The sequence below is a fragment of the Phyllobates terribilis genome, unplaced genomic scaffold (assembly GCF_046119375.1).
Source record: "Phyllobates terribilis strain yellow unplaced genomic scaffold, ASM4611937v1 Scaffold_51__1_contigs__length_9155689, whole genome shotgun sequence".
In the NCBI taxonomy this organism is placed as follows: Eukaryota; Metazoa; Chordata; class Amphibia; order Anura; family Dendrobatidae; genus Phyllobates; species Phyllobates terribilis.
The window spans coordinates 5,958,751-6,017,460 of NW_027362811.1; the positions used below are offsets into that span (position 1 = coordinate 5,958,751).

The following is a 58,710-nucleotide window of genomic DNA, read 5'->3' on the forward strand; positions in this document are numbered from 1 at the left end:
GAGGAGGGGGAAGGACAGGAACTAGTTCCATGCACTATAGACGGTACTACCTAAACAGTTCAGTGTGGATGGCGTTAGGACGAAGGAGGAGAGCATGGTCAGTCATCCTCTTGGTGAGGACACGGAAGTCTTGCCTGTTAGCAGTCCGGCACGCATGGCTGAATTTATGTTACACTGCCTTTCCTGTGACCCTCGCATTCTCAAATTTTGGGTGACAGTCACTGGTTGGTGACACTTCTAGACCCATTCTACAAGGAGAACTTTCTATCTCTTATTCCTGAGGCGGACAGGTCTAGAAAAATGGGACAGTACCAGAAGGCCCTTGTTGCGGAACTATTAAAAAAAATTCAACTGGGGGGAGCCGCCTGAAAAATACTCAAGTTTCCCATAGACTTACATTGGGTTCGTTGCTCGGGTTGAACACCCGAGTATTCCAATTTGCTCGACCCGAGCAACAAGTACCAGAGCATTTTAGTGCTTGCTCATCACTAGTCCTAGGTCAAGAGCCAGGAGGGTACGTTATAAACAGAGGGAAAAGACAAAGGCCTAGTCAGGTCACAGTCTAGAGTCAGAATTCCAAGCTCAGGGTGTGTCAAGGCAAAAGGGGTAATAAAAACGGGTAGTCAATAGGCAAATCCAGGGTCCGGCAACAGAAGATCAGAATATCTGAATTCTGCGCACAAAGCGCAGAGGGAACAAACCACAGAGAGCTGCAGCTACAACTGACTTGGTCATCACTTTGAACAGGGAACACCTGAAGGAAACTCAGCACCTCCCAGTCTCAGATTGGATGGCTGAGCTGTCAATCAAAATACCAACCACTCAGCACACCACTGCAGTAGATTAGACGACTGAGCTGTCAGTCACTGCGTCCAAGACACACAGTGCCATGACAGACATAATATCAAATATACCGCAGGACACAACAGTCCCCATGATAAAGGCGGAGGCAGCACAGGTGCAAAATGGATGGAACAACCACTCACACACCGACGGTTCATGGAGGGGCGGCTGCCTAGTATTATAAATGCACATGGATAAGGCCGGTATGAGGCGCTAGTCACACAGATAAGTGAGGAACATAGTGTCTGACCTATGACCTAATGGAGACGCTCACCACACACTATAAACACTTGTATGCGCTCCATCCTGCAGGGTACAGCAGTGTCCTGCATCCACTGAGGCCCCTGATCATGTGACCACTGACTCCTCCCCTCCTGTGACCTCACCACAGGTCCTGTGCGCACACAACAGCCATATATGTGGTGGCGGCTCTGCAGGTGGAGGTATGTGGAGATTCCCCCTTATTCTCTATTAGGATTATTCATTGCACTTTCTTCCATATCGCCACCATATTCTGCAGCGCTGTACACACATTATTAACATTGTCCATATTGGGGCTCACACTCACTTTTTTACATCTGCCACGTCCTTAAGCATACATCTAACCACACTCTTGTACCATATAAGTCTACCCCGAACACAAAGTAAATGGACAACCCCTTTAAGGCTGTGTTTACTGCTAAATTCGTCAGTTCTGCTCCTTTATATTGAGCTCCATCCACTTTCTCTCAGGATTCCCGTTATATTTCACACCTAAGTTCTTTTTCTTATAAATTCCACACTTAGGCCGTCTCCTCAGCGTTCCTCTTTACTCTCAGGCCGTCTCCTCAGCATTTCTTGGCAATGTCCTCAGCGCTCCTCTCTGCTCTCAGGCCGTCCCCTCAGTGCTTCTCTCTGCTCTCAGGCCGTCCCCTCAGTGCTTCTCTCTGCTCTCAGGCTGCCCCCTCTGCGCTCCTTTCTGCCATCAGGCCGTCTCCTCAGCGCTCCTTTCTGCCCTCAGGCCGTCCCCTCAGTGCTCCTCTCTGCCCTCAGGCCATCACAGCGCTCCTTTCTACCCTCAGGCGATCTCCTCAGCGCTCCTTTCTGCCCTCAGGCCATCTCCTCAGTGCTCCTTTCTGCCCTCAGGCCATCTCCTCAGCGCTCCTTTCTACCCTTAGGCCATCTCCTCAGTGCTCCTTTCTGCCCTCAGGCCATCTCCTCAGCACTCCTTTCTACCCTCAGGCCGTCCCCTCAGTGCTCCTCTCTGCCCTCAGGCCATCTCCTCAGCGCTCCTTTCTACCCTCAGGCGATCTCCTCGGCACTCCTTTCTACCCTCAGGCTGTCTCCTCAGTGCTCTTTTCTACCCTCAGGCGGTCTCCTTAGCGCTCTTTTCTACCCTCAGGCTGTCCCCTCAGCGCTCCTTTCTGCCCTCAGGCCATCTCCTCAGCGCTCCTTTCTGCCCTCAGGCCATCTCCTCAGCGCTCCTCTCTGCCCTCAGGCCATCTCCTCAGCGCTCCTTTCTACCTTCAGGCTGTCTCCTCAGTGTTCTTTTATACCCTTAGGCCATCTCCTCAGCATTCCTTTCTACCCTCAGGCCGTCCCCTCAGCGCACCTTTCTGCCCTCAGGTGTCATGCCAGGTGTGGGAATACTAGTGCAACACAGAGGGAAAAGGGAAAGGGAGCCCAGACACTAGGGAAAGGGGGAAGTGGAGACCTCCTAGTCTGTTCTGGCATCACCCTGTCTCAACTACCGTCTCTATATTGCCTTTTCAGCAATCGCCGCACGCGGGCCTCGCCCTGCTCTCCCTGGAGTATTGCTACGGGTAGGGATGGGAGGAGATGAGCAGTAGTCAACCTCCGCTAAACTCTATAGACAACATGGGTAGACATAAAAGTGGGAAAACAGCTTTGCTTTAGATGAACTCCAAATAAGCACACGGCCTCAAGCTCCAGAGAGGATGAAGTACTGTTCTTGCTAAGCTTCACAAGTAGAAATGAATATAACCGGTGACTCCATCTCAGTCACCCCAGGTATATATACACCCAGACCAGAGAGCTAATTAGCAAGAAAGAGGTAGCCGCTTGGTCCTAAAGACAGCCTCTTATCTAAAAAGCTGTCTGGAATGCCAAATGTAGAGATCTCCTGCAACCCCCTGCAGGGCGACTGTCCGTCACCTCCAACACACCCGTGACATCAGGCCATCTCTTCGCGCCTATTTCTGCCCTCAGGTTGTCTACTCAGCGCTCCTTTCTGCCCTCAGGTAATCTGCTCAGTGCTCCTTTCTGCCCTCAGGCCATCTTCTCAGCATTCCTTTCTGCCCTCAGGCCGTCCCCTCAGCGCTCCTTTCTACCCTCAGGCCATCCCCTCAGCTCTCCTTTCTGCATTTAGGCTATCCCCTTAGCGCTCCTCTCTGGCCTCAGGCCATCTCCTCAGTGCTCCTTTCTGCCCTCAGGCCGTTTCCTCAGAGCTTCTTTAGACCCTCAGGTTGTCTCCTCAGAGCTTCTCTCTGCCCTCAGGCCGTCTCCTCAGCGCTTTTTTCTGCCCTCAGGCCGACCCCTCAGCGCTCCTCTCTGCCCTCAGGCCGTCGCCTCAGCGCTCCTCTCTGCCCTCAGGCCGTCTCCTCAGCGCTCCTTTATGCCCTCAGGCCGTCTCCTCAGGGCTCCTTTCTGCCCTCAGGCCGTCTCCTCAGCGCTCCTCTCTGCCCTTAGGCCGTCTCCTCAGCGCTCCTTTCTGCTCTCAGGCTGTCTCCTCAGCGCTCCTCTCTGCTCGCAGGCCGTCCCCTCAGCGCTCCTCTCTGCTCGCAGGCCGTCCCCTCAGCGCTCCTTTCTGTCCTCAGGCCGTCTCCTCAGCGCTCCTCTTTGCCTTCAGGCCGTCTCCTCAGCGCTCCTCTCTGCTCTCAGGCCGTCCCCTCAGCGCTCCTTTCTGCTCTCAGGCCGTCTCCTCTGCGCTCCTTTCTGCTCTCAGGCCGTCTCCTCTGCGCTCCTCTCTGCCCTCAGGCCGTCTCCTCTGCGCTCCTCTCTGCCCTCAGGCCGTCTCCTCAGCGCTCCTTTATGCCCTCAGGCCGTCTCCTCAGGGCTCATTTCTGCCCTCAGGCCGTCTCCTCAGCGCTCCTCTCTGCCCTTAGGCCGTCTCCTCAGCGCTCCTTGCTGCTCTCAGGCCGTCTCCTCAGTGCTCCTCTCTGCTCGCAGGCCGTCCCCTCAGCGCTCCTCTCTGCTCGCAGGCCGTCCCCTCAGCGCTCCTTTCTGTCCTCAGGCCGTCCCCTCAGCGCTCCTCTCTGCCCTCAGGCCGTCTCCTCTGCGCTCCTCTCTGCCCTCAGGCCGTCTCCTCAGCGCTCCTTTATGCCCTCAGGCCGTCTCCTCAGGGCTCCTTTCTGCCCTCAGGCCGTCTCCTCAGCGCTCCTCTCTGCCCTTAGGCCGTTCTCCTCAGCGCTCCTTTCTGCTCTCAGGCCGTCTCCTCAGCGCTCCTCTCTGTTCGCAGGCCGTCCCCTCAGCGCTCCTCTCTGCTCGCAGGCCGTCCCCTCAGCGCTCCTTTCTGTCCTCAGGCCGTCTCCTCAGCGCTCCTCTTTGCCTTCAGGCCGTCTCCTCAGTGCTCCTCTCTGCTCTCAGGCCGTCCCCTCAGCGCTCCTTTCTGCTCTCAGGCCGTCTCCTCTGCGCTCCTTTCTGCTCTCAGGCCATCCCCTCAGCGCTCCTTTCTGTCCTCAGGCCGTCCCCTCAGAACTCCTTTCTGCCCTCAGGCCGTTTCCTTAGCACTACTTCCTACCCTCAGGTTGTCTCCTCATCACTTCTCTCTGCTCTCAGACCATCTAGGCTTTCAGGGTAGCTCTTCTTTGTTGCTGTAATCAACAGGACGTGGTTATAATTATTTTTTTTGTTGGACCAGAAATTAACCCCTGAACATGCACTGCACCCTGCTGCATGCAACCATACCAGTGTTTCTTTTGTGTTATCATAAAAAGCAGTGCCCCCACCAAATACACATCTTGAATTAGCTGAGAGATTTAAACTTGCTTATAACATATCATAATCACAATGGAAACAAGCTTCAGAATATTGCCCAACTACACTGTGTTCCAAATTATTATGCAAATAATATTTTCTCAGATTTTCCCAAATTACCTACAGTGCTGGCCAAAAATATTGGCACCCCTGCAATTCTGTCAGATAATACGCAGTTTCTTCCTGAAAATGATTGCAATCACAAATTCTTTGGTATTATTCTCTTCATTTAATTTGTCTTCAATGAAAAAAACACAAAAATAATTGTCCTAAAGCCAAATTGGATATAATTCCACACCAAACCAAAAAGGGGTGGACAAAAGTATTGGCACCCTTTGAAAAATCATGTGATGCTTCTCTAATTCGTGTAATTAACAGCACCTGTAACTTACCTGTGGCACCTAACAGGTGTTGGCAATAACTAAATCACACTTGCAGCCAGTTAACATGGATTAAAGTTGACTCAACCTCTGTCCTGTGTCCTTGTGTATACCACATTGAGCATGGAGAAAAGAAAGAAGACCAAAGAACTGTCTGAGGACTTGAGAAACCAAACTGTGAGGAAGCAAGAGCAATCTCAAGGCTACAAGTCCATCTCCAAAGACCTGAATGTTCCTGTGTCTTCCGTGCGCAGTGTCATCAAGAAGTTTAAAGCCCATGGCACTGTGGCTAACCTCCCTAGATGTGGACGGAAAAGAAAAATTGACGAGAGATTTCAATGCAAAATTGTGCGGATGGTGGATAAAGGACCTAGACTAACATCCAAACAAGTTCAAGCTGCCCTGCAGTCCCAGGGTACAACAGTGTCAACCCGTACTATCCGTCGGCGTCTGAATGAAAAGGGACTGTATGGTAGGATACCCAGGAAGACCCCACTTTTTACCCCGAGACATAAAAAAGCCAGGCTGGAGTTTGCCAAAACTTACCTGAGAAAACCTAAAATGTTTTGGAAGAATGTTCGCTGGTCAGATGAGACAAAAGTAGAGCTTTTTGGGAAAAAACATCAACATAGAGTGTACAGGGAAAAAAAGAGGCATTCAAAGAAAATAACACGGTCCCTACAGTCAAACATGGCGGAGGTTCCCTGATGTTTTGGGGTTGCTTTGCTGCCTCTGGCACTGGACTGCTTGACCGTGTGCATGGCATTATGAAGTCTGAAGACTACCAACAAATTTTGCAGCATAATGTAGGGCCCAGTGTGAGAAAGCTGGGTCTCCCTCAGAGGTCATGGGTCTTCCAGCAGGACAATGACCCAAAACACACTTCCAAAAGCACTATAAAATGGTTTGAGAGAAAGCACTGGAGACTTCTAAGGTGGCCAGCAATGAGTCCAGACCTGAATCCCATAGAACACCTGTGGAGAGATCTCAAAATGGCAGTTTGGAGAAGGCACCCTTCAAATATCAGGGACCTGGAGCAGTTTGCCAAAGAAGAATGGTCTACAATTCCAGCTGAGCATTGTAAGAAACTCATTGATGGTTACCAGAAGCGGTTGTTCGCAGTTATTTTGGCTAAAGGTTGTGCAACCAAGTATTAGGCTGAGGGTGACAATACTTTTGTCCGGCCCTTTTTTGGAGTTTTGTGTGAAATGATCAATGATTTGATTTTTGCTTCATTCTTTTGTGTTTTTTCCTTGCAAGCAAATTAAATGAAGATAATAAGACCAAAGAATTTGTGATTGCAATCATTTTCAGGAAGAAATTGAGTATTATCTGACAGAGTTGCAGGGGTGCCAATACTTTTGGCCACCACTGTATATGAATTGCAGTCATTGTAATTTTCCAGTCAAATAACTATTAGAGTACAATTGAAAGGTTTTTGTACAAACTGCCTATGATAACAGTATATTTAAAAAAAAATAAAACACTCAAACTGCACTCAAAATGCATGTTCCAAATTATTATGCATAGCAGAGTTTTCAACCTTTTCATTTTAATAAAGAACAAAAAAATGGTCATTTTTGAAATTATAACCATTAACAGGTTATTACAAACTGAAATCAAACAGTTTTCAACTCAAAACTTTATTCTAGGTGATGTTACATTTGCACATAGGACCCCTTGTTCGAAAGGAGCTTCTGAACTCTCTCGTCTCTTGAATTTGTCAGGTTTTGGATGGTTCCTGCTTCAATTGTTTTGCATGAGGACAGAATACCCTCCCAGAGCTGTTGCTTAGATGTGAACTGCCTCCCACCATCATAGACACTCCTTTTGATGATGCTCCAGAGGTTCTCAATGGGGTTGAGGTCAGGGGAGCATGGGGGCCACACCATAAGTTTGTCCCCTTTTATGCCCATATCAGCCAGAGATGCAGGTGTGTTATGTGCAGCATGAGACGGGGCATTATCATGCATGAAAATGATCTTGCTGTGGAATACACGGTTCTTCTTCTTGAACCATGGAAGGAAGTGCTGTTTGAGAAACTGAACATACATTATGGAGTTCATCTTTACCCCTTCAGGGATCCTAAAGGGGCCGACAATCTCTCTCCCCATGATTCCAGCCCAAAACATTACTCCACCTCCTCCTTGTTGGCGCCGTAGTCGTGTTTGCATGGGGTGTCCATCAACCAGCCATCCTCCACTCCATCCATCTGGACCATCGAGCGTTGCACGGCACTCATCGGTGAACAAAACAGTTTTGAAGTCAGTCTTCATGTATTGTTTGGCCCACTGGAGCCGTTTCTGCTTGTGTGCAGTGGATAGAGGAGGTCAACAGGATGGCTTACGCACAGCTGCAAACCTCTGAAGCACCCTGCATCTTGTTGTTCGGGGGACGTTGGAGGCACCAGCCGCTTCAAAAACTTGTCTGCTGCTATGACAAGGCTTTTTTGCCGCTGCTCTTTTAACCTGAAGTAATTGCCTGTAGGAAAGAGTCCTCAATGTTCCCTTATCAGCACGCACACGTGTGTACTGTGAATCAGCTACATACTTCTTGATTGTGCGATGATCACGATGAAGTGTCTTGGCAATGTTGATTGTAGTCATGCCTTGACGTAAACACTTCACAATTTGTTGCTTCTCAGCAGCCGACACATCCTTTTTCTTTCCCATTTTGGCAGAAAATGTAGGCTGCTTAATAATGTGGGACAGCCTTCTTAAGTAGTCTTGCCTTTCATTGGACACAACCTGCCAAACTAATTAGCACAGGTGTCTGCAATTGCTACAGTGATATAAAGAGCCCTGACACACATCACCATCAATGAGTTTTACTGACAAGCAAAAAAATTCTTACCTTATCACTCCTAAGCACTTTTTGCATAATATTTTCACTTTTCTTGCTTTGTCAGGGGTCAGATGTGGAATCCACATTCTATGAATTGTGGGATGTTTCTTGAACATTGCACCTGAAGCTGATAGCAGTGGAGAATAAAAAATTTAGTTTTCTTGACCACTTTGAAACAAACACTGTGTGCGCAATTATTAGGCAAGTGACTATGTTGACCATATCATCATTCTTATGCAGATTTTCCAAATGCAAGCTATATAAACTTTTATGTTTATCGGATGAAGTAGATCAGGTGATGTGTACTTGTGTGATGAGGGGTGTGTGGCCTATGGATATTGACACCCTTTATCAGGGGGGGGGGGGGGGGGGATTGTTAGGCAGCTTCTTTTCCTCAGGCAAAATGGGCCAAAAAGGGTTTCAACTGACTCTAAAAAGTCAAAAATGGTTAAAAGTCTTACAGAGTGATGCAGCACTCCTTAAATTGTTCAGATATTGGGGAGTGACCACAGAAACTTCAAAATTCTACAGGGTCACAAAAGAAAAAAAGAATAGCATTAACTGCAAAAGATTTCAGAAGACTCAAATGTGAAGCGACCAGGAAGATATTATCCTCCAGTGCTGTTGTATTTCAGAACTGCAGCCTCCCTGGAGACCCAGAAGAACTAGGTGTTCAGTGCTCAGCGACAAGACTGAGGCTGAACCCTGACCATCACTGAACAAGACACAAGAAAAGACTTGTCCAAGAAATATCTGAAAACAGATTTTTCAAAGGTTTTATGAACTGATGAGAGTGACTCTTGATGGACCAGATGGATGGGCCTGTGGCTGGATCATTAATGGGCAGAGACCTTGACTTTGACTCAGACACCAGCGGGATGGGCACTGTTATGGGCTGGTATTATTACAGGTGAGCTAGTTGGACCTTTTCGAGTTGAAGATGGACTCAAAATCAACTCCCTAAACTTCTGCCAGTTTTTAGAAGATGCTTTCTTTAAGCAGAGGTACAGGAAAATATCTGCATCTTTAAAAAAATCAGGATTGTTCTGCAGTACAATACTAAATCGCAGCATCAGTGCCAGGAAAGGTCTTAAAGATGAAAAAATTACATAATGACATGGCCTCTTCCTCACTGGACCTACACTGTGTGCAGAATTATTAGGCAAGTTGTATTTTAGAGGACTATTTTTTTTATTGATCAGCAACTATGTTCTCAATCAGCCCAAAAGACTCATAAATATCCAAGCGTAATATTTTTGGAAGTTGGAGTGTTTTTTTTTTTAGATTTGGCTATCTTAGGAGGATATCTGTTTGTGCAGGTTACTATTACTGTGCAGAATTATTAGGCAACTTAATAAAAACCAAATATAATCCCATCTCACTTGTTTATTTTCACCAGGTAAACCAATATCAGTGCACAAAATTTAGAAATAAACATTTCTGACATGCAAAAACAAAAACCCCAAAAATTAGTGATCAATATAGCCACCTTTCTTTATGATGACACTCAACAGCCTTCCATCCATAGATTCTGTCAGTTGCCTGATCAGTTTTCGATCAACATTGCATGCAGCAGCCACCACAGCCTCCCAGACACTGTTCCGAGAGGTGTACTGTTTTCCCTCCCTGTAGATCTCACATTTTATGATGGACCACAGGTTCTCTATGGGATTCAGATTGTAGTGCCGGCGTCCCTGCCCTCTGCTAGGCAGGGACGCTGTTCCCCTCACCGCTCTGCTCCGTGCCCGGCGTCCCTCTCCCGCTCTGCTGGCAGCGCGCGCTCCTTCCCGGCCACTGTGCTTAGGGCGCGCGCGCGCGCCCTCCCTCCCTCTTAAAGGGGCCGCGCGCGCCGTCCTAAGGAGTCCCCGGCCAATGGCCGGAGGACTTTACCATATATAAGGCACCTCCTCCAAAATGGAGGTGCCCGAGCAATGTTGTTGCACTGTTCACTACTCTGCTTCAGCCCTCAGGTCCCGTTGCCAGTTACCTGCCAGTTACCTGCCAGATTCCTGCCTGATTATCTGCTACCTGCCTGCTAGTCTGAGGTCCGACGGTCTGCCTTACTACTCCTGTCAGTCTGTCTAAGGACCAGCCTGCCCGCTCACCTGGGAGCGCACATCAGCCACCTGCCTGCTTGCCTGAGGTCCGACGGTCTGCCTTCCAACTCCTGTCAGTCTGTCTATGGACCAGCTTGCCCGCTCACCTGGGAGCACACACCTGCTACCTGCCTGCTAGTCTACCTGGAGGCTCCGCCGTCTCGTGCTGTGACCACCTGCCTGTCCAGTGACTCCTGCTCGCTCACCTGGGAGCGCTCATCTGCTGCCTGTCTGCTAGCCTACCTGGAGGCTCTGCCGTCACGTGCTGTGACCACCCGCCTGTCCAGAGACTTCTGCCCGCTCACCTGGGAGCGCTCATCTGCCGCCTGTCTGTTGGTCTTCCTGGAGGCTCCACCGTCGCATGCTGTGACCACCCGTTCATCCAGAGACTCTCGCCTGCTCACCTGGGAGCTCACGTCTATCATCAGCCGCCACAGGTCGTACCAACCCTTTACCTAGAGACTGCCCCGGTCACTTGCCGTGACCATCTGCCCGTTCATTCAGAGACTGCCCCGGTCACTTGCCGTGACCATCTGCCCGTTCATTCAGAGACTGCCCCGGTCACTTGCCGTGACCATCAGCCCGTTCAGCCAGAGACTGCCCCGGTCACTTGCCGTGACCTCCAGCCCGTTCACTCAGAGACTGTCCCGGTCACCTGCTGTGACCTCCTGCCCGTCTTCCCTGGTCGCCACCCGCTCCCTTACAAGGACTGCCCCCTTGTATAGTAGCTCAGAGGTTCCGCCTCCCAGACCCGTTACAGTTTGCTCGGGCCATGGAACCCGGTGGCACCCAAGCTCCCTCGCTCTCGGACCTGTGTCATGAACTGTCCCGTCAAAGGTCCCAACAGGAGTCCATCCTGGGTCACCTGCGGAATGTCAATACTCGCCTGGACACTCTGACTGCTCCACCAACAACCTCCGCCAGTGCCATGTCTCGCAATCCGGCAGCTCCGCTGTCCACTAACACCATGATATCCTACCCCGGACCTCGGCTTTCTGCACCTCCTCGCTTCGGAGGCGACTCAGCCCAGGCTCGGGGCTTCATAAATCAGTGCACCCTGCACTTTGAACTATTGTCCCACCAGTTTAACTCCGACCGAGCCAAAATTGCATTCATCATGTCCCATCTCACCGGGGAGGCCCTGGCCTGGCTAAATCCTCTATGGGAGAGAGGAGACCCCCTGGTGTCCAACTTGCCTGCTTTTCTCACGGCTTTCCGGAAAGTCTTCGACGAACCCGGACGGAAGACCTCATCCGCATCATCGTTGCTACGCCTCCGTCAGGAGAGTCTCACCGTGGGCCAATATGCCATACGGTTCCGTACCCTTGCCTCGGAGCTGGCCTGGGATAACGACGCTCTGGTTTCCGTCTTCTGGGAGGGTCTGTCCGGCCGTATTAAAGATGAACTTGCCGGTCGGGACATTCCTACCACTCTCGATGACTTAATAACTCTTGCCACCCGGATTGACCTACGGTTCCAGGAGCGTGCCAGAGAGGTCACCCGTGAGAGGAGGTTACCACGTCTAGCTCCTACTTTTCAGAAACCCGTCACTCCTTCTGTCTCTAACCAGGTACACCCTCCTGAGCCTATGCAGGTCGACCAGACCAAGATGGTCAAGACCCGTCAGGACTTACGCCGTGCCGAGGGGACCTGCTTCTACTGTGGCAGTAAAGAGCACCGGATCCGTGCCTGCCCGGAGAGGTCGGGAAACGCCTGTGTCTAGGTTCGCTCAGAGAGGTCCACCTAGACAAGAATAAATCCTCTCCATCCCTGCTGTTGTCAGTTTCAATCGTCTACGGGGAGAACCGTTATTTCGAACTAGCCCAACTGGACTCTGGAGCAGCCGGGAATCTTATTTCACAGTCCCTGGTAGAGAAATACCGCATCCCCACCAAACCTCTGGCTGTACCCTTGTCTGTTGCTGCCGTGGATGGGGGGCTCTTACCACGCCCCATCCAACTCATCACCGAATCCATTACTCTGCAGGTGGGAATGCTGCATTCTGAAAGTATCTCCTTCCATGTTCTGCCTGGACTCTCTCACGCCCTCTTGCTAGGCCTACCTTGGCTCCAGAAACATGCACCCGTTCTTGACTGGCAGACCGGAGAAGTCCTTCGCTGGGGACAGGGCTGCCATAAGACCTGTCTGGTTCCCGTTCATCCCGTCCGTCCTTCTCCTACCCCAGCTAATCTACCTGGACTTCCGATTCCTTATTGGTCTTATGCTGATGTCTTTAATAAAAAGGAGGCAGAGACACTACCCCCTCATAGACCATACGACTGCCCTATCGACCTGTTACCTGGTACTTCTCCTCCCCGTGGGCGTATTTATCCATTATCCGCTGCTGAGACCCGGTCGATGTCCGAATATATTGAGGAGAATCTGGCCAGGGGATTCATCCGGAAATCTACCTCCCCGGCGGGAGCAGGCTTCTTTTTCGTCAAAAAGAAGGACGGCTCTCTCCGTCCCTGTATAGACTATAGAGGCCTTAACCAGATCACGGTGAAGAATAAGTACCCCCTTCCGCTCATTCCGGAGTTATTTGATCGTCTGAGGGGGGCTAGAATCTTCACCAAACTGGACCTCCGTGGGGCGTACAACCTGGTTCGTATCCGTCAGGGGGATGAATGGAAGACGGCATTCAACACCCGGGACGGCCACTATGAATATCTGGTAATGCCCTTTGGCCTCTGTAACGCTCCTGCCGTCTTTCAAGAGTTGGTCAATGACATCTTCCGGGACCTTCTCTACTCCTGCGTAGTGGTGTACCTGGACGACATCTTGGTCTTCTCTCCGGATCTCCAGACTCACCGGAGGGATGTTCGTCAGGTCCTGCTCAGGCTCAGGCAGAACCATCTCTACGCTAAATATGAGAAGTGCCTCTTTGAGCAGACCTCGCTTCCGTTTCTGGGCTACATTATCTCTCAGACCGGCCTACAAATGGATCCTGAGAAACTGTCTGCCATCGAGAAATGGCCCCGACCAGAGGGGTTGAAGGCTATTCAACGGTTCCTGGGCTTCGCCAACTATTACCGCCTCTTCATCCCGCACTTCTCTTCCCGGACTGCCCCAATTTCCGCGCTCACCCGTAAGGGTACTAATCCCAAAGAGTGGCCGCCCGAAGCAGAGGAGGCCTTTCTTTCCCTAAAACAGGCCTTCTCTTCCGCCCCGGTGCTGCATCGCCCGGACGGCAACAAGCAGTTCTTCCTGGAAGTTGACGCCTCCTCCTCTGGAGCCGGAGCGGTACTTACTCAAAAATCATCTTCCGGGAGAATGGTAACTTGTGGCTTCTTCTCCAAACTCTTCTCCTCTTCTGAGCGCAACTATTCCATAGGAGACCGAGAGTTATTGGCCATCAAGCTGGCGTTGGAGGAGTGGCGTTACCTACTCGAGGGGGTTCTTCATCCGGTAATAATTTACACTGACCACAAGAACTTGGCTTACCTCCAGCATGCCCAGAGACTTAACCCGCGCCAAGCCCGGTGGTCCTTGTTTTTTGCTCGCTTTGATTTTGTTCTTCATTTTCGCCCGGCTGACAAAAACGTCAAAGCAGACGCCTTGTCCCGATCCTTTCTGGTGTCCGATCTCGAGGAAGAACCTAAACATATCATCGATCCCGCCAGAGTAATGCAGGTGGCTCCCGTGAGTCTAAATCGTCTCCCTCCCGGTAAGACGTTTGTTTCAGTACCTGATCGGGAGAAGATCCTACACTGGGGCCATTCGTCTAAACTAGCTGGCCACGCCGGTCAGAAAAAGACCCTCCAGCTTATTGCCCGGCACTATTGGTGGCCTACCCTGCACAAGGACATAATAGACTTTGTTTCTGCCTGTGTGTCCTGCGCCCGCAACAAAGTCCCGAGACATCTGCCAGCCGGACGCCTCCTTCCGCTTCCTGTACCTGCTGCCCCCTGGCAGCATATAGCAATGGACTTTATAACTGATCTCCCCGTCTCTGCCGGTTGTACGGTCATTTGGGTGGTCGCTGACCGCTTTTCCAAGATGGCTCACTTTATTCCCCTGCCAGGCCTTCCGTCTGCACCCGAGCTGGCTAAAGACTTTATCCGCCACATCTTCCGTCTTCATGGCCTGCCCCTCCACATCGTGTCGGATCGTGGGGTACAGTTCACCTCACGTTTCTGGAGAGCCACTTGTAAACTACTAGACGTCACCCTGGACTTCTCTTCCGCTTACCACCCACAGTCCAATGGTCAAGTGGAGCGGATCAATCAGAACCTGACCAGTTACCTCCGGCACTTCGTTAATGCCCACCATTCTGACTGGGTGGATCTCCTACCATGGGCCGAGTTCTCTTATAATAATCACGACAGCGAATCCTCCTCCAAATCCCCGTTTTTTGTAGTCTTTGGTCAGCATCCTCGGATTCCTTTTCCTGTCTCCACCTCTGTGGACAACCCGGCTGCGGAATCTCTCGTTAGCAAATTTTCCTCCATATGGGAGAGTACCCGGTCCGCACTCCTTCTGTCATCCGAGCGTATGAAAAGACACGCTGACAAAAAACGCCTGGATCCTCCACAATTTCGTCCAGGAGATAAAGTCTGGCTCTCATCTAAATATGTTCGACTCAAGATACCTTCTTACAAGTTAGGGCCTCGGTTCATCGGTCCTCTGGAGGTCATCAGTCAGATCAACCCGGTGGCCTATAAATTGAAACTCCCGGCCAACTTACGGATCCCTAACTCCTTCCATGTATCTCTCCTCAAACCCGTGGTGCTTAACTCTTTTTCCAAGTCTACAGGTACGCCTCCTGCTCCGGTTTCTGCTGAGGACGAGTTTGAGGTAGAGAACATTCTTGCCACCAAAAGGGTAAGAGGAAAGACCTTTTTTCTGGTAGATTGGAAGGGGTTTGGTCCTGAGGAGAGAACGTGGGAGCCCCGGGAGAACATCCATGCCCCTCTCATCCTAGCTAAATTTCTATCTGGCCTAAAAAAGGGGGGGCCTAAAGGGGGGGGTACTGTAGTGCCGGCGTCCCTGCCCTCTGCTAGGCAGGGACGCTGTTCCCCTCACCGCTCTGCTCCGTGCCCGGCGTCCCTCTCCCGCTCTGCTGGCAGCGCGCGCTCCTTCCCGGCCACTGTGCTTAGGGCGCGCGCCCTCCCTCCCTCTTAAAGGGGCCGCGCGCGCCATCCTAAGGAGTCCCCGGCCAATGGCCGGAGGACTTTACCATATATAAGGCACCTCCTCCAAAATGGAGGTGCCTGAGCAATGTTGTTGCACTGTTCACTACTCTGCTTCAGCCCTCAGGTCCCGTTGCCAGTTACCTGCCAGATTCCTGCCTGATTATCTGCTACCTGCCTGCTAGTCTGAGGTCCGACAGTCTGCCTTACTACTCCTGTCAGTCTGTCTAAGGACCAGCCTGCCCGCTCACCTGGGAGAGCACATCAGCCACCTGCCTGCTTGCCTGAGGTCCGACGGTCTGCCTTCCAACTCCTGTCAGTCTGTCTATGGACCAGCTTGCCCGCTCACCTGGGAGCACACACCTGCTACCTGCCTGCTAGTCTACCTGGAGGCTCCGCCGTCTCGTGCTGTGACCACCTGCCTGTCCAGTGACTCCTGCTCGCTCACCTGGGAGCGCTCATCTGCTGCCTGTCTGCTAGCCTACCTGGAGGCTCTGCCGTCACGTGTTGTGACCACCCGCCTGTCCAGAGACTTCTGCCCGCTCACCTGGGAGCGCTCATCTGCCGCCTGTCTGTTGGTCTTCCTGGAGGCTCCACCGTCACATGCTGTGACCACCCGTTCATCCAGAGACTCTCGCCTGCTCACCTGGGAGCTCACGTCTATCATCAGCCGCCACAGGTCGTACCAACCCTTTACCTAGAGACTGCCCCGGTCACTTGCCGTGACCATCTGCCCGTTCATTCAGAGACTGCCCCGGTCACTTGCCGTGACCATCTGCCCGTTCATTCAGAGACTGCCCCGGTCACTTGCCGTGACCATCAGCCCGTTCAGCCAGAGACTGCCCCGGTCACTTGCCGTGACCTCCAGCCCGTTCACTCAGAGACTGTCCCGGTCACCTGCTGTGACCTCCTGCCCGTCTTCCCTGGTCGCCACCCGCTCCCTTACAAGGACTGCCCCCTTGTATAGTAGCTCAGAGGTTCCGCCTCCCAGACCCGTTACACAGATCAGGTGAACAAGGGGGCCATGTCATTATTTTTTCTTCTTTTAGACCTTTACTGGCTAGCCATGCTGTGAAGTAGTTGGATGCATGTGATGGAGCATTGTCCTGCATGAAAATCATGTTTTTTTTGAATGATACCGACTTCTTCCTGTACCACTGCTTGAAGAAGTTGTCTTCCGGAAACTGGCAGTAGGTCAGGAAGTTGAGCTTCACGCCATCCTCAACCCGAAAAGGTCCTACAAGTTCATCTTTGTTGATACCAGCCCATACCAGTACCCCACCTCCACCTTGCTGGCGTCTGAGTCGGAGTGGAGCTCTCTGCCCTTTACTGATCCAGCCTCTGGCCCATCCATCTGGCCCATTAAGAGTCACTCTCATTTCATCAGTCCATAAAACCTTTGAAAAATCAGTCTTAAGATATTTCTTGGCCCATTCTTGACGTTTTATCTTATGTTTCTTGTTCAGAGGTGGTCGTTTTTCAGCCTTCCTTACCTTGGCCATGTCCCTGAGTATCGCACACCTTGTGCTTTTTGATACTCCAGTAACGTTGCAGCTCTGAAATATGGCAAAACTGGTGGCGAATGGCATCTTGGCAGCTTCACGCTTGATTTTCCTCAATTCATGGGCAGTTATTTTGCGCCTTTTTTGGCCAACACTCTTCTTGCAACCCTGTTAGCGATTTGCCATGAAACGCTTGATTGTTCGGTGATCATGCTTCAAAAGTTTGGAAATTTCAAGACTGCTGCATCCCTCTGCAAGACATCTCACAATTTTGGACTTTTCAGAGCCCGTCAAATCTCTCTTCTGACCCATTTTGCCAAAGGAAAGGAAGTTGCCTAATAATTAAGCCCACCTTATATAGGGTGTTGATGTCATTAGTCAACACCCCTCCTCATTACAGAGATGCACATCACCAGATTTACTTAATTGGTAGTTTGCTCTCAAGCCTATGCAGCTTGGAGTAGGACAACATGTAGAAAAAGTATCATGATCAAAATACTCATTTGCCTAATAATTCTGCACACAGTGTAGACCTTAGTGTAAATTATTGGGCTTTTCTTAAACTCAACATTTATGGTGAAGGAAAACAGCCCCTCTCTGATCATTGTCGGGGGCTGTGGCTGGTGCTGCCCAAAAAGATGATCATCGACAGATTAAGAAACTAATGGACTCCATGGGTGGATGGCTTATCACTGGTATTAAGAAGAATGTGTGGCTATGTTGGTCACTGATATATTTTTTTAAAATGTCAGAAATGTATTTTTGGACATTGACTCGTTTGGTTCTTATTCTCACTAGAACAGATGAAAATAGACAATTGAGATGGAAAATTTAAATTTTTCATATATTTTCATAATAATTCTGCACATAGAGATATTCTCCTAAGACAACACCGCACTTTTACTTTCTTATATATTCAGGTTTATTACTCTTTTAGATTGACGGACAGCACTGGTGATGTTAAATAATAAAAGTAATCATCAAAAATACAAATTGCCCAATAATCGTGCGCACGGTGTAGAATAGGCGGTGGGGTTAGAAGACCACTTCTTTCCAGAACTTATCGTGGAGTGGTGAGATGTATACAAATAAACGATTAACATATTTTATTGGCTGTACAAAGACTGTTGTCTTCTTTATATTGTTAATTCAGATAATTTATTTTATAACATCTGCAATGCTAATTGATAGCACATAAATATCCCTGTCTGACCTCAAGATGTATGAAGTGCTCTACCACATTATTGCTTTATACCGGCATCATGCTATTCATTTTATTTATTATTCAGTATTTTATATATCTTGCAATGAGTCATCTTCTATCCACTCACATTCCCACAATATGGTATACTAATAATTTATCTATATCATTTTCCTAGAGAAGAATGGATAGAGACAGAAAGAAGATGGTGGAGAGGATATTACACCTCACCCTAGAGATCCTCTTCCGGCTTACTGGAGAGGTGAGAGATTCTGATGACGTCACATTACATCATTCTTATCTATGGGAATAACAGATGGACAGAACTGGAGAGGTGAGGACTCTGGAAATGTCTGTAGTGAGATTTATTAATGTGTCTCTCCATAACCAGGATTACACAGTAGTGAAGAAGACCTCTAGTGAGCGCTGTCAGGACCCTGTGTCTGAGGGATGGGGAAGACCCCTGAGCCCAATCACAGGACCTCAGTCTCACTTCCTGATACATGAGGACATCAATGACCAGAAGATCCTAGAACTCACCTACAAGATGATTGAGCTGCTGACTGGAGAGGTGGGAATGCTGGGACATTATACAGTAACGCTATGGAGGGATCGGGGGGATGACGGTATCATTGTATGTGTCAGGTTCCTATAAGGTGTCAGGATGTCGCTGTCTATTTCTCCATGGAGGAGTGGGAGTATTTAGAAGGACGCAAAGATCTGTACAAGGACATCATGGTGGAGGTTCCCCAGCCACTCACATCACCAGGTAATAGACAGAACTAACTACACACGGTCTATAATTATCTGTATGTAAAGAATGAATTCAGTCCTGTATGTGTTTCCTCCAGCTCTATCCAGTAAGAGGACAACACCAGAGAGATGTCCCCGTCCTCTTCTTCCACAGGACTGTAAACAAGAAGATCCCAATGTTCCTCAGGATCATCAGGTAGATGGAGAGAAGGTGTCATGAGATCTCCCCTATGATGTGTAGACGGCTGTGAAGGTCTTGTGCTCAGTCTTGTTTTATCCACCAGTATTATATGGTTTATACTTGTGTAATGAGAACGGTGGAGATGACAGGATTATAGCTGATCATAGATGGGACTTCTCCATCTGTCTGTGACTTTTATAATATTTGTTTCAGGGTGAAGATCTGATCCATATTAATACTACAGAGACATATGTGAGGGGTGATGAGCGGTGTAAAGAGGAGATTCATACATATGACCACCCAGGTGAGTAGTGATCACTAAATGCAGAGAAGTCACAGATTCTTCTCATGGTAATATATATATACAGTGCTGGCCAAAAGTATCGGCACCCCTGCAATTCTGTCAGATAATACTCAGTTTCTTCCTGAAAATGATTACAATCACAAATTCTTTGGTCTTATTATCTTCATTTAATTTGCTTGCAAGGAAAAAACACAAAAGAGAATGAAGCAAAAATCTAATCATTGATCATTTCACACAAAACTCCAAAAAAGGGCCGGACAAAAGTATTGGCACCCTCAGCCTAATACTTGGTTGCACAACCTTTAGCCAAAATAACTGCGAACAACCGCTTCCGGTAACCATGAATGAGTTTCTTACAATGCTCTGCTGGAATTGTAGACCATTCTTCTTTGGCAAACTGCTCCAGGTCCCTGATATTTGAAGGGTGCCTTCTCCAAACTGCCATTTTGAGATCTCTCCACAGGTGTTCTATGGAATTCGGGTCTGGACTCATTGCTGGCCACCTTAGAAGTCTCCAGTGCTTTCTCTCAAACCATTTTATAGTGCTTTTGGAAGTGTGTTTTGGGTCATTGTCCTGCTGGAAGACCCATGACCTCTAAGGGCGACCCAGCTTTCTCACACTGGGCCCTACATTATGCTGCAAAATTTGTTGGTAGTCTTCAGACTTCATAATGCCATGCACACGGTCAAGCAGTCCAGTGCCAGAGGCAGCAAAGCAACCCCAAAACATCAGGGAACCTCCGCCATGTTTGACTGTAGGGACTGTGTTCTTTTCTTTGTATGCTTTTTTTTTCCTGTACACTCTATGTTGATGCTTTTTCCCAAAAAGCTCTAGTTTTGTCTCATCTGACCAGAGAACATTCTTCCAAAACATTTTAGGCTTTGTCAGGTAAGTTTTGGCAAACTCCAGCCTGGCTTTTTTATGTCTCGGAGTAAGAAATGGGGTCTTCCTGGGTATCCTACCATACAGTCCCTTTTCATTCAGACGTCGACGGATAGTACGGGTTGACACTGTTGTACCCTCGGACTGCAGGGCAGCTTGAACTTGTTTGGATGTTAGTCGAGGTTCTTTATCCACCATCTGCACAATCTTGCGTTGAAATCTCTCGTCAATTTTTCTTTTCCGTCCACATCTAGGGAGGTTAGCCACAGTGCCATGGGCTTTACACTTCTTGATGACACTGCGCACGGAAGACACAGGAACATTCAGGTCTTTGGAGATGGACTTGTAGCCTTGAGATTGCTCATGCTTCCTCACAATTTGGTTTCTCAAGTCCTCAGACAGTTCTTTGGTCTTCTTTCTTTTCTCCATGCTCAATGTGGTACACACAAGGACGCAGGACAGAGGTTGAGTCAACTTTAATCCATGTTAACTGGCTGCAAGTGTGATTTAGTTATTGCCAACACCTGTTAGGTGCCACAGGTAAGTTACAGGTGCTGTTAATTACACCAATTAGAGAAGCATCACATGATTTTTCAAACAGTGCCAATACTTTTGTCCACCCCCTTTTTTAGGTTTGGTGTGGAATTATTTCCAATTTGGCTTTAGGACAATTCTTTTTGTGTTTTTTTCATTAAAGACAAATTAAATGAAGATAATAAGACCAAAGAATTTGTGATTGCAATCATTTTCAGGAAAAAACTGAGTATTATCTGACAGAATTGCAGGGGTGCCAATACTTTTGTCCAGCACTGTGTGTATATGTATATATATATATATATATATATATATATATATATATATATATGCGCCACATCAAAAGTAATTCTTAACCAAGATAATATAAGCTGGGCGACAGCTCTTTGTAAAATAACAAAGACAAAATTACTTGGAGGGTGAGGGCTTTTCAGCTCTTGAACAGAACAAAACCATCGGTCTGGAGGGTTTTTATACCTTTTTATACAATATAGATGTTTTTTCAGACTTAGATGCTTTTATTAAAAACAAATAACATAAATAATTATGTAAATATGTAAGGTGCTTTCTTGAATGTCCAGTGGATTGACAATTGAGATCAGAAGCAAATAATTAGGTTTTTTGGGGTCAGAACGGAACTTGCATTATGGTTGTACTTTTATTTTCTCCCATCCAATTAAAATCTTTGGACATTTGTCTGTTTTCAACCATATTAACTATGTAAATATGTTATATAAAATTTATGATATTGTTAATAAAAATTAATTTCTCTTTATTGAGTAAAATTTAAAAGATAATCCAGTGGATACAATCAAGAGCAACTACCATGCACCCTCCATGGCGATCCAGATCGACGGGTTTCAACTCGTTAGTCAAAATCATGACTAACACCTAACGAGTCAAAACCCGTCGATCTGGATCGCCGTGGAGGGTGCATGGTAGTTGCTCTTGATTGTATCCACTGGATTATCTTTTAAATTTTACTCAATAAAGAGAAATAAATTTTATTAACAATATCATCGCTGGATAAAGTTTCTTCTTTTCCTGCTACCTGTAAATGTTTTATATGCAGATTGCACTGCCTCTTTTACAGCATATTGGCACTTTATTTACCTTTCCATTAATCACATTTGCAGTATAGCATATTGCTTTCTATTTGAGAGCTGTACCAACTATCCATTATTTATTATTCACTATACTTATAGCCAGCCACTGCCATTTTATATATTTTGCTTACACTAGGATTCCTAGGTACACATTACATTTCTTGACTAGCAGTCATACTTTTTTTTTTTGGAGGCAATTTATATTCTTGGGTCTGTTTCGTTACTGCTCTTCAACATGGATTTTACCTTACCTGATATATTTTGACTGCTAGCAGCACTATGGTATATTGAATATTTGTCCCCTGCCTTGATTTTTCCACCTGTTGCCTATATTTTCTTGTTCGGATTTTAATAATATAATGAATGAACTATTATTTTATTGATTACAATGTTGTGTAGTCTCCTGTAGGTATTGATTGTATCCGTGATCACACAATAGTCTTCAAACCCTTTGTGTGCATTAATTTCAGGCATTGGACAAGAGCCTTGGGTCAGGGCCTTCATAGCCCTTATCCCTTTTGCTGTATGAGGAGAAATTACTGGAAACCTCAGAGTATGGACCACTACTTTTAGAATGAGTCCACCAAGCTCATTTAGACTGATTATAATTAGCGTTTGCCTGATCTCTTTGTGTTATCCAGCAAACAAATGCAGGACAATTGTGACCTCTCTGCGCACAGAAGGTGCTTAGCACAGTAGTTCAGTTTATTCAATAGCTCCATTATGAAAGGAAATATTCAGTTCTCACCGAATGTTGCAAATTATCCATTATTTTTTAAATTAAATTGCCAGGAGTCTATTATAAAGGTAGGAAACCTATAAAAAAATCCCCTTTTCCAGTACGTCCCCATGACGGCACCATAGGAGGAGTAATCTCATATCCTCTGTAGGGACAGGAAGCACAAGAGGTTAAAAGCCCTCCCACCCCCAACCTCCTCAGTGTTTTTCCTGTCCCTACACAGGACAGGGAGTAGTGGAGGAGCGCTGGTGCAGGGAGAACTAGTGCAGAAGAACACTGATACTTACAGGGCCCTGGGGGATTGGGAGGGCCGCGGCTCTCTCCTTCCCGCCGTCAAGTGGGTCCTGGGCCGACACTCCCTGTCGGGAATTCCTCAGCCCTCCGGTATGCTGGAGCCTCTGGGTGCCGCTTCCCCATCGCTGGGGTTCTCGTCGTCCTGCTCAGGGCGGGCCCAGCTTCTCCCGCCTTCGGGGACCGCCCGGGGTCGAAACCGGAAGTTCATGGATGACGACTTCCTGTCGGCGGTCGCGCGGAATATTCAAGCGTAGATCGACTGTGGACGCCAGTGGAGCAGGAGAACATGACAGGACGACCAGGTAAGGTACAAAAAGGGGAGCTGGGGAGCATCAAAGGCTGGCTTACAGCTTTGGCACTCCTAGCAGTACGCTACAATGGCTGATGTGTCACACCCTGATACCCTCCCTGGATCGCCCCACAGTTATGATGTCTCTGTGCAGTTACCACCTCCTTCTGAAAAGAAGAAGGATACAGGGAAAAAGGCCACAGTGAAAACCAGGAGGTGCCTGGATTGTAACATCAGACTTCCCGACTCATATACAAAAGTGTCTATGTGCTGAATGTAGAGCCTCCATGCTAAAGGAGGAGAATAGAGCTTTATTAAATGAGATGCGTAGTATGATCAAAGAAGAAGTTCAGGCTTCTATTACGTCTCTGGTGTCCCCAGGTTCAGGGGTCCAGGATGTCCGGGGACCCAAAAGACCCAGAGAAGATACAGCACCATCTTCTGAAGGTGAAATCAACCCATCTTGGGACTCTGACAACGGTGAGACCATTAGTCCACCTCAGGGAGGGGAACGTAAAAAGTATATGTTCCACTCAGATGGTATGTTGATTCTTCTACGAGCTGTCCGAAACACAATCCAGGTAGAAGAGACGGAGAAGAGCAGAAACATTCAAGATGAAATGTTTGGTGTACTTAGAACCCATAGATCCATGGTTTTCCCTGTTAATACTCATGTGAAAGACATGATCCTGGAGGAATGGGAGGATGCGGAGAAGAGACTCTATTCCACGAGACTTCTGCATCCGACTCTCCTTTGATCCAGAAAACACCAATGTTTGGGACACTATTCCTAAGATCAACGTCCCACTAGCCAAGGTGGTCAAGAAAACCTCTATCCCCTTTGAGGATTCATCAGGACTTAAAGATCCTATGGATCGAAAGGTGGATAGACTTTTGAAAAAAGCCTGGGAAGCCTCGGTGGCAGTTATTAAGTCTAACGTTGCTGCTACATCTATTGCCAGATCCATGAAAGTCTGGCTAGATGAGCTAAAGGGTCACCTACGGGATGGCACCCTGAGGGAATCTCTCAGTCAATCATTGCCCCTATTCAAAATGGCAACGAATTTTGTGGCCGACGCTTTGGCAGAATCGGTCAGATTTGCTGCCAGGAATAATGAGCTTTCCAAATCAGCCAGAAGAGCTATTTGGTTAAAGACATGGTCTGGGGATACAGCTTCTAAGAACAAGCTGTGCTCCATTCCGTTTTCAGGGCTCAAAGTATTCGGACCAGTGTTAGATGACATACTAGAAAAAGCGTCCGATAAAAAGAAGGGCTTTCCTGAGGAGAAAGAGATGGAGCAGCCCTTTCGCAAACCTTTCCCCTTCCGTAAACATAACACTCAGAAAAAAGGGGGATCCATGAGCTGGAGTTTTAATAAGGGGAACAAACATAAAAAATACCAGCCCAGTACTATCTCCCGTTCAAAACGACAATGACTATGTCAGAATAGGGGAGCGGGTAAGGTTTTTCAAAAACAGTTGGCATCAGGTAACTCAAAATCCCTGGATATTATCAACTATAGCGCAGGGTTACAGGATAGAGTTTTCTCAAAATCCCCCTCAAAGATTCCACCTAACAAGGGGTTCCCCTACCTCACTTTCCCGTCTACGTGCAGACGTAGAGAAACTTCTACAACAGAAGGTTATTGTTCCAGTTCCAGAACACGACCAACATTGGGGCCAATACTCCTCTGTTTTCAGTAAAAAAAAAAACATCAGGGGAGTTCCATACAATTATCAATCTGAAACCCCTAAACCGATGGGTCCACTACAAAAAATTCCGCATAGAATCTGTGAGATCAGCCATTCCCCTGATAGACACAGATGCGGTAATTTGCACCCTGGACCTCAGGGATGCATATTACCACCTGCCGATACATTCCTCAAGTCAGCAATATCTGAGGTTTGCGCTACCATCAGGCAGTCAGATTCTACACTACCAGTTCCGATGTCTTCCCTTTGGCCTGTCATCTGCTCCCAGAATCTTTACGAAGATCATGGCAGAGGTGGTAGCCTATATCCGACTCAGGGATATTACCATCATTCCATACTTGGACGACTTCCTGATGGTGGCAGGATCCCCTCTAGATATGACTCAACATCTGGAATTTGTCCTACAGACATTAACCAGCCTGGGTTTAATTGTAAACAAAGAAAAATCCAATCTTGTCCCAGGTACTTCACACATCTTCTTGGGAGCCTATCTCGACTCCCGAACGCGAACGTCTTATCTCCCGGAAGACAAGATGCTCTCAGTCCCACAAAGGATTCGTTTTTTTGCAAGGGAGAAAAAAACATTGATTCGAAAGGCAATGAGTATTTTGGGAATCATGACGTCGTGCATCACCTGCGTCAGATGGAGCCAATTCCATTCCAGGCCTCTACAGAACTCCATCCTGGAAGTGATAGACAAACATCATAAAACGTCCACTGTTTTATCGGAATCTTCAACAACTCCAGCTTTCAGCCTGGCTTCTGAAGGGGAGATACTGAAAACCAAAGGCTTATCCGCCAGAGTGATCAAGACTACACAGGCTAGTAGAAAACCTGTAACCCAAACCATATATAAAAAAGTCTGGAGGACCTTTTGTCTGTTCTACAGGACGGTAGACACCTCTCAACCAGACATCCCTGCGATCCTTGATTTCTTGCAGGCGGGATTTGATACAGGTTTTAGACTAAGTACCTTGAAGGTGCAGATTGCAGCACTAAGTGCTTTCTTCGACATATCATTGTCCTTGCATCCCTTGATAATCAGATTTGCCAAGGCAATCCAGAGACTTAGGCCTGCCCAGAGAATTTCTTCCCGTCCGTGGGATCTGAATCTTGTCCTGAGAGTTCTTTGCAAACCTTCCTTCGGCCCAGTTCATGAATTAGAAATAAAGAACTTGACTCTCTAAACAGTCTTCTTGGTGGCAATTACCACGTCTAAACGGTTGGGTGAGATCCAGGCTCTCTCTGTTGTCGAGCCATGTATGCAGATTTGGGATGATTGAATCAGTCTCAAACTGGATCCAAGTTTCTACCCGAAGGTGGTGTCTTTAACCCTCCGTCACATACAATATCGGTTCTAACGAGTTCACATACAATGTGACTGTCAGGCGCCGCAGGCTAGAAAAATACCTATAATATCTAATGTTTGCAATTTCAGTGCTCTAAAAGTGATCAGTGACCTTCATAGGGATGTAATAAAAGAGACTACACATAATCAGGTGCAAAAAAAAAACCATTTACTTAACATAAAACTAATAACTCTGAAATACAAACATTTCAAAACTCCCGCCAAATAGTCCCCAGTTCGACTCTGTCAAAAAACTCTACAAAGAAAATTTATGGAAACAAACTTAATTTTAAGGTACCTTAAGTACTATTAAACACATATTCAATCAGAATTAGATCCTGAAGTTTCCCCAGAAAAATTACACTTGCAGAGCAAAGAGCAAGAATTACACATCATTTTTGCATGTGTCAGGCAGATTGCATTATGACATTTGTGACATTCATAATTAGAAAGCCTTCTGATTCCGCTTTCCGTGGTGCAGGTGGTGCATCTCCTTCTTTTGGGAGGTGGTGCAGGTGGTGAATTTTCACTATCATCATCTGGGCGGAATCTTTTGAGCTGAACTTGAAGGCGAGAGGGGATACCGATTGTTTTCATACTTCTCCTGCGTAGCTCTCCAAGCACTAGTTCATGGGCCAATTTTTTCAGATAGAATCGTCTACGGAGTGGTTCAATCTTGTTTTCAAGGTAAATGACTTGTGAATTTATACCACCCAAATTCAACATAGCAAAAAATATGACCATTGGCCAGCGTTTGGTGTTTCTGCTGACGTTGAAAGTTGAGCACATCTGATCAGCTGTATCAACACCCCCTTTGGTTGCATTATAAAATGTAATTATCTCCGGGTTTTTTTGTGCCTCAGTCCCAGGATCGATGGCATCATCATGAAGTGTTGATAGAAGAAGTACAATTTTTTTTGCTTGTGGTACATAGGAAACCAAAACTTTTCCATTATGGAATGCAAACATACTGCTGTACTGTTGTCTCCCTTTCACACTTACAAACTGTGTAAGCAATTCTTTTTTATTTTTTCTTACAGTTCCGACATATGAAAGCTTCTGCATTTTCAGATAATCAATCAGATCACAATTTGAAAACCAATTGTTAGCTGTTATATTGCGGCCCGATCCAAATAAGGGCTCAGCCAGTCTTTTTACAACATCACTGGGTTTGTTGCTGACACAGTAAGGACCTTCTGGTTGTTTTCCTGCATAAACTTCCAGGTTGTAAGTGTAGGTCTTACTGGCATCAACAAGGGCATACATTTTTATTCCATATTTGTTAGGCTTTGATGGAATATATTGACGAAAGGCACATCTACCACGAAAACCAGGGAGCATTTTGTCAATAGTGAGATTCTCCCCAGGGCAATAGGCTTTTTTACAGTTTTCAACAAATTTTTAGAATATATCACGAATTGGAGCAAGTCGGTCATGTGTTTTACGTTCGGTTCGGGTAGTTCTGTCGTCAAACCGAAGGCAACGAATTAGAAGCTTGAATCTGTTTATGGACATAACAAGGCCAAATTTTTCAACTCCATCCCCATCTTTACTCCAAAGTTCCTCCAAACTTTGTCTATTTGCCCTATAAGCTCCTGCAAGGTATAATAATCCAAAAAAAGCACGCAGTTCTATTTCATCTGTGGCCTTGATGGTTCTGTTGCAGATGAACTTGTCCTTTATAATGTCTATATATTGGTTGGTATATGTGACAATAGAGTCCAGAATATCATCTGTGAATAAACTATTCCAGCATTCAACTGCAGTTTTTGCATTACTTGCAGTTCCTATAACTGCAGGAAGGTGAGTAATAATGTTTTGAGGTTCCCTACGTTTTTTCTGGAATGGCTTCTTGTTCCATTGTTTTTTTTTATCTTTTCCCATATAATAAGAATCTACATCTTCATCCTCAACACTGTCACCATCTTGCTCTGTTTCAGAATCCACTTCACATACTTCCACCTCATCATGAGAATCAATCTCACTTTCCTCTCCTAAATCCTCATTCAGTGTGGGGTCTGCATCATCTAACAGCATGTTTGTTACTTCCTCAACATCAAGGTTTTTTGATAAATTGTACATTTTCCTCTCCATTTCAGCAGATAATCTGAAGCAAGAGAAGGAATATGTGTTAGGGAACTACTGTATTTGCCTGAGCAGCACACTTTCTTTTTTAATCTGCCTTATTTCTATGAAATATCCTCACACTTTGTGCTATACATTCATAAAACAAACTAAATAAACAATTGTGATGAATAAAAACATAAAATACCAACCTTATTGAGTGTGACGTGTTCACATACAATGAGCCTGAGAGATTAGCGCAGTTATATCTGTCCTCCTGAAGCTCTGCAATCCAACTGTGGTATGAGGTTTCACAGAGCTGCTAGAGACAGGAGACTACCTGGAGGGAGGGGATTTCCTCACAATCTGGTGAGGAAGGAGAAATGAAAGTAAAAGAGATGTGCCTGTCAGGCCTATTGTATGTGACGGAGGGTTAAACTAAGAAGTGGTTCTTCCATCGTTCTGCGAATACCCTAGAAATCCGAGAGAGGAAGAGTTTCACCATCTTGATGTCCGCAGAGCAGTGTTGGCCTATTTGGAAGCCATTCGGAACTGGAGATTAGACTCTAATCTTTTCTTACAGTTTGGGGGGAAAAATATAGGCAGAAAGGCTTCAAAACCATCCTTAGCTAGATGGGTTAGATCCATGATTAATCTAGCGTACCTTTCAGAAGGACAGTCTCCCCCTGAAATTATCAAAGCCCATTCTACCAGAGCAGTTTCCACCTCTTGGGCAACTAGAGCAGGGGCTACCATTGAACAGATTTGTACCGCATCCGCATGGTCAGGACATACTACATTTTGCAAACACTGCAAACTAGATATTCTCTCACAGCAGAGATCTGTGTTTGGTAGGAAGGTGCATTTATCCCACCTTAATCTATGAGTTCTTGGGTATACTCCTATGGAGCTGTCATGAGGATGTACTGGAAAACCAGAATTAGTTTTGCCAGTAATGATGTTTCCAGGAGTCCACATGACAGCACCCTTATTTCCCTCCCTATATTGCTACTGTATGTGACTCTAACATATGTCTAAGTAGTCTAGAATAAAATTGTGTTGTACCCAGCCAATGTGGTTCTTGGAAAATCAATGAGGAGGTTGGGGGTGGGAGGGCTTTTAACCTCTTGTGCATCCTGCCCCTACAGAGGATATCGGATAACTCCTCCTATGGTGCTGTCATGTGGACTCCTGGAAACATCATAACCAGTAAAACTAATTCCGGTTTTTATCCACTCCTAACTTTTTACATTCCTTTTACAATTCTCCACTGAGCATTTAACTAGAAAAGACTGACGACGGCCAACACTGATATATGAACCTATGAAAATGGTTTTGGTTCATTAAAAATAAACTGCAAGAAAGTAGCATGAGGCCTAATGTTTGCTATCTTCTGTTTTTTGTTTTAAAGCCCAATGTTAGATTGTGATTGGCTTTGCGTCACTGTTTTAGTTAAAAAGCCAATTTTGCTGCATGCCTTGTACTTTGGCTGAAAATTTTGACATATTAATGTTATAAATTATCAGTAGACATTTTATTATTAAAAAATAAGATAATCAGTTTTATTCTTTGCAGATGACTGTCCCGGGATCTCTGAGGGACATCAGATATCTTTAGATTGTAAAGCTGATAATCGTTGTATCCCATATGATACATATGAAGAACATGTCATAATTCCATATATCGCCCTTCCCAGTAACAGTCTATCATCAGATCCTTTCGAACAGGACCTGTCTTCTGATTCATTACCGAATGTTAAGGAAAATAAAGGAAACAGAAAAGATACCGTTAACCAAAGTGCTAATAGTGGAGAGAAGCCATATACATGTTTGGAATGTGGAAAATGTTTTGACTGGAAATCAAAATTTATTCAACATAAGAGAAGTCACACAGGGGAGAAGCCATTTTCTTGTAAAGATTGTGGGAAATGTTTTAGCGAAAGATCTTTTCTTTTTAGACATCAGAGAAGCCACACAGATGCAAAGCCATTTTCATGCTCACAATGTGGAAAATGCTTTAAACAGAAATGGGGTCTTGTTACCCACGAGAGAATTCACACAGGGGAGAAGCCACATTCATGTTCAGAATGTGATAAATGCTATATTGATAAGTCAAGTCTTGCGAGACATCAGTGGGTTCACACAGGGGAGAAGCCATTTTCATGTTCAGAGTGTGGACAATGTTTCAACCAGAAATCAGATTTTGTTAGACACCAGAGAACTCACACAGGGGAGAAGCCTTTTTCTTGTGCAGAATGTGGGAAATGTTTTAACAGGAAATCAGCTCTTGTTACACACCAGAGAACTCACACAGGGGAGAAGCCATTCTCATGTTCAGAATGTGGGAAACTTTATAATAATAAAACACATCTTGTTAGACATCAGTGGGTTCACACAGGGGTGAAGCCATTTTCATGTTCAGAGTGTGGGGCATTTTTTACCGATAAATCATCTCTTGTTAACCATCAAAATATTCATACAGGATCAATGCCATATTCATGTTCAGAATGTGGGAAATGTTTTAACCGGAAATCGTATCTTGTTACACATCAGTGGGTTCACACAGGGGTGAAGCCATTTTCATGTTCAGAGTGTGGAGCATTTTTTACCGATAAATCATCTCTTGTTAACCATCAAAATGTTCATACAAGATCAATGCCATATTCATGTTCCGAATGTGGGAAATGTTTTAGTAAGAAGTTAGAAGTAGTTAGACATCAAAGAACTCACATAGGGGAGAAGCCATTTTCATGCCCATAATGTCAGAAATATCTTACCAAGAAATCAAGTCTTAACGATTAAAAACTCAAATATATATCAGAAAAAAATTTCACGTACCGTATTCGAAGAGTGTTTCCATCGAAGCCAGCGCTAATTCCACATGCGAAATCTTTCACAATAAAAACATTTCCAATTCCTGAATGTTTGAAATGTTTTACACACAAATAAGATCTGCTTAAAAACAAATGGATTCACACAATGATATAGCATTTGTTTTATGTACTAATATTATAATAGACATTCAAAGTAAATCACTGATGAGATAGGAAAAGCTAGTTATAACACTAAACATTGGTCAAGAACTTAAGGGCTTGTCTCCTTATAGAAAATCCTCATCCCGTGCTGCCATTTGTTAGAAAATAATCAACCACTGTTCACTCACTTTCTCCGGGTCCAACGCTGAGCTTCTGGCACTGTTCCCGGTGTCCAGTATTGGATGTGGCGTTGACTTCATGGCAAAAGTGTGGCAACCAATCAGTGAGCTCAGCAACTCTGCCCATGTAACTGAACCACCCCATTCAGCGTTGCTGAGTTCTCTGATTGGCTGCCGCACTGTCGACGTGGAGTCAGTGCCGCAGCCAATACCAGACGCCAGGAGCAGGGCAAAGATTTAGCGCTGGATCCTAGGACGATGAGTAATGAGCGGTTGGTTATTTTAAAACAAACTGCAGTTGGAGATGAAGATTCTCCAAAAGGGGATAACCCCTATGAAAAATATTTGCCTTTTTGTACAGTAGCTTTTAGTTTTACTTTTTTGTCACATGTAAATGTTTGTGATCATCCAACTATTTTTACCATAAAATAAAGTTTAAACAAGCAAAATGCAAAATGCAGCTTCTAATTGATCATTCCATTTACTGAAGTTCAAAGATTTATACAAACCCTATAATCCACCTCGTAAAAAAAAAGAATAATTGTTTTCCTAAACCAATCAATTGGTCATGCCATCCTCTACAGTAACAACTGCGAATCATTAGCCCTAACCCTAAAATGTAATTTCTTGTCCTTGGGATATATTTTGTTATTTGGAAAATGTATCTGTTTAGCAGAAATGAGCAGATCGCTTCGCTCAACCCTGGTCCATGGATCGGGTCAGTGATCTCCGGCCGATGACAGAATCAGCCAGAATTTCTTTACCCTCTGGAATCTTAGGCTCAGCTTATTCTTTGCCGGGCTGGCGCATCATCACCTTTGCAAAGTGCCGCACAAATGGTGCTAGACCAGTTAGTCAAACCCTGTGCTGGGGAACCTGGAAGCTCAGGAAATTCACACTGCTCCTGTCTATGACCAGAGGGCATGGACTTGGACCGTGGACAAGGGTTATGCAAAGCGATCTGCTCATCTCTACTATTTTGACATTATATCATTTTTTAGATATTAAGCACTGCCTTCCATCTGCCAAACCCCAAAATTGGGGGATTAACTTGTTCTATTAACGTTTTACCTCTCCCTGATAGTAAGCTACAAGAAACCTAGACGGAACCCGATTATCTCTATGGAAGCCATTCTCAATATATCAATATCACACTTGAATTTTGCAATGACACCCCACCTCATTTAGTATACACTGCCTTCTCCAGAATTATAAACCAGTTTATCTTAGAAATAATTGTTGTATAGTCGGGACCCTTCTCCTCTATCCAATGTTGTGCTAACAACTTCATTACCATGTAAACCATTCTTCCACTGCAGTCTTTCCCCGCTCCTCAGTTTCGAGATCCTCCACATACCCGAAAAGTTCCTCAACTTTCCACTAAACCCTATGGATCAAGGTAAGGGTGATTATTTGATATAGCGTTATTTTACATTTATAGGCCTCCAAAGCTTCATTAAGACTAGATAGGCTTACATGTTGTTTGAGTATTTAGTGCTGAGCTACTCCTCTCAACCACGGATATGCTGCAACTGTGTTGCCAAAAAATATATCCAAAGATTCAGCACTGCCAAACCTCCCCACATCTAAGTTATGAGCCGGATGCTTATTCCATATAAATTGTCTTAGAGTTATTTTTGGGTAAATACCATAGTGGAATCTACACTGGAGAATTGTGTAGTATATATAATAGCTGTGGCACCTATATATATATAATAATAATAATATTTATGCGTCCCACTACGGACAGGGTGCCTGGACCAAACCTCTATCTTCTGTTTTATATTTTGTAATAATTGATGTCTCGTAATCCATGACACTGGTCGTTACTTTTAGTCTGAAATATTGGACCACTGAAACCACCTGTGGCTGAAGGTGGAGCGATCAAGGAGCAACACATTTTCTCTCTGGGAAGTAGAACAGATTTAGACCAGGCGATGGTCAAATCAGACAAATATCCAAATCCTTCAAATACGGATATTGCCACTAGTAATGTAGAGGAAGCATGTGCTAAAAATAACAATGGGTCATCGACTTAAAGGGCAACCATTAACTCCACATCTTAACAATGAAAATCAACATTGTCTGGATGCTCTTCATTAGCTGCTGCCAGAGGCTCTATGGCCATCACAATGAGCAGGGGAGACAAGGGACACCTCTTCTGCGTGCCCACAGTGTAAGACTTTGTGAGAAAACCATTGATTCTCAACTTTGCCCTGAGTTACCGGTATAGTAATTTAATCCAAGAGATACATTTAGGTCCCGATCTGAACATTTCCAACACTACCAGAAGAACTCCCACTCTATGCTATTAAATGCCTTAGTGGCATACATGGAACCGATGACACTGTCTCCGGAATTTTCAGGTGGCATCTAAAGATTCAAGTGATCCTACAAATGTTAACAGCAGTAGACCTCGTCAGCATGAACCCAGATTGACCAGTATGGCTTATTGTAAAAATAACTTTACTCAACCTCAGAGCCAACACCTTGGCCAGTATTTTTACGTCTGTGGGTAGTAAAAATATTGGCCTATAACAATCAGGTACAAGTGGATCCTTTCTCTGCTTCAATAATACTACAATACTGGCTTCATCCATTGAGCTTGGTAAGCTCTTGGCATCAGCTGCTTCCTGGAAAGTTGGTGGAACAAGGAAATTAACTCAAAAGAGGCCCTGAATATTCTGTAACAACTCTTACTATGACAAAGCAATCTGATTTAAACAATGTGCAATATGCTCCTTAGTATATGGAGCTTCGAAGAAGCCAGGATGCATGAAGGTAGACAGCTGTTGCAACGGTTAACCTCCGTTTGTGACTTCCATCCATTGGCAAGAAACACGGCAGAAATTGAGTCTTTTTTCAGCATCAGGGTAATTGGCAATCACAATTTCTGGATCTAACACCACCAGACTTCTTCCTTTTGGGGTATGCTCAAAGGAAAAGTTTATCAGAACTAGCCTTGCACAGATGCTAAACCCCAGGAACATGGAATGTGGCTTCAAAATGTGTCCAGTGGAAAACGGGTATCACATCCAGCATGGCAGGAAATGCAATCGATTATACTTACGTCATGGTATGTAGCATGTTTTTCTAGATTACTTCATCCTAATGGGAGTTACAACCGAATGCACTGTTCTACATATTTTCAAAAGTTGTCAGGTTCAGTTATGAAATGAGTAATTTCTTAATGATTTTGACCTCCTGAATTCAAATCTCATAATGAAAATCTTTAGTTGGCTTTTGTTTCTATGATATCAAAGACTTTTCCTTTTACTGCTACTGTACATATAGTGAATGCATTAAAGTTACAGTACTTTGCAACATTATTAGTTTTGCACATATAAAGATGCAGAATATTTTATGCCAATTTTCTGATATTTATTTAAATCCTGTCTAAATTAGTTAAATCCTGTCTAAATACTATTGTGCATTATAAACAGTTACAGAAATTGCACTACAAAATTTAGTCCTCAATCAGTGACATCTCTTTTTTTCTTGTCTTTTGTACTCCTGCATCAAATCATCCCTTACAATTGTCCATGTTCAAGCATTGATGGCTTCCATTTACTTCGATATCTTTTGGAATTGAAGTTAGCGCGCTGCCATTATGCAGGTCTGTTTTGGACGATCGATAAAGATCCTCCACTCCTTTGAATTATGACTTATCTTCAGAGATTTTATTAAGCTATTGATGTTGTTGCATGCCACAAGATCTCCCTACGTGAAGAGGTATTGGACAAGATCTTTATCACGGCTGCAAAACAAAGAAATCCAGACATCGTCCGCTAGGAGATTACACTGCTGTAACCTGGAACCTAAGAGCTCAGCCTTAGGCTATGTGCCCACGTAGCAGATTTGATGCAGAGCGTTTTTGCCTCTCTCTGGCAGAAAAAAAACGCATGCAGATTTACATGCAGATTTACATGCGTTTTTTTTCTGACAGAAGCGTTTCACATGCGTTTTCGCATGCGTTTTTTCAAGCAGTTTTCCAAGCGATTTTGAGCATTACTTGGAAAAGTGCTTGACAAGTTGGTCACACAATATAAATCCATGCAACCGGCATGGATTTATAATGTGTGAACAACTGATGCTTTAAATGCAGCATCTATAGTAAAAAAAAAAGAATTAAAACGTTAAAAATTAAAAAAAACCTGTATACTCACCTCTCCGGTATCCTCCAGTCTGCTCCCGGACCGCGTCCTCTCTCCTTGGCGTCCCGCGATGTACTGTCAGGACCTGCGGTGACGTCATTTAGTCATCTGATGGTCATGCGACAATCACCTGACTGCCGATGTCAGCGGTCGCGTGACCATCAGGTGACTAAATGACGTCACCGCAGGTCCTGACAGTACATCGCGGGATGCCAAGGAGAGAGGACACGGCCGGGAGCAGACTGGAGGAGACCGGAGAGGTGAGTATACAGGTTTTGTTTATTTTTAACTTTTTTATTTCTTTTTTTGTAGTCTCCTCTTCATCCCGGGTACCACACGCTCCGCGATTACGCTGCAAATTTGCGGCCATTGAATTTAATTGAAACGCAGCAAATCCACATATACTTGCGGGTTTGCTGCGTTTCAATGTTCCTCAATGGCCGTGAATTTGCAGCGTAATCACGGTAGAAATGGTTATGCTGCGTTTTGCAACGCAATGCGAATTCGGCGCGCAAATTAGCGCATCATATCCACAGCACATCCGAATTCACATTGCTTTGCATGGCAGACTGTTTTACAAGCATTTTCGCAGCCGTAAAAACGCCGCAAAATCGCTACGTGGGCACTTAACCTTACTCTTGGACAGATTCAAATCTCTAACAAGATCATTCATTTTACTTTGTTATAAAGTGTGGTTCAGTTGAGGTTGCTGACTCTCGCCTACCGTGGAAACCTTCAAAAGGAACCTGAAGACCCACCTCTTCCGACAAGCCTACAACCTGCGAAATCGATCGCAGCATTCCGGTGGCAAGAGGAGGTAAGCGCTATACTTACCTTCTCTGCCGGCGTCCCGCGGCTTCTGAGTCCGGTGCCGGATGTTGCCATGATGACCCGATGTCATCATGACAACATCCGGGACACCAGAAGGCAGGAAGTTGCTTTGGTCATGCGCAGTGCACGACCAAAGTAACTTCTCCCTGTTCAGAGCTGACAAGCTGCATTGCACAGGGATGGCTCTGCATTCCTGTGCTATACAGTCGATCAGGCTGCAAAAAGTGAAAGTCCCATAGTGGGACAATGTGTAAAAGTCATAAAAATGTCAGAAAGTGAAAAAAAAAAAATTGTAAAAATATTTTAAAAAAATAAATATATCTATTGTACCCATAAATAAATAATCTTATGAAAAAAAATAAACCAATAAAAGTACACATATTTGGTATCGCCACTTCCAGAATGACCTGACCTATAAAACTGTCCCACTAGTTAACCCCTTTAGTGAACACAGTAAAAAAAAAAAAAACGAAACCTAAAATGATGTTTTATCATCATACCGCCAAACAAAAAATGGAATAAAACACGATCAAAAAGACGAATGTAAATAAAAATGGTACCGCTGAAAACGTCATCTTGTCCCGCAAAAAACAAGTCATCATACAGCTCCAACGGCTGAAAAATAAAAAAGTTATAGCTCTCAGAATAAAGCGATGCAAAAACAATTCTTTTTTCTATAAAATTGTTTTTATTGTGTAAAAGCGCCAAAATATAAAAAAAATAAATCCGTTACCGCTGTAAACATACTGACCTGAAGAATAAAGCTACCTTATTAATTTTACCACACGCAGAACGGCATAAAAAAAACAAAAAACACAATTCTTGAATTGAGTTTTTTGTTCATTCTGCCTTCTAAAAATCATAATAGAAAGTGATCTAAAAATGTCACATGCCCGAAAATGGTACCAATAAAAACGTCAACATGTCGTGCAAAAAACAAGCCGTCACATAACACTGTCGGCCGAAATATGGAAAAATTATAGCTCTCGAAATATGGCGATGCAAAAACTAGTCTTTGCAAAAAACTAGTCTTTGCGTCTTTTAGTGTGTGACTGCTGTCAATCATAAAAACCCGATATGAATCTGGCATCGCTGTAATTGCACCGACCCGAAGAATAAAGACGTCTAATCACTTATACCGCACGAGGAATGGCGTAAAAAATAAACTTTAGGGTTAGGGTTGTGCTAGGGTTAGGGTTAGGGTTGTGCTAGGGTTAGGGTTGTGCTAGGGTTTGGGTTGTGCTAGGGTTTGGGTTGTGCTAGGGTTAGGGTTGTGCTAGGGTTAGGGTTGTGCTAGGGTTAGGGTTGTGCTATCGTTGGGGTTGTTCTAGGGTTAGGGTTGGGCTAGGGTTATGGTAGGGTTAGGATTGGGCTAGGGTTAGGCTTGTACTAGGGTTAGGGTTGTGCTAGGGTTAGGGTTGTGCTAGGGTTAGAGTTGTGCTAGGGTTAGGCTAAGGTTATGATTAGGCTAGGGTTAGAGTTGGGCAAGAGTTGGGCTAGGGTTAGGGTTGGGCTAGGGTTATGGTAGGGTTAGGGTTGGGCTAGGGTTATGGTAGGGTTAGGGTTGGGCTAGAGTTGGGGTTTGGCTAGGGTTAGGGTTTGGCTAGGGTTAGGGTTTGGCTAGGGTTAGGGTTGTGCTAGGGTTAGGGGAGTGCTAGGGTTGGGCTAGGGTTAGGCTTGTACTAGGCTTAGGGTTGGGCTAAGGTTAGGGTTGGGGGTCGGGATATTTTCAGAAGTAAGGAAAAAAAATGACGACGATATGGCGACTAATGTTGAGCGCAAGTGCTCGCTACTTGAGTTTGCATCGGGTGCTCGGGAATGCACCGAGTATAGCGGGTGCTCGAGTCTCCGCCCCAAATGTTTTGCAGCGGTTATCAACCAAAAAAAAACTCGCAGGGATTGCCTGCCATGCAAAATGTTTTCTTTGGGGTGTTTAATAACCGTGAAACATGCGGGACGGGAACTCGAGCATGTCACTTGAGCACCCGCGATACTTTGTGCATACCCGAGTACCCAATACAAACTCAAATAGCGAGCACTTGCACTCAAGACTAATGACAACTTATTCAATATGATGACCTAATGTTATCAAATTCTGTGTCGTACCTCTGGGTTCAAAATGTTCACTATACCCCTTGATAAAATCCTGGAGGGGTGTAGTTTCCAAAATGGAGTCACTGGGGGGAGGGGGGTGTGGTTTCCACTATTTAGGCACATCAGAACTCCCCAAACGCAACATGGCGTCAGCTAGTTATTCAAGCAAATTTTACATTCAAAAAGTCAAATGGTGCTCCTTCCCTTCCGAACCCTGCCGTGCACCCAAACAGTGGGTTTCCCCCACATATGGAGTATCGGCTTACTCAGGAGAAAGTGCACAACAAATTGCATGGTGCAATTTCTCCTGTTACCCTTATGAAAATGCAAAATTGGAGGCTGAAAAACATTTTTGTTGAAAAAATGTGAATTTTATTTTTACGGTTCAATGTTATAAACTTCTGTGAAGCACCTGGGGTTTCAAAGTGCTCACCACACATCTAGATAAGTTCCCCGGGGGGGCCTAGTTTCCAAAATGGTGTCACTTGTGTGGGGTTTCCACTGTTTAGGCACATCAGGGGCTCTCCAAATGCAACATGGCGTCCGCTAATTATTCAAGCAAATTTTACATTCAAAAAGTCAAATGGCGCTCCTTCCTTTCTGAGCCCTGCCGTGCACCCAAACAGTGGTTTTTCCTCACATATGGGGTATCTGCATGCTCAGGGGAAATTGCACAACAAATTTTGAAGTCCATTTTTCCTGTTACCCCTGCGAAAATAAAAAAAAATTGGGTCTAAAGTAACATTTTTGTGAAAAAAGTTAAAATGTTCATTTTTTTCTTCCACATTCCAAAAATTCCTGTGAAGCACCTGAAGGGTTAATAAACTTCTTTAATGTGATTTTGAGCACCTTGAGGGGTGCAGTTTTTAGAATGGTGTCACTTTGGGTATTTTCTGTCATAAAGGCCCCTCAAAGTCACTTCAAATGGGATGTAGTCTCTAAAAAAATGTTTTTGTAAATTTTGTTGTAAAAATGAGAAATCGCTGGTCAACTTTTTACCCTTATAGCTCCCTACTAAAAAAAAAAAAAATTTGGTTCCAAAATTGTGCTGATGTAAAGTAGACATATGGGAAATGTTATTTATTTACTATTTTGTGTAACATAACTCTCTGATGTAAGGGCATAAAAACTTATACTTTGAAAATTGCGACATTTTCAAAATTTTCACCAAATTTCCGATTTTTTTTCACAAATAAACGCAACTGATATCGAAGAAATTTTACCATTAGTACAATATGTCACGAAAAAAACATTCTCAGAATCAGCGGAATCCGTTGAAGCATTCCAGAGTAATTACCTCATAAAGTGACAGTGGTCAGAATTGTAAAAATTGGCCTGGTCATTAACGTGCAAACCACCCTCGGGGTTAAGCATCATATTTGTTTTCGGCCTCACAAAATTAGTTGAGTTCAACTGTTTTCGTCTCTGAACCAATTTGGGTGTAGAATAGTGATATTTGGGGTCTCTTTCTATTAAATCTTCCTGAACTTAGGCAGCAGAATGTAGCCAAATTGCTGTTAAAGCTTTCTGAAGCCTATCAGAACTGGGGACTTTGTTATTAGTGTCGTGGTTGCCCTTCCAAGAAGAGCTAATTTGGATTAAGATACAAATTATCTCCAAATCTGACATTTTTGGTTAAATTAAATAAATAAAAAAAATAAATACGATGCATCGGAGAAAAGAAAATAACACACAGCCAGTGTCTGAGTGTACAATTTTTGTCTGCCCTCAGATCCCAAGCAATAAGTATTTTATTACACCCCCAGAAGAAAGAGGGTGGCTAACATTACCTAACAGAGGAAGTATTTTAATTGGAAATAACAGAGTCGTCCTTGAAAGCTAGCTCTGTCCAATTAACTATACTTTAAAGAAACAGAGGAAAGCGTAACAGACACACCTACACCCGTTATTGCTTTTATGAATAACACTTATAAATCTAATATTACATTATCAAAGATATATAGATAGATTTAATTGTCTTAACCCCTTAACGACCAATGACAGGGATAACCCGTCATGGCTGGATGCACGTTTGCGCACCATGACGGGTTATCCCCGTCATGACTTTGAACTGTCACTCTGTGGATCCACGCAGTGACAGTTCAGTGCCAACAGCTGCCTGTGACAGCTGGGCGGCATGAGAAGGGATGCAGGGACCCATGCCATCGGTCCCTGCACCCAGATCGCTGTGATCGGTCAGTCAGTCTGACTGACCGATCACAGCATGATCGCGCAGGAGAAGCTGAAATTTTAGTGTCTGCTGCTCTATCAGTGCCGGAGCTCAGCGCTGCCAGTGGCTGAGCTGCGGCACTAAACAGTCAGGAGCGGTGTCAGTGCCGCCCCTGGCTGTTAACCCCCTGAATGCTGCGATCGAGTGCGATTGCAATGTTCAGGAGGTAGGCAGAGGGCTGGGAGCTCCCTCTGCCTCCAGGTTGGCGCCCCCGTGATGTCATCGCGGGGGCCCGACCGTTGCCATGGTGACATGGGGTTGTCATGGCGACCCCCAGGTTACCAAGCTACAGAAAGCTCCTGAGACCAATGCACAGCATGGTCTCAGGAGCTTTCATTACAGGTATAATATATTGCAATGCTAGTGTATTGCAGTACATTATACATATGGAAAAGGTGAAAAAGTAAAAGTCCCTAAGTAAAAAATTTTTAAAAAAAAAGTAAAAAAAAATTGTAAAAATCTAAAAAAAAAAATAAAAAAAATGTCAAAAAATAATAAAATATTACACTAATAAAGACAGATTCCTGTGTAAAAAATAAACAAAAAAAGTACACATATACACCGCGTGCAGAATTATTAGGCAAATGAGTATTTTGATCACATGATATTTTTTATACATTTTGTCCTACTCCAAACTGCATAGGCTTGAGAACCAACTACCAATTAAGTAAATCTGGTGATGTGCATCTCTGTCATGGGGAGGGGTGTTGACTAATGACATCAACACCCTATATAAGGTGTGCTTAATTATTAGGCAACTTCCTTCCCTTTGGCAAAATGGGTCAGAAGAGAGATTTGACAGGCTCTGAAAAGTCCAAAATTGTGAGATGTCTTGCAGAGGGATGCAGCAGTCTTGAAATTTCCAAACTTTTGAAGCGTGATCACCGAACAATCAAGCGTTTCATGGCAAATAGACAACAGGGTCGCAAGAAGAGTGTTGGCCAAAAAAGGCACAAAATAACTGCCCATGAATTGAGGAAAATCAAGCATGAAGCTGCCAAGATGCCATTCGCCACCAGTTTTGCCATATTTCAGAGCTGCAACGTTACTGGAGTATCAAAAAGCACAAGGTGTGCGATACTCAGGGACATGGCCAAGGTAAGGAAGGCTGAAAAACGACCACCTTTGAATAAGAAACATAAGATAAAACGTCAAGAATGGGCCAAGAAATATCTTAAGACTGATTTTTCAAAGGTTTTATGGACTGATGAAATGAGAGTGACTCTTGATGGGCCAGATGGATGGGCCAGAGGCTGGATCAGTAAAGGGCAGAGAGCTCCACTCCGACTCAGACGCCAGCAAGGTGGAGGTGGGGTACTGGTATGAGCTGGTATCATCAAAGATGAACTTGTGGGACCTTTTCGGGTTGAGGATGGAGTGAAGCTCAACTCCCAGACCTACTGCCAGTTTCTGGAAGACAACTTCTTCAAGAAGTGGTACAGGAAGAAGTCGGTATCGTTCAAGAAAAACATGATTTTCATGCAGGACAATGCTCCATCACATGCATCCAACTACTCCACAGCATGGCTGGCCAGTAAAGGTCTAAAAGAAGAAAAAATAATGACATGGCCCCCTTGTTCACCTGATCTGAACCCCATAGAGAACCTGTGGTCCATCATAAAATGTGAGATCTACAGGGAGGGAAAACAGTACACCTCTCGGAACAGTGTCTGGGAGGCTGTGGTGAGATCTACAGGGAGGGAAAACAGTACACCTCTCAGAGCAGTGTCTGGGAGGCTGTGGTGGCTGCTGCACGCAATGTTGATGGAAAACATCAAGCAACTGACAGAATCTATGGATGGAGGCTGTTGAGTGTCATCATAAAGAAAGGTGGCTATATTCATCACTCATTTTTTTTGTTTTTGCATGTCAGAAATGTTTATTTCTAAATTTTGTGCACTGATATTGGTTTACCTGGTGAAAATAAACAAGTGAGATGGGATTATATTTGGTTTTTATTAAGTTGCCTAATAATTTTGCACAGTAATAGTTACCTGCACAAACAGATATCCTCCTAAGATAGCCAAATCAAAAAAAAAAAAAAAATCCAACTTCCAAAAATATTAAGCTTGGATATTTATGAGTCTTTTGGGTTGATTGAGAACATAGTTGTTGATCAATAATAAAAGTAATCCTCTAGAATACAACTTGCCTAATAATTCTGCACACAGTGTATGGTATTGCCACGTCCATAATGACCCGATCTATAAACATGTCACACTAGTTAACCCCTTCAGTGAACAGCGTAAAAAAAAAAAAAACACCACATGGGAAACTATGCCTTTTCATCATACCGCTGGAAAAAAGTGGGATAAAACACGATCAAAAAGACGGATGTAAATAAAAATGGTTCCGCTGAAAACGTCATCTTGTCCCGCAAAAATCAAGCTGCCATACAGCTCCAACGGCCGAAAAATTAAAAAGTTACAGCTCTCAGCATACAACGATGCAAAGATAATTATTTTTTCAATAAAAGCTTTTGTGTAAAAGCGCAAAAACATAAAAAATTACATAAATGTGGTACTGCTGTAAACGTAGTGACCCGAAGAATAAAGCTGCCTTATCAATTTTACCACACAAGTAACAACAAAAAAAAACAAAAAAATCCTGAATTGTTAGTTTTTGTTCATTCTGCCTCCCAAAAATCAGAATAAAAAGCGATCAAAAAATGTAATTTGCCCGAAAATGGTACTAATAAAAATGTCAACTTGTCCCGCAAAAAACAAGCCATAACATGACTCTGTCGGCCAAAATATGGAAAAATTATAGCTCTCTAAATATGGCGATGCAAACATTAGTTTTTGCAAAAAAAAGCGTTTTTTAGTGAGTGACAGCTGTCAATCATAAAAACCCGATATGAATCTGGTATCACTGTAATCGCACCGATCCAAATAATAAAGTCGCCTAATCACTTTTATACTGCACGAGGAATGGCGTAAAAAATAAATAAAACCAATTCTTCACCTGCTGCTGATTTGTTTATTCTGCCCCCCAAAGATCGCAGTAAGGCTCGGCTCACATTTATCCTGCGCTCTACGCTGAGCGCTTACACCGGGATTTCCGTGTAAATATCTGAAATACGTGATTTAGACCAAACCCCTGATGGAAGATTCCCTGTAATGAGGCCGATGGAGGCACCGTGGACGCCGTCTGACCTATGATCCGGCGGTGTCCTTCTTTTTAGGCGCAGATAAAAACGTGGTCGGCCACAGCTTTGTGCACCTCTGAAAAGAAGGACAACGCTGAACAGAGGCCAGACGGAGTCCAGAGTAACTCTGCTGTCTCATCTCATTATAGTGAATGGATCCCTCAGGGGTTTCATCTGAATCACGTCATTCAGAGATTTAGATGGAAACCCCAAAGTAAGTGCTCAGCGCATAGCGCCGGATAAATGTGATCTAAAATGTTATGTAAAATATTCTCAATAAAAGCTTCACACTCAGGTCCGTCATGTGTTAATGGAAATATAGGGGCTTCCACGTTACTGGTAGTACAAAGGCTCTGGAAAAGCAAAATGGCTCCTCGCCCCCCAAAAGAAATTTAGCAAATTCTGCGCTCCCAAATCCAAATCCCCCTCCCTTCTGAGCACCGCAGTGTATCTAAACCACATTTAGTGTCCACATGTTTGGCAGGAGTATAATTTCCTAAATGGGGTCACTTGAGGGGGGGATTCTGCTCTTCTAGCATTTAGGGGCTCTGTATATGGAGTTCGCAAAATATTCTAGGAAAATCTTCACTCCAAGAGGCAAATAGCGCTCCGTCCCTCCTGAGTGTCGCCTTGTGGCCAAGCAGTACTGTACAGCCACATATGAGGTATTGTCACATTCAGCAGAAAGTATAGGACAATTTTTTTTGCCATTTTTGTCCATTATCCACTGTGAAAATGTCAAATCTGTAACATACCTGGCGGCGTCCTTGCATGGTGGTCCATCTCCCACTGTGCAAGAGGGCGCACTTGATCTCCTGTCCAGAATGTCTCTCTGGCTTCCCTCCATGCTGTCTGTTTGTGTCTGTTTCTGCTGCTTAAGGGCGGCGCCCGATCACTTCCTGCCTTTTGTACCTGCTGTGGGTCACACCCCTTGTGCGTCCTCAGCCTATTGCTGTCTGTCACTTGGTATATAGCTCAGCAGCTCCCTTCTATCCCTGCCTGAGCATAGTGTTTCCTTCAGTGTGTGCTTGCACTCTGAAGGTGCCAGGTCCCGTCTCTTGTCTCCTGCTTTTTGTATCAGTTCCCGTGTCTGAACTGAGTCCTGTATGTCTCCTGCTTTGCGGTATCAGCTCCCGTGTCTGAACTGTGTCCTGTATGTCTCCTGCTTTGCGGTATCAGCTCCCGTGTCTGAACTGAGTCCTGTATGTCTCCTGCTTTGCGGTATCAGCTCCCGTGTCTGAACTGACTCCTTTCTGTGTTCTCTTGTCTGTCCTGTCTGAACACGCTCCTTGCCTGTTCGTTCCGCCTTCTAGTGGCCGATTTCCTAGACCCGCTCCTGCGTCTGGTCTGTCCTGTCTGAACACGCTCCTTGCCTGTTCGTTCCGCCTCTCTGGGGGCCGTATTCCCAGACCCGCTCCTGTATCCCTCTGCAGTGTCGGTCTCCTCCGTACACTCAGTTCCAGTCTGAACTCTCTCCTGTCCTTTACCTGTTTTGCCTCTATGTCCGTTCCCTTCCTTTTTCTGCAGAGTCTGAACTCGTACCTAACTCCTGCTTGTTGTCTCTGCAAGTATTGTGTGAGTATCTGGCTCTGTCTTTCCCTTCCTGTCTGTTCCGTGTGAACAGAGCCCTGTCCTCCCTGCTCAGCCTTGTCTGCACTCTAGCTGTGCTTGCCTGTAACCCTCTGCCTGTATTGTTCCTGAGTCCCGGTGTGTACTGGGTCCTATCCCGCCTGTGTTCCTACCTGCTAGTGCCTCCCTGTCTGCACTCTAGCTGTGCTTGCCTATACCCGCCTGCCTGCATACCAGTCGTGCCTGCCTATACCCTCCAGTCTGTGTGCCAGCCTACCAGCCTGTTCCTGTATTCCCCTGTGTGGGTCAACAGCCGTGTCCGGGGTCTGTCCTGGAGTAGCACCTGGTCCCTCTGCTCGGTTCCTCCTTGGTGCACTGGCGTCGTATGCCGTCGTGCGACCCTGGTCGGATCGGGTGAATACTTAGTCACGCCCCTCCAGGCATTCACTCTCCGGCACGGTCCAGTGGAATCACTACCAATCACACGCACACGCCGCTTAGCCCGGGCGTGTGCATAACAAAATCTGGGGAGAAAACAAAAATTTTGCGGTAAAAATGTAATTATTTTTCCTCCCTGCCCAATGGAATAAAATTTTGTGACCCACCTGTGGTATCAGTATGATCACTGCACCCCTAGATTACTTCATTGAGAGGCGTAGTTTGTAAAATGGGGTAATTTATGGGGAAATCTGCTGTTCTGGCACCTCAGGGGCTCTCCCAGTGGGTCATGTCACCTGCAAACCACAACAGTAAAATCTGCACTATAATATGGTGCTCCTTCCTTATTATGAAAATGAACAAATGAAAGTCAGACATTGCTTTTCTGCTACCACAGAATTTAAAAAAAAAATTAAACTCATGATATCGGCCTGGACAGAAGTGATGGTTCTCTTCTTAACTTAATATTTTGTTGAGCAACCTTTTGAGGCAATCACTGCAATCAAATGATTCCTGTAACTGTCAATGAGACTTCTGCACCTCTCAGCAGGTATTTTGGCCGACTCCTCATGAGCAAACTGCTCCAGTTGTCTCGTGTTTGAAGGCTACCTTTTCCAGACGGCATGTTTCAGCTCTTTCCAAAGATGCTCAATAGGATTTAGGTCAGGGCTCATAGAAGGCCACTTCAGAATAGTCCAATGTTTTCCTCTTAGCAATTCTTGGGTGTTTTTAGCTGTGTTTTGGGTCATTATCCTGTTGCAAGACCCATGACCTGCGACTGAGACCAAGCTTTCTGACACTGGGCAGCACATTTCTCTCTAGAATCCCTCGATAGTCTTGAGATTTCATTGTACCCTGCACAGATTCAAGACACCCTGTGCCAGATGCAGCAAAGCATCCCCAGAACATAAGAGCCTTCACCATGTTTCACAGTAGGTACAGTGTTCTTTTCTTGATATGCTTCATTTTTCCATCTGTGAACATAGAGCTCATGTGCCTTGCCCAAAGCTTCCATTTTGTCTCATCTATCCATAGGACATTCTCCCAGAAGCTTTATGGCTTGTCAACATGTAGTTTGACAAATTCCAGCCTGGCTTTTTTATGATTTTTTTCAACAATGGTGTTCTCCTTGGTTGTCTCACATGAAGTCCACTTTGGATCATACAACAACGAATGGTGCGATCTGACACTGATGTTCCTTGTGCTTGAAGTTCACCTTTAATTTCTTTAGAAGTTTTCCTGGGCTCTTTTGTTACCATTTGTATTATTTGTCTCTTTGATTTGTGATCAATTTTCCTCCTGCAGCCACATCCAGGGAGGTTGGCTACAGTCCCATGGATCTTAAATTTCTGAATAATGTGTGCAACTGTAGTCACAGGAACATCAAGCTGCTTGGAGATGGTCTTGTAACCTTTACCTTTAACATGCTTGTCTATCATTTTCTTTCTAATTTCCTGAGACTACTCTTTCCTTTGCTTCCTCTGGTCCATGTTGAGTGTGGTACACACCATGTCACCAAACAGCACAGTGAGTATCTGTAGCCCTATATACAGGCCCACTGACTGATTACAAGATTGTAGACCCCTGTGATGCTAATTAGTGGACACAACTTGATTAAACATGTCCCTTTTGTCACATTATTTTCAGGAGTACCATCATTTCTGTCCAGGCCGATTTCATCAGTTTAATTTTTTTAAAATTCTATGTAAGCAGAAAAGCAATGTCTGACTTTCATTTGTTCATTTTAATAGATTTTTAATTTATTATTACTTTTGTCAGATTCAAGTTATTTCTGTGACCATTGTGGGTTTTTCTTTCATTAAACGAGGGGTACCAACAATTTTGACCACATGTATAAGTCTTCAAGCCGCTCTGCATAATGCAAAAAAGACCTTTAATCATACTCACATGCAATCCGGTCCGATGGGCATCTCTGGTGTTGATCCAGTGCCTCCTCTCTTCTTGCAATCACTGTCCTCCTTGTTTCTTGTGGATGATGCATCCTATGAGGTGGGGCTGTGCAAATTTTTAGGCACTCTCCTGATTTATTTTTTTTTGTATTTGACCAATTTTTTTATGTTATAAAGTTTTGCACTTTTATGAAAAAAAATTGTACTTATAAAAGGGATTGTGTTCTTAGCATTATTGTAAGAAGGTGAAGTTGTCATTTTTCAAATACATCAGAAATAACGAAAATAAAACCTACTAAAGTATAAAGTTTACAAGGCTAAAAAATCACTTTTAGAAAAAAGTACTTTTCTATATATAATGTTCAAATGTTATTACTAGAGATGAGCGTTGTTCGACTCGAACTGTTCGCCAATCTCAAATTCGAGCTGTTTTGGGCGGTGTTCGAGCCGTTCGGCGAACACGAACGATTTGAGAAAAATTCGGCTGTTCGAGGTTATGTTCGATAACTGTTCGTGCACCAAAATCATAACTGGATTTTTTCTCAGTAATGATGAAAATTAATGTTAATACGCAGTTTGAGTGTACAGCGGGGTGGGGGGAGGGGCAGGGGATGGATCTCTGCAGGAACAATGAAGATCTCCATTTTTTTTTCTCTTTCCCGCATTTACAGTGGGGAGGTGCAATCTGTCAGCCTATCAGCAGCGCACATGTAGCACCCTGAGGATTCGGCTGCTACAGGGGTATTGCACCTCAACCAGAGGTGTGATATTCCACTCCCGGGTAAGGATGGAGTGTGGACCTGAGCTCGGTAGGCTGCATGCACTACACACATCCCATTTCCGAGGGGCAGGCCGACGGTACTCCCACTTAGAAATGTGCAGGTACGACCGTGTCTGTCCCTGGCTGGAGTGGGAGGGGGGTGGAACATCCCAAGTAGTGTAGGGGCAGATAGGGGGAGCAGCCTGGGTAAAGTTAGGAGCTCATTGGGTGCTGGTCACCTGAGCTCACACATAGAGGGATATATAAGGTGGGCACCAACTAAGATCAGGGTCAGTTGCAGAGAGTCAGCAAGCAGAGGAGAAGAGCGGCCCAGAGTGAGAGAGGAGAGAAGAGAAGGAAAGACCCAGAGGGGGAGCAAGAAAGGACTCTAAGAACCCAAATTCAATCCCCGGGTGAAGAGTCGGCACAGGGTACCGGATCCCAAACTGGTGGGGGCAAAAGCACACCCTAGCCAGAGACCGGAGGCCGTGGGCAGCGTCTGCCATGGCCACCCATCACATCCACCCCGAAGGCAAACCACACGTAGGGTCAGGGAACCCAAGGCCAAGGGTCTCCCAACAGAAGGCCCGAGGGAGCTGGACCTAGGTGGATCCCTGGTGGGGACGGCCAGAGGAAAGGACAGAAGGAGAGCTCAGGGTCACGCTCCGGACTTGTTTGGGGGTTGGCTGAGTCCAGGACCTGGTGGATGCAGCACGGCTCGGGTGGTCACTTGAAGCTGGAGTGACCGGAACATCTGCAGTAAGTAAATACCCTAAACTGCACAACCCGACTCTGTCTCTGATTGCCGTCTACACTGCACCATCACAACCCCCATCCTCTGCACCTGATCCCCCTGAGGCTATACCCCTCCCGTTGGGGGTTATCCTATCAAGCTGCACCAACACCATCAGCCTCAGCGGACCCTGCTGCAGCGGCGGCCATAGTGACCGCAATACAACGGGTGGCGTAGTCGACAATAAAGAACTTAATAACATCTGTAGGACTGCCACTTACAACTGAGCTTGACACCCTGGGCACGGACCGGGTCGCAGCCACTCGGCGACTACAACTCCCATCTGATCCGGCTCCGGGTATTCCCCCTAAAGAATATGGCCCAGGGGGTGCGTCAACTTTGGCGTAGTCGGCAGGATTACGTGCCCGCAACACCCGGGTACTGCGTGCCTGAAGAAAAGTGCAAGTTTACCTCAGAAAGAAGTCTCCTGCCGGTTCCGGAGGGTCCCCGCCATCGGACCCCATCACCAGTCGATTCCCGCCGGTTGTCCGCCATCAACAGCTTTTTCCCGCCATCTGCAGAGTTTCCCGCCACTGGGAAGCGATTCCCGCCATTTCCAAGGATTTCCCGCCTTGGCAGAGCGGACGCCATTATGGGCGTGCCAGAAGATGGTAAGAGGCCGCCTCCCATCGTGGGCCAGGACCGAAAATGGCGCCAAAAGTGGAAACCGCCCCCACCAACAGAGACTGTGATGCTAGAGGTGTCGGTCAGCGTGAAAGAACAGCCCCTGGAGCTGACAATCACCAAGTTGCCCCGGAACCGCCCTCGAAGTGGGAGGAGACGAAAGAAAAGAACGAAGATGGGTGTCGCCTGGAGCAGTCTGGAGCGAGCGCACCCGGAGGCAAGAAGCCTGGAGAAGAGTATCGGAGGAGCTTACCCGGAGATGGCGAGAAAGCAGAGCAGCACCGGCCCGTTGGCCAGGAGCCTGCTAGAAACAGAGGAGGGAGAGCAGAGCAGCACCGGCCCGCTGGCCAGGAGCCTGCTGGAAGAAGAGCAGAGCAGCACCGACCCGTTGGTCAGGAGCCTGCTGGAAACTACGACCCCACTAGGCCTAGTGGAGGTCCTCGCACAGCTCCCCCGAGACCGGGAGTGTGCGCAGACCGCACTGGAGGGCCTCGCAAGGAGGATGGCCCGGGTACAGCGAGAGACATTGGCGGAGTGGAGCCGAGAGATGGCCCAGCAAACCAAGACCCGGAGCACGCCAACCAAGACGAGGAGACAGACCGCCTCTGAGGATGGCGCGGGAGGACCGAAGGCCGGAGACGGCGCCGAGAAGGGAGCCGAACGAGTGGAGGCAGGTAAAGGGGACGTCTATACCCCAAACCGGGAAACCGCGTACCTGCCCCAGCTCCCCGTCGCAGAGCCCGAAGTTTATCCTGCCGTGCCCGTAACCGCCACGCCACCGCTGCAGACTAGGCCTCAACCGGAAGCCGCCGCCGCGACCCCTGTGACGTCACACGCCTCGACCCCGAGCGTGACCAAGCAGGAAATACCACCAGCCTGGTCGCAAGGCCTAGTACCCCCGGGCGCCGCATTACCAACAGCGCCCCCTACCTCCACGGAGCCACAGGCCTGGTCGCAGGGCCAAGTAGCCCAGGGCGCCGCCGTCCTTACGGTGCCCTTCACCTTCCAGGTGCCCCAGGCCTGGCCGCAAGGCCTGGGCAACCCGGGCGCTACCACCACCGCGCCCATAAGACCAAGAGTGCCGCATCTGGGAGAGGACCTGTTTACCCAACACACGTGCCCGGATGGGCAGCCTTTCATCTGGCCCCAGGAATATCATGAACTGGAACGGCAGAGGAAGGCTGGGGCCATGTGTGCACCCCTGATCCCGGCTCCGAAACCCGTGAAAAGGATCTCGCCCCCACTAGAAGAAGCCCAGTTTGAGTGGGACCCCACCGGAGAAGATCTCATGGGGTTCACTCAAGAGACCCGGGCAGCTGCAGCAGAGCGTGCTGAGTGCTGCCGCCAGCAGCTCGAGGAGTTTGCAAGGGAGCGGAGAGAGAGGCGGGTCCGGGAACAACAGGCCCAAATAAGGAGCGCCGAGCAGAAGAGCCGGACCAGGAGGAGTCCCCGTGCAGCTCATGGTCCCCCTTCCACCGGGACTGTGATCAAGTTCAACATGCAGCACGGGTGGGGCTTCATCAGAGACCATCACATCCCCGGTGACGTCTTTGTCACGCGCAGAGACGTGGAGTCCCATCTGCCGGAGGGGCATAGAGGTCGTGACCTTTACATCGGGGACGAGGTCACCTTTACCCGGCACAAGTGTGCCAAAGGACCTTACGCCCTCCATGTGCATCGCCTGACAGAAGAGGAGCTGCGGTGTGAGGAGGAAGAACAAGAGGACCCGGACGGGTCTGAAGCTAAGATCCCCAAAGAAAGAGCAGGAGGAAGACGTCGTTAAGTACAGCGGAGCGGGTGCTGTAAATAGTTACCCGACCGGGGTACCAAAGAAACTGTTGCTGATAATATAGTCCCCGTTGGGACCAGCATGTGTGAACTGTTAACCCGTTTTTCCCTATCCCCACTGACCGAGGACTGAGAGCGGTCATTCCTCCCTTATACCTGGCCGAGGACTGAGAGCGGCCAACTACCCCTGTATATAGTTGCGCGTCCTAAAGCGCCCCCTACTGGTTTTATAGGAAAGCCACGAGTTCTAAAGACTGTCGCACTTTACCCGGTCACACGTTGCACAGTGACCGGAGGAGGAGCCAGAGGCGACGAGAATGTTATTTATGAAAAGTTTTATTGATATATATATAATGTTTTATATGTTATTGTTTATGATGTTTATGCAAAAATTGTATGTTTCTGGATGTTTATATCTTGCAGCCCGAGGACGTGCTGTGATTTACCAGGGGGGAATGTAGCACCCTGAGGATTCGGCTGCTACAGGGGTATTGCACCTCAACCAGAGGTGTGATATTCCACTCCCGGGTAAGGATGGAGTGTGGACCTGAGCTCGGTAGGCTGCATGCACTACACACATCCCATTTCCGAGGGGCAGGCCGACGGTACTCCCACTTAGAAATGTGCAGGTACGACCGTGTCTGTCCCTGGCTGGAGTGGGAGGGGGGTGGAACATCCCAAGTAGTGTAGGGGCAGATAGGGGGAGCAGCCTGGGTAAAGTTAGGAGCTCATTGGGTGCTGGTCACCTGAGCTCACACATAGAGGGATATATAAGGTGGGCACCAACTAAGATCAGGGTCAGTTGCAGAGAGTCAGCAAGCAGAGGAGAAGAGCGGCCCAGAGTGAGAGAGGAGAGAAGAGAAGGAAAGACCCAGAGGGGGAGCAAGAAAGGACTCTAAGAACCCAAATTCAATCCCCGGGTGAAGAGTCGGCACAGGGTACCGGATCCCAAACTGGTGGGGGCAAAAGCACACCCTAGCCAGAGACCGGAGGCCGTGGGCAGCGTCTGCCACGGCCACCCATCACATCCACCCCGAAGGCAAACCACACGTAGGGTCAGGGAACCCAAGGCCAAGGGTCTCCCAACAGAAGGCCCGAGGGAGCTGGACCTAGGTGGATCCCTGGTGGGGACGGCCAGAGGAAAGGACAGAAGGAGAGCTCAGGGTCACGCTCCGGACTTGTTTGGGGGTTGGCTGAGTCCAGGACCTGGTGGACGCAGCACGGCTCGGGTGGTCACTTGAAGCTGGAGTGACCGGAACATCTGCAGTAAGTAAATACCCTAAACTGCACAACCCGACTCTGTCTCTGATTGCCGTCTACACTGCACCATCACAACCCCCATCCTCTGCACCTGATCCCCCTGAGGCTATACCCCTCCCGTTGGGGGTTATCCTATCAAGCTGCACCAACACCATCAGCCTCAGCGGACCCTGCTGCAGCGGCGGCCATAGTGACCGCAATACAACGGGTGGCGTAGTCGACAATAAAGAACTTAATAACATCTGTAGGACTGCCACTTACAACTGAGCTTGACACCCTGGGCACGGACCGGGTCGCAGCCACTCGGCGACTACAACTCCCATCTGATCCGGCTCCGGGTATTCCCCCTAAAGAATATGGCCCAGGGGGTGCGTCACACACACGGAGCGAAGTGCTTTTTTTCACACAAGCAAGGGCATGTGTCATTGGCAGTGTATGTCACATGTCCTTGCCCTATAAGACCAAGCCATTTTCCCCGTCGCCACCATTTTCTCACTGCTGCAGCTGCATGTTAGACGGCACCGCTGTTGCTGTGTGCGCTATACCTTGTTAATTTCAAGCCAATTTTCGCACAAATCTACAGATAGCTTGGGAGTAGGGAATAGTTGTGATTGCAGTCCTTTTAAGGACTAGGTTACAGCATTTCCTATGACTTTTATCAGGCAGGTCTGTGCTCTTAAATAGATAGATTGTGGGAGTAAAGACTAATTGTAATTGCAGTCCTTTTCAGGACTAGGTTACATCAGTTCCTTTCAGTTTTTGCCAGGCAGGTCTGTGCCAGTGCTGTGCAAGTTTTTTTCACAGCATTTGGCTGAATCTAGCAAAGCTAATCCTTTTTGGCCTATTGCAGAGTGTGTTAGTCAGTGGAGTAGCCTATCTGTGTTGCAAGATATACCACCTGTGTATAGAATACCAATTTTTTTACTGCACCTAGTGAAGTAAAATCTTTTGGGCATAGCATCATTCTATTAGTCCATCTATACTGACCTCCATCAGGTTGCAAATTGAATATAATTTTTTTCTGCATCTAGCTCTGAAAAAATATTTGGGCTTCTAGCAGTGTGTGGGACTTGTTCTATTAGTCCATCTATACTGACCTCCATCAGGTTGCAAACTGAATATAATTTTTTTCTACATCTAGCTCTGAAAAAATATTTGGCCTTCTAGCAGTGTGTGGGACTTTCTCTATTAGTCCATCTATACTGACCTCCATCAGGTTGCAAATTAAAAATAATTTTTATCTGCATCTAGCTCTGAAAAAATATTTGGCCTTCTAGCAGTGTGTGGGACTTGTTCTATTAGTCCATCTATACTGACCTCCATCAGGTTGCACATTAAAAATAATTTTTATCTGCATCTACCTCTGAAAAAATATTGGCCTTCTAGCAGTGTGTGGGACTTGTTCTATTAATCCATCTATACAGACCTCCATCAGGTTGCAAACTGAATATAATTTTTTTCTGCATCTACCTCTGAAAAAATATTTGGCCTTCTAGCAGTGTGTGGGACTTGTTCTATTAGTCCATCTATACTGACCTCCATCAGGTTGCAAACTGAATATAATTTTTTTCTGCATCTAGCTCTGAAAAAATATTTGGCCTTCTAGCAGTGTGTGGGACTTGTTCTATTAGTCCACCTATACTGACCTAAATCAGGTTGCAAATTCAAAATAATTTTTTGTCTGCATCTAGCTCTGAAAAAATATTTGGCCTTCTAGCAGTGTGTGGGACTTTCTCTATTAGTCCATCTATACTGACCTCCATCAGGTTGCAAACTGAATATATTTTTTTTCTACATCTACCTCTGAAAAAATATTTGGGCTTCTAGCTGTGTGTGGGACTTGTTCTATTAGTCCATCTATACTGACCTCCATCAGGTTGCAAATTGAATATAATTTTTTTCTGCATTTTGGCCTAATACCACAGTTTGGCCACTCAGCTCTGCTCGGTTCCCATCCATTGTTTTTTTGTGCAAACAACTCCAGAGTTGTGAATTAGTTAACCACCAAAATGAGTGGAAAAAGGCCTGCTGCTGGTGGAAAGGGGAATAGGCGTGTTGGGAAGGGGAAAAAAGGTTGTGTCCGTGGGGTAGGTGTTAAAGCAACAGTAACATCTGCAGAAGAAAGACCATCTTCCAGCCAAACTAAAATGTCTACTTCTTTTAGCGGACAATGTGATAAGATCCCTTTCTTACGGCCACGCCAATCGCTACAAATTCCAGATGAGGCACAAAAACAGCAGGTGCTTCAACGGATATCAAGTGCTCCTTTAAGTGGGCTCTCCTCCACATCAACTTCAACATCACAAATACTCCAGTCCTCAAAGGTGTCACCCCAATCGCACTTGCTTCCTCACAGCTCCCAAATCTCCAGCTGCCCGTCTGAGTATGAGGTAGAACAGATGGTTGAGTCTGCAGAGCTGTTTACTCATACTATAGCCTGGGAATCAGAGGTCGACTCCAGCGCTTCTGTGAATCCAGATGAGGAAATGATCTGCACTGATGCCCAGAATCTTTATGAGTCGGATCCAGGACCAGATGCAGAAGGTTCTGACCATAATGTAGACCCTCATTCCCAAACTGTAACTCCTGTTGGTGGAGACAATGAGGAAGACGATGATGAGACTCAAATACCTGATTGGAGCGACAACTTTAGTTTTTTGTCAGGGCAGGAACAGGTTGGCTCTGAGGACGACGGGTGTGATAACGCACAGGGTGATGATGATGAGGTTGGAGATCCCACTTACTGTCAACCCACAGTCAGCCAAGAGATGAGGTCAGCAGAGGAGGTGGAGGAAGATGCTAGTGACGACGAGGTCAGGTTGCGCCTTCCTGGACAGAGACGTAGTACTGGAAGCACGTCAACAACTGCATCCTCAAACACAACTCTGCCTCTCACCACAAGTCGTGGTGGCTCTTCAGGTCGCATGAGTGCTAAGCCTTGCATAGCCTGGACATTTTTTCAAATCGATAAAGATGACCCAATTCGTGTTATCTGTAACATTTGTCAGCAAAAGCTAAGTAGAGGCCAAAAAATACATAGTTTGAGTACTTCATGCATGAACCGGCACATGGACATGAAGCATAAGTTGCAGTGGGAAGCTCAGTGTGCTACAATGCGGCCTAGCCGGCCGGGCCAACCACCGTCTGCCATATCTTGTGCATCCGCGCCTCTTCATCCTCTGTGACTGGGGGGACAGCAGTCACACCTGTTTTGGGGCGCAGACCTGCCACCTCTTTACCCGCAACAGCCAGCGTGATTGGCAGGTCATCATTTTCTTTGGAGGTGGTAACACCAGCTGGTGTTGAGCGCTGTCCGACATCGATAGCACCACCTTTGGATCAAGGCAACCTAACATGTCCGCCTGCATCTTCCTCACAGACCGGCAGTTTGCCGGGGACACCCTTATCAACCCCGTCTAAGCACAATAGCCAGCCCTCGGTCCCTCAGATGTGGACAAGTAAAAGACCATTTCCTCCTAGCCATGAGAAAGCTAAAAGGTTGAATTTCACCATCTGCAAGCTCTTGGCTACAGAAATGCTGCCTTCCCGCCTGGTGGACACAGAGGATTTTCGAGACCTTATGTCCGTCGCAGTGCCCCAGTACCAGATGCCCAGTCGGCACTACTTCTCAAAGAAAGGTGTGCCTGCGCTCCACCAGCATGTCGCACACAACATCACCGCTTCTTTGAGAAACTCTGTGTGTGACAGGGTGCATTTCACCACAGACACTTGGACGAGTAGGCATGGACAGGGGCGTTACATGTCGCTGACTGGGCACTGGGTAACTATGGTGACAGCAGGACAAGGGGCTGCTGTCCAAGTCTTGCCGTCCCCACGAGTTGTGCGTCAATCCTCTTTATGTCAAAGTTCCTCCACTGCTTCTGCCTCCTCAACCTCCTCTCGGTCTTCCACCTGCACCCAAAGCCTGTCTGGTCATGCCACAAGCTTTCTAACTGCGCAGAAGGGATCCTGCACACCTCCTTACTATGCTGGCAGTAGGGCTCAACGTCATCAGGCGGTATTTACTTTGAAATGTCTGGGAAATGTGAGTCACACAGCTGAGGAGTTGTGGTCAGCTCTGGAGAACCAATTTCATGAATGGTTGTCTCCACTGGACCTGAAACCAGGGAAGGCCGTGTGCGACAATGCTGCAAACCTGGGTGCGGCCCTTCGCCGGGGCAATGTCACACACGTGCCTTGTATGGCTCACGTGTTGAACCTGGTTGTCCAGCAATTTTTAGCCCACTATCCCAGACTAGATGGCCTTCTGCAGAGGGTACGGTCGCTGTGTGCTCACTTCCGCCGTTCGCATCCCGCAGCTCAGCGACTTACATCTCTACAGAAGTCGTTGGGCCTGCCACTTCACCGGCTAAAATGCGATGTGCCTACCCGGTGGAATTCAACTCTGCACATGTTGCAGCGACTGTGGCAGCACCGACAAGCCCTGGTGCAATACGTTCTGACGTAAAGCCTGGGCCAACGAGATCCAGAGGTGGGGCAAATCACGCTGGAGGAGTGGTCTCAGATCAGGGACCTATGCACCCTTCTGCACAGTTTTGAAATGGCGACGAAGATGTTTAGTGCTGACGATGCCATTATCAGCATGACTATTCCGGTGATTTACATGCTGGAGCACATGTTAAACAGAATTCGGAGTCAGGTGGTGGCACAAGAGGAGGTGGAGAAAGTAGAGGAGGAGGAGTTGTATGCGGAAAGGCTAACATCTGCAAGGTCCAGACGGTCGGCCGCACCAAGGCGGCAGGCATGTGAGGGTGGGGGAGATGGTTTTACCAGGGCGCATGGTAGCAGCCAAACTAGTGAGGAAGGTGCAGGAGCCCAGGAAGAAGTGGAGGACGAACTGATGGAAGACTCATCAGATGAGGGAGACCTTGATCACATTTCTGTTGTGCGAGGTTGGGGGGAGAGGACAGAGGAAGGAAGCATGATTGTTACCTCGCCACCAACACAACAGGGACTTGGTGCTCCTGGATGCGCAACACACATGAGTGCCTTCTTGCTGCACTACCTGCAACATGACCCTCGAATTGTGAGAATTAGAAATAATCCTGACTACTGGGTTGCCACACTGTTAGATCCCCGGTACAAAAGTAAATTTGCAGAAATTATTCCTGCCATAGAAAGGGATGCACGCATGCAGGAGTATCAGCAGAGACTGTTGCAGAATCTTACATGTGCTTTTCCACAAAACACCAGTGGTGCACGTAGTGAATCTCACAGTTCCAACTTGCCAACCGTGGGACCGTCAAGTGTTCAGCACTCAAACCGTAACAGAACCACAGTATCTGCTGGTAACATCAATTTTGCGGAATCATTTCACCACTTTTTTAGCCCATCCTTTGCAAGGCCACAGGAGACAAGAAGTCTGACACATAGTCAACGCCTAGAGACGATGGTACAGGAGTATCTCCAAGTAAACATTGAAGCCATGACTGTGTCGCTGGACCCTTGCTCTTTTTGGGCTTCCAATCTGGATAAATGGCCGGAGCTAGCCACTTACGCCTTGGAGATCTTGTCATGCCCCGCAGCCAGCGTTCTGTCTGAACGTGTGTTCAGTGCTGCTGGTGGTGTGCTGACAGATAAGCGCACGCGGCTCTCCACTGATAATGTAGACAGACTCACGTTCATAAAGATGAACAAATCATGGATCCGAAACGACTTTTCTACCCCTGTGTCATCCTGGGGAGAGTAAAAGCTTGATTATTGGTTAAAATCACCCTACCAACCGTTTTAAGCTTTCAAATTACTAATCATGTTTA

The 58,710-nt window shown here is 46.3% G+C and overlaps 1 protein-coding gene across 1 annotated transcript; it reads left to right on the top strand.

Moving 5' to 3' along the window:
- The first annotated feature begins 1,156 nt into the window (after positions 1-1,156).
- LOC141191704 (uncharacterized) lies at positions 1,157-31,512 on the top strand. Its single transcript, XM_073661645.1, has 7 exons — positions 1,157-1,286; positions 18,152-18,235; positions 18,365-18,544; positions 18,619-18,742; positions 18,825-18,922; positions 19,121-19,211; positions 29,757-31,512. Exons 2-7 carry the CDS (start codon positions 18,158-18,160, stop codon positions 30,938-30,940), a joined length of 1,755 nt encoding a protein of 584 aa, XP_073517746.1. The 5' UTR covers positions 1,157-1,286; positions 18,152-18,157; the 3' UTR covers positions 30,941-31,512.
- Positions 31,513-58,710: the final 27,198 nt, after the last annotated feature.

Excerpts from the sequence above, each read along its gene's own strand:
- LOC141191704 (XM_073661645.1), top strand. The coding sequence starts at position 18,158 with ATGGATAGAGACAGAAAGAAGATGGTGGAGAGGATATTACACCTCACC. Across the intron at positions 18,236-18,364 it reads TCTTCCGGCTTACTGGAGAG|GATTACACAGTAGTGAAGAA; the intron begins GTGAGAGATTCT and ends CTCCATAACCAG. Across the intron at positions 18,545-18,618 it reads TTGAGCTGCTGACTGGAGAG|GTTCCTATAAGGTGTCAGGA; the intron begins GTGGGAATGCTG and ends TGTATGTGTCAG.